Source organism: Paroedura picta, chromosome 5 (assembly GCF_049243985.1).
Source record: "Paroedura picta isolate Pp20150507F chromosome 5, Ppicta_v3.0, whole genome shotgun sequence".
Taxonomy (NCBI): Eukaryota; Metazoa; Chordata; class Lepidosauria; order Squamata; family Gekkonidae; genus Paroedura; species Paroedura picta.
The window spans coordinates 42,442,745-42,503,692 of record NC_135373.1 but is presented as its reverse complement, the minus strand read 5'-3'; the positions used below and the strand labels follow the sequence as shown (position 1 = coordinate 42,503,692).

Genomic DNA, 60,948 nt, shown 5'->3' with positions numbered 1-60,948 from the left:
AAGTGGGTTTCCGGATGCACCATGAAGAACTCTGTGAGTTTATAATGTCAAGACCAGATTCGCTGAAAGCAGCAAGAAGCCAAGATAAATATTGTTTTAATTCCCCAAAGCAGAGAGCAGTATAACCATGACAGATTCTCTTGTTTTGTTCATTTGTTCATCGTGTACTGTTTGCTTGGGCTTTTTGTTCTGATTGTTGAATGATTAAATTATTTTACCTTAAAGATTGTTGTAATTTTTGCACTGGAACAAGGTCTAAAAGACTACAAATAATGTAAAGTGGGGAAAAGGTGGGCGTGGGAAGTGATATAAGGTAGTTATTTAAATTTGAATTTTGGAAGAAGGAAGTTATTTCAGAGGAAGAGGTGGGTTTGCAGGTATGCCCCAGAAGTGACATCACAGGAAGGGGTGGGGGTTTGGTGAAATGCGCTGGAAGTGGCACCATTGGAAGGGGTGGCGCTTGGGAAATGACATCACTTGCTAAGCACCACCCCAAAGTCTCTGGGTATTTCCAAGGTCGGACCTGGTCCATTTAGCTAAGTAAGGCTTATAAGTTTAAAAGTTATCAGTAGTTAAAGGTTATGGTAATTGTAACTATGTGGATTCAGTTGACCAAGTCTATTGGAATCTAGGCCTTGCCACAGCCTGCAGCCTTTTGAAAGTAAGAAAGGGGGACATTTGTAATACCAAATAACATTTTCCCAAGGTTCCCCCCCCTTTTATTTTCATTTTGCAAATTGAATCTGAAACTCTCATTAAGAAATCTTTAAATCTGATTGAAGGGCATGGGAATGTTCACTTGAACTTTGACTTCATTAAGCAATTAGTTTTGGGGGGCTTTTTTGGGTAACAAAATTAATGTTTAAGTAATGAAGCCAAAGCTGTATTTAATTAGCTCATTAAGCAATCAAACTAATCAAATAAGATTTTTTAAAAACTTCATTAACTTATTGGGTCAAAGGTGCCACGTGACAGCTGCCAGCCAATGGAAAGTGACGGAATAAGATAGTCGGCAAAGATGCAATATTCACTAATGAGTTAAGTGATATCAGATCCTTTGGGAATAATCTAATGGTCTGCACTGCATGGTTTGCTCACAAATTGTGCAGTCCACATCTCACTGAATTAAAACAAAATCTGCCTGAGGATATTAATAGGCCTGGATAGCACCCAACGTTTATCGAATCATAAGGCTGGAAGGAATCCAGTGGACCATCTCATTCAGGATCCTCCAGAGAGAGAATTTGCTATACCTTAAAGCTTCTTCGACAGATGTGTGCACAATCTGCTTTTGAACACCTCCGAGGAAGTTAATTTCACAACCACCCTTGGGAGCCCGCTTGGAGCCGAAATGCTTGAAAAGCCGGACGAGACTTTTAAGAAAAATATTGCATGTCACAATCCTTTCTGGATTGGAGGATTTCAAGGCCAGGAGGATTGCAAATCTGAATGCTCCTCCTATATGAAAGTGCATCAACTCCAGAAAAGCTAGCTTCCCAAGGGTCTACGCTGATCTCTTCTAAGAGCCCTAGATTTCTATGTGCAATATTTTTTTTACATTAATCTAAAGTGACATATTTCTTTGTTCAATCATGTGTTTTTATCTATAGTGAGACTTATGCCCTGAGACTGAAGTCAGGCTACAGAATTTGAAAACAAATGTCCATGCCCCTATCTGGTGGAATGAGCTTCCAGAAGAGCTTAGGACCTTGTTGGAGTTATCACAGTTCCACAGGGCCTGCAAGATGGAGCTCTTCCACCAGGCATTTGATTGAGGCGGAGATGAAGAACATCAGCTGGACCCCTCCTCTGAACATCTGATTCTTGAAATTTGGTGGAATCTGAATTGAAACAGCTTAGTACCCTATTGAATACCCCGGTCTATGGCATGGACATGATGGCCCATTGAGTTGTCAGGAGGGGGAAGGGTAGGTGGGGGTATTGCTGGGGGTACTACTGATATAGACCACCATGAGACAGCTGGTCTGGGAGTGGTTGTCAACAGATACGATAAATCAAATCAAAATCAAATGTGTGTAATAACGCTGATCGTACTGCACAGTGCTACTTGAAAACGCACCATAAACAGGCTTGAGTGACTCAAAACAGTCAAACTGTTGGACAGAATCAAATAACAAATAGTCTGCCTGCTCCCAACCGGCAAGCAGAATGTGAGCCTCGCTGGTGAGTGTCCGAGCCCCCATGATATATATGCCATGTTAGCCTTGAGATTAAAATGTCTATGGCCTCTTGTGACTCTCAACAAGACGCAAGCTGTACACTGGAATAATTGCATTAAAAATCGGCCGACTATATCAAGGACAGGAGGGCCTCCTAAGCAAGGATGGGGAGAAAATGTGTGCGATATAGCACAAGCATGACTGCAAAGATGTAGACAGCAATAATGGCTAATTAAACAGCCTGATCACTCCGATAATAAGGTGCGGTGCTTGGGGAAGAACATTTTTTAAAAAAAAACTAGAAACTCTTGGAAGCTGTACTGTTTGTTCATTTGCAATTCCAAAGGCTCTGGGATTGTGGGGGAGAGCCAAGGATAAACAATCCTAAACAGCTGTACTTTAAATTACTGTTGTCTGAGGAATGGCTCATGGGAGGCCGAAACAGTGCTGTTTTCAAATGTGGTGAGCTTTCCTCTTAATTTATTATACATTCATATTCCAATAGTCCCGTTCCTCCATTAATAAATCTATGTACAGATTGTATGATTTAGGAAGACGGTAACCGGAGGTAACTGGTTTGCAAACTCCTTCCTGAAGCAATTTAGTAGAGAGACAGCCATCCACTTCCCCTTCTATCTCCAGAAGGAAAAGGTCCTAGAGATTTTAATGGCCTGGAACATTCATGGCGCAGATGGTTGAGCAGGTAAACCCCTTCTCCTATCATGCATAGGGAGAAATTAGATGTTGTCTGATCTGGTCTGGGACTCCAAATGCACACAAATATACACCCCAATCTCCCTGCCTATGATGAACAATAATCTATCAATATCCTTCCTTTCCCACCCCCCCACCATGCCTACACCTTACATCCTCTGTCTTGGCACTGCTTGACAGCCAAGCCAGCAAAAGGGAACTGAGCTGTCAGCAATGATGGACAACGTTTATCCATGCATGATTCCAGGTGGAATACCCCTCCTAACCCTTGGCGGAAACATCCATCAGCCAGGTGTTGTGCACTCCTTGTGCCAAGATGAGGTGTACATGCGGGTGTACGGATGATGTTGTGGAGATCATGGAGAACTCTCAAAACACATATGCCAGGGCTTATTTATTTATGTAAATTCTCTTCTCCCCTATCTGCATAATTAAAAGGGAAACTTGGAACCTCACAACGATACGTGATTAGAATTTGTGCAAGCAGGGCCCAGTGCTACGGCACACCTGTGCATTTCCCTTGCGTGCATGTGCACAGACGGTTCGTTGCTTGGAGTCCCATTCTGTGACATTTAGAGCATAGAAAGAGCAAGCAAAAACTCTGTGACAGCAGTAGACTAGAAATGGGTTCTCATACAGTTAATTTCAATTCATTTTTGCTTGACTTTGCTTCCAATATTCTTTTAGAATTGCACATTTCTCCTCCTGGAAAGGCACAGTCTGCATCTGGTTGCATTTTCTTTCTTTCTTTCTTTCTTTCTTTCTTTCTTTCTTTCTTTCTTTCTTTCTTTCTTTCTTTCTTTCTTTCTTTCTTTCTTTCTTTCTTTCTTTCTTTCTTTCTTTCTTAAAAAATGCTCTTACATACACTTTATCAATCACAGACGTTTATACACTTGTGCCATAACAGCCTCCCACTCACACAGAGGCCTGTGCTTAAATTTCTCACATTCAAATACAGCTGAAGAACACCCCAGTCCGGAACAGAGTTACACCCTTGTGACTCAAGAGAAGGCTGTAACTCTGCCTTTCAGAGTACCACCCCCCTGCCCCCTCCCCGCCCCGGGTGACACACGCTTGCACAGTGCAAAAGTGATTGTTCTGTTCCTTCGTGGTTTTGAAATTTGCTGAATCTCTTACATTCCAGTAATCAGAATCACCTCCGGGGAAATGACTAAGAAAACCCCGGCATGGAAATGGGCCTCCTCATTCATTAATTTGACCACAGCTGCCTCAAACGCTTTGCTTGAATTTCAAATTCCTTCATCAGCGTTTGGAGGGGAAGGGAATTTGAAATTAGCCCCCGATCTAGTTTCAGGCTTATGGTCTTAACCTCCCGCCCCCACATTTTCTTCAATTCTGATCGTCCATTCATGGCTTCATCTACAGGGGTGGTACAAACTAAGTTACCAACTCCAGCTTGGGAAATTCGAGGAGATTTGGGGGTAAAACCTATTCAACGTTGAGAGGAAGGGAGCTCAAGCAGGGATGTCATGCCAGAGAGTCTCCACCCAAGGAGGGCTGCCCACACTGGGTTGGAAGTAGCTGGAGACCTTAGGAGTGAAGAGGGGAAGGGAGTGGGTATGATTTGGGGTGGGGAGGGACCTCAATGCTCTGGGGTCCACCCACCAAAGCAGCTGTTTTATCCAGGAGAAATGATCTCAAACTTGAGGCTTCATTCATTCTAGCTGGATCATCAAAAGACGGCAGGAGGCTGGCAGGAACGAGGGGAGAGACAGCAGTCAGAAGGAAGGCAGATGATGGGAGACAGCAGGAGCCTACCTGGTCACTGGCCACATGCAGCGGGCCAGGCACAGAGTGCTGGAACTGACAGGAGAGCCTGAGCATGCATCTGAGAGAGAAGGTAGCCAGCTGAACAGTGTCAAAGACTGAGAAGAGGTTTGGTCTTCCTGGCACCCCGGAAGATGGCACAGCCTCCACCAATGCAAGTCAAAGGGATGATGGTGTTACAGAGAGATACATTAAGGGAGAGGGAGTGAAAAAAAGGTTGGCCAAGGAGGAACCTACAGGACAAACCAATGTTAAAGGTTCAATACCAGTCTGAAGCTTTGGTGAAGAAAAATACCAGGGCAGAGTCTGCACTTACTTTTTTATTCCATTGTCAATCCTGTTGAATTCAGATCGCTTTGAACTCGGGTCTTCCTCTCCCCCCCAACTCCCCATTGAAACAGGAAAGTCTTCTGCACATGGTTAGGGTAGTTCAGAAGGGGGGTGGGGGAGCCGAGTCTCTTTCTTTCATTTCTTGAAGGGGGGGGGGAGAGAGAAGCCTGGCAGGGAGCCTCTTTCTTTTCTTGGAGGGGGGGGGGAGAAGATCGAAAAAGGCAGAGGAGGGAGGAAAAATCCAGGACCAACAGAAGTTGAGAGAAATTAGGGGCTTCTCCTTTAAGGCAAGCTTTTCACATGACCAGTTGTGGCCTATCAGAGGTTCTCTACCAGGGAGCTTGGTTTCCCAATCCGGATTTCAATATTGAGCATTAAAAGCACTCCAAGATATCGCGCAATAAAGGTAGGGTCACTCCGGAACAATCCTTCTTGCTGCAGATGGAAAATTTAAATTGCCCAAAATCCAAACGGAAATCGCATTCTGTGTAGAGGGCAGGGACTGAATCGACCTGTGGTTGGAATAAAAGCTCCGTGCAGTTTACACCCAGGCCAGGGAGAAGGCCAGGAATGCTTGTCCCGGAAAAGCTGGTTTTCTACCTGAGTTTGCCTCTCAATCCGGTCTCCAGGGAGGAAAGAGGAAGCTCTGTGTGTGAAAGGATTGTGAGTGTTGCTCTTGTGTAGAGGGAAAGGTCAGTCAGTCAGGTGTGCAGCCTACATCTGTATAGGAAGCTCACAGCCAGCCGCATTTAATTCATCCCAGCAAGAGATCCTCTTTGCGATGCTAGTCACACGGCAGGCTTGCCTTCAGATTCTGGGTGGCCTGGTTCTGACAGGATCCTGTGAGAGAGAGAGGATGGCAAAGGAAACCCCTGTAGGCCAGTGCCTTCTACTTGCATTGCTGCTGGCCACTGCCAGCCGCTTGGGAACGATGAGGGGTGTCTTTTGTAACAGAATTATGGATGAAAAGGATTTCTCCTCATGCTTTGCTTCTCACCAAGGACTTGAATTCAGATCTCTTGGATCTAAGTTAGGGATAATTTTCAGTTTCTCATCCCTACTACTTCGGTTCTCCAATCTTCATTTTGATTGCGGATTTCTCTTTTTGTGCATCAGGTCCAGGACTTCGCCTCAGTTCCACACTCCTGAAGTTCCTCCATAAAAAACAGGCACAGTCTTCCTCCATATCTGAACCTCAAATCGTTCAAATTCAATATGAACCATCAGCATTCAAGCATCTATAAATCAGCATTTATATGTGCCTTCCTGCCTATCCACCCACCCGTCCATCCGTCTGTCCGTCCGTCTGTCTGTCTGTCTATCATATACTGTCTGTATAAATAGCATAAACACTGGCTATAAAATCCTCACAACTGACATACACAAAAGCAACACATCCAAAAAACTGACCTCAGAAAGCTGAACACGAACGATTGGCACAAATATGAATGAATGTACTGCAAAAATGAAATCTGCCTATTCTTACTTAGAATCATAGTGTTGGAAGGGACCTCCAGAGCCATTGAGTCCAACCGCCTGCACAATGCAGGCACTCACAACTACCTGCCCACCTATAGGGACTCCAATTTCATGCCCAAATGATCCCTCCCCACCAAAAATCTCCAGAATCCAGCCTGGCCTGGAGGAAATTCACCTACCATCCTACAGTGGCAATTGTCAATTCCCTGGGTATACAAGGAAAGGCCACAAGAGACAAACACTGTCACATCCCTCCCTGCCCACCTACTCACAATCTGCCTAAGATCGTAAAACCAGCATTTCTTGAATGTTATTTAATTTATATGGCCACTAAAAGTCAGAAACAACTTGACAGCACTTAACAGACACACACACACACTTAAATGTAGCTTTCTCACCGGATGACAGCATGTGATGGTGGTTCAGATGTTTTCCTCTTTAAAAGGCCAACATTTCATATTTTGAGAAGCCCAGCACCAATTCATTGGTCACCACTTGCAAGGGCAGGAAACTGGGACTGGGAGGATGCGACATCCCTTTCCAAGGTTATTATTCACAAGCATAACCAGGGTTATTGCAGGAGGCAAGGAAGCAGGAACATGTTCTGCAAGGATTGTCATTTCTTGGCAGAACTTCAGTCCATGTTCTCACCACTTGGTGGGCACTGAGGGTTGCCAGCTCTGGGTTGGGAAATACCTGGAGACTTTGGGGATGGAGCCAGGATTGAGCAGGATATGAGAAGGGGAGGGTTCTCAGTGGAGTAAAATGCTATGAAGTTTACCCTCCAAAGCAGCCATTTTCTCCGGGGGGACTGATCTCTGTTGCCTGGAGATGAGCTGTAAAATTGGGGCATCCCCAGATCCCACCTGGGGACTGGCATCCCTACAGGCATCTCTCTAGCATTGGGTCTGAAATGAGTTAGAAATGAAAACAGCAGAAAGGAACACAGAATGCAGCCGCTGTGAATGAAGTACAAGCAGCGATCACGGCAGAGCGGAAGCTTAGGGGACAGAGGAAAGGAATCATCATGATTCCTTTGCAAACACATGAGCTCTCTAACCAATTTGTCAAGGAAGAGCATCCCTGGGAAGCCTTGTTTGGGTTCCTTCATCTTCTGAAGTAGCGCAGGTGTCTACTAGGGTGCAAGCATATGCATGCAAACAAATCAATTTCCTTCATAATTTTCTGAATTAAAACTGGTGGCAGGCTGGGCTCTGAGCCCCAAGAATGTTTCCTTGTATAATAAAAAGCAAGAATAAAACCCAGCCTTCCTCAAAGGAGCCTAGTCCCTTGTTTTCTACATAAATTCTAGCTCTGTTTGCATTCTGATCGGAAGGACGCAAGGCCAAACACCAATGACTCATGCAGAGATGCACAAAACAGCCTCAGTTGAGGATAATTTGGATCAGGAATGATCCAGCATATCTGGATCAGGAATGACGGAATGATCTAGGCCCTGATAATAGGACGATGAGATGCAAGCAAGGCCAAAGTAGCCAAGCATCCAGAGACACAACAGACACCCTCTTTTATGGATGGACTGTTTGGGCACAGATGAATTCATGGCTTTCTTCTGGTTTACTTGCTGCTCTTCTATAGAACAGAGGCATGCCTTGACACCTGACACCTGAACAGTCAGAAGGGGCCTTTTTAGAAAGCCTTTGGCACGGGTATGGCTTGTGAGAGTTTCCCTTTTACCTCTGCAAAGTCAAGTGGAGCTGCACAGTCCAAGGTTTGCTGTCCTCTTGACTTGTCAAGCCGCGCTTGCTGGGAAGCGAACATGACAAGGGGAGAGAAATGAAAGGCAGGGCGCAGAGTGCTAACGAAGGTGACAGCAATTAAGCCGGCCCTCTGTTAGCAACCACAGGGTGACGGGAGAGTGCTAATTAAGGAGGGACTCATTATTTTGTGGACTGAGAGAGACCTAAGTCATGATGAAGAATGAGGAATTATGATTGTGTCGGGGGTGACAAAAAAGGTTATCGTTCCGTTCGATGAACTGAAGTCACACCCTGACTTTGTTGTGCTTGGTTCTTCTGACGGGAAGATAAAACAGGGAAGTTTTCCACTGCCAGGGTGCCCATTATGGTGGGCAACTTCTTGCCCAGCTTCTAACTTCCGGCTGCTGCTGCTGCTGCTGGAAGTGACATCACAGCATCTTGCAATATCCTAGGGTCATTTCTGCACTGGGAACTTTGTTGCCCCAGCTCCTGTGTAGGAGCACAAATCTGGGATGGACGAGGTGCACCGGGCCAAATACTCCTCCAGGTGGGAGCAGGAAGAGGTGGGGCAACTTGCCACGGCTCAGACTCCAGCCTGCAACCCAGTGTGGAGCCTCCAGCATGGAACTGATGTAGGGATTTCCAAAATCTCTGTGGTAAAAACTAGAGATTTTGAAACTTCAGAGGGTTGCCTGACACCAATATAGAAAAGACGAGAGAGAAGAGCTGTTTTTTTATACCCCACTTTTCCCTACCCAGAGGAGTTCCAAAGCAGCTTACAAATACTTTCCCCCTCCTTTCCCCACAATAGACACCCTGTGAGGTAGGTGGGGCTAAGAGAGCTCTAAGAGAACTGCTCTGCAAGAACACCTCTGAGACAACTGTGACTGTCCTAAGGTCACCTGGTTCTCCAGATTAGAGTCCATTGCTCTTAACCAGTATGCCACGCTGGCTCCATAGCCATAGCACCCCCGCCAATGCTCTAGTGAGTGTCCAGTGGGGGGCTGGTGACACTATATCTAAAGGTTAAGTTCCTCGCAGAAAAGGGATGATTTTTATAACCATAAATAACTAGGACTGCAAACTTTGATTGGTGCACCTCAAACACCTTTCATAGCAGACTAAAACTGACCTCTTCCTCCATCACGAACTCCCAGTTTCAGGTTGTGTGTGTGGGACATCAAGTCAAGAAGCAGTGGGCTTTAGGGATGACAGCTTGGTGTTGGGAAAATCCTGAAGACTTGGAGGTTGAACCTGAGTAGGGTTGGCCTTGGGGAAGGACCTAAGCAGGATGTACTTCTGCAAGGTCCACCCTCAAAAGCAACCGTTTTCTTCAGGGGAACTAACCTTTGTAAGTCTAGAGATCAATTGCAATTCTGGGAATTCTGTAGGCCCTACCTGGCGGTTGGCAGCTCTCAGGGCTGGAAATCATGTGGAGATTTTGGGGGAAGAGCCTGGGGAGGGCTGGTTTTGGGAAGGGGATGGAGCTCAGCAGAGATGTGATGCCATAGAGCAGGGATCCTCAACCTGTGGTCTTCCAGATGTTCATGGACTACAATTCCCACGAGCCCCTGCCAGAATTTGCTGGCAGGGGCTCATGGGAATTGTAGTCCATGAACATCTGGAGGGCCACAGGTTGAGGATCCCTGCCATAGAGTCCACCCTCCAAAGTAGCCTTTTTCCGCTCCAGGAACTGATCTTGGTGATTGTGAAATAATGATTCCCCCCCCCCTTCGACTAGACAGCCATTAGGTATAATCTCTAGGAAGAAATTACTGGAGATCCTCAGAGAGTGGCTCTTTGATCCACATTTGACCCTTGTGGCAAGGAGGAGCTCTCTTCTGTGCTGCATCCATCTGGTCTGGAGGGGCAGCCATTGACCATGTACTTGTCTGGAGAGCTGGTGAAAGTTTTAAGCTGCTGGGAAAAGATCTTGCATGTACAGCAAGAAGTTATTTTAGATCCCTTGCTCAGTCTGCTGTTGTGCTAAAAATAGGCCTGTGGACATTTTCTTTTTAATAACTGATGCTGGTAATGATTCCCTGTACCACATAGACCTCCACCATCTCAGAAAAGAGAACTCCCGTTAAAAAGAGAGTTCCAAGGAGAGGGAAGGCAGTTGGCGAACAACTATTCCTCCAGGGGAACACCAGGTAGTAAATTGTCCCCATGGTGGCCAGGCAATGGGCAGTGGGAGACACAGAGGCAAGGTCTCAGGCCTGAGAAGGGAAGCTAGATGTCCTGACAATTCAGGTGATGGTGATGCGTTCCCCCAGAGACACAGAGAGAGATGAGCCTCTCCAAGTGTTAGGAGAAACCTTGAGACTGGACAGGGTGGAGTTGGGCCTGCTGGTTGGAGCAGGCTTGTTCTGCCACAGTCGTCTGGGAATGCAATCTTAGCAACTCTAGATGGTGACCCAAGGACAGAATAACAGTCTGATAGGGCCCTTTTGGCCCTTCAGTCATAAAGTGATTTTTTTGTAGTCTCTTCATAGCAGGCAGGACTGGTTGGGGCTCAGGGAAGAGCCTTCTTGGTAGGCCTGACCACCCCGTAGATTGCTCTGTTCGGGCAGATCCAGCAAGTTCCCTCTCTGCTGTGATTTTTGCAGACAAGCAGGAGACATACTCACTTGGGCTTTTCCTAATGATTGATGCTGCTGCTATTTTTGCCCTTTCCCAACTCTCTTTTAACAAAGTATTTTTTTTTGTATTGGCCATTTTTAATTGCTTTAGCTATTTCATTGATCTTCTGTAAGTTGCTTTGTGTATTGCTTTTAGCAGAAATGCAAATTCATGCAATAAATAACTATATTTAGGCAATGTGATCTGAATAAATTCCTTCTGAAGTCCACGCAGTCTGTTCTTTTAAGTGCTGACCGTCTGTCCTTCTGAAGGCTTGGAACCCTCTCAGCGAATTTGTACCTAAAAGGGGTAATTTGAGATGTTTGCCACAGGCATACTTTTACCCAGGTTGCTCTTAGAATTTGGAATTAAAAGTTCCCTCACCTTGCCCTTAAGTAGGAAGTCATGTAGTGCTAGGGTGGCAAGAATCTTTGTGAGATTAGAGTGCCTGCTAAGGTTTACAAGGGGAAGAAGGGTAGGTTCCCCATGCCCAGACTGGGAAATTTCTGGAGATTTGAGAGAGGAATGGTCCCTTGAGAAGATGCTTCTCAAGAAGGGAAGTATGCCTGTGTAGGTGATCCAATTATTTACAGGAATGTTGTAAACATCATACCACATGTGTTCAACAGATGAACTGACTGTGTTTGCCCAGGAGCTGGATGTCCACTCTGTTCGGCTGTCTAGCAAGGAGTCTGCCTCAAATTAGTGTTGCCAGTCTCCAGGTGGGACCTGGGGATCTCCGAGTCTTACACCTCATCTCTAGATGACATAGATCAGTTCCCCTGGGGAAAATGGCTCCTTTGTAGAGGGAGCCAGCTTCATGTGGTTAAGAGCAGCGGCTTTTAATCTGGTGAGCCCCGCACTCCTCCACTTGCAGTCAGCTGGGTGACCTTGGGCTCATCACTGTCCTGGTAGCAGTCCTGTCATGGCTCTCTCAGCCCCACCTACCTCACAGGGTGTCAGTTATGGGGAGAGGAATGGAAGGAGATTGTAAGCCACTTTGAGACTCCATCTGGAACTGAAAAGCGGGGTATAAAAACAACTCTTCTTCCACTTTGGAGGTTGGATTCCATAGTATTATACTCCACTGAGGTCTTTCCCTACCTAAAATCTGATCCACTTCTGGCCTACCACCAAAGTCTCCAGGTATTTCCTGACCCAGAGCTGGCAACCTTAGGCCTGGCCCAGTCACATGGTGGCCAGCACCAGGGCAGGGTAGGAACTGATGGTGTGGGTAGTTAGGCCCTGGTGGTTGCTGCTGGCATGTCCTCCCCTCTCCCCATCCCCATGGCAACGCCAGAACTGGAGATGAGCTAGAATTCCAGGGGATCCCCAGGTCCCACCTGGGGGCCGTCATCCCTATAACTGGCAGGCAGTTGTTTAACTAAACACATCCTAGAAAGCACTCAGTAAGAAACGCTGTTTCCATTAAATCTTACTCCTGGGTGTTAATCTAAAAGGAGGCCTTAGCAATGCAAACGGATGCCAATCAACTCTAATTGCCAGCATCTTTGGGCCTGCAGTCTTGGGAAATCCAGCTTAGACCATTTTGGCAAGTTGTTGGCAGCCGCTCAGTGCAAATGGAGCAGACCGAGTGATTGACTCAGCTCTGATCACCATTTTCGAACATGGTAAATTGGACAGCTGAGCGTGTTTGTGACGAAATTTACAGATGTCTTAGAATCAATGTGATGTGCTCTCACCTAGGTAAGGATAGTTTCCAGACCCTGGACCAGATGCAGACCTTGAAGGAGCTTCATGTTATCTGGTCCTGGCCCTGCCACATTTTCATTGTGATGTACAGGAAAGGAGCCAATGGTTTGGTTTAGACAAAACATGCAATCAAAACATGCAATCAAATGGTCCATTTGAACTCTGTTTAGCTCCTGAAGCCAGGACTTGGTTCACAGATGGTCATTCCATCCCCACTTTGCCTTCTCAGCCAGTAATATCTCCTTTTGTTCTTCTTGCTCCAAGGAGGAAGAGAAAAACCGAGACCGGTTGCTTTGAAGAGGAAGAAAGCGAGCTTCAGCAAATACGCAGGTGCGTTTCATGGTGCCCATGCACCCCGGGTCAGGGATCACTGGTCTAGAAGATAGAATGACTTGATTTCACCCTTGCATTAAGTAAAATACAGGCTGGCTGCTCCTGCCTTTGTATCAAGCTAGGCTTGATTTTGCTGAGGAAGCCAGCCTGTGCCGAGCCTTCTCCCAGTGCTACAGTAGCCTTTTGATTTATAACCCATTCTTTCTGTGCAGGCTTGGGCCAGGCACGGATGACATCCCTTTTAGGTTCCGGATTGTTCTTCCAAGTCTACAGTGAAGGCGACGAGACAAACTGCGGCGGGCCATACCTGCCTGTTGAAGCATCGGGGGTGATCTCTTCACACAGGGTGGTTTTGCCGAAAAACTGCCCATGCCACTCACCTGCTATTGCTTGAGATTGAACAAAGCACTGATCCACCAGAGTCATTTGATCTCATTACTAGCCTGCCCGCCCCCAGTCAACCCCCGCCCCATCCCCTAGTGAGTCACATTAGCTGGAAACACTGGCTCCACTGGAGGAAGGTCACGCTCCCAATCCTCAAGCAGCGGGGCATAGCTGAGCAACTGTGGTGGGGAACGTGGAATGATTCTAATCACTGGAGACATGTTGTCATTCTGAGCCATTTGTGGACCCCCTGCGCAGAAGGTCTAAATTCTATCCTGGCCTTTCAAACAAGGAGTCAAGTCCAGGGAGGAATTCCCACTGGTTTGAGCTCGACTCCTCTTTCTAAGAAGTGTCTGGGTGGCGCCGGTGGTCAGCTCAAGCCATTTTGCAATAAATAAGATGTGATGCCCCCAATTTTGACATGAATCCCGGTCCCTTCTAGATCATTGCTTAGTGGAGAGGAGACACTGCCATTCTCTATGCCAACACAAGGTGGCAGCGGAGGTACATCGAGAGAAGTTTCCGGACATGTCCTTCCCTCCTCTGAACAATTTCGGTAGAGTCAGGATGACAGCGCAGAAAATGCCTTTGCGCAAGAAAGACTCACTGCTTAGATTCATGCCCTTTTCAAGGAGGGCCTCTTTCTGACTTATAATGTGTCCTTGCATTGTTGATTATGGTTGTGAGGCGGTCCAAAATTGCCCGGTAGTCTGCAGTAGCAGTTTATCTTAGTAGCACATACAGCACATGATATGGGGACTGTGGTTCCCGGAGGTCCCGCGAGGTGCCTTCCTTCTCCCCGCTGGATGAGCACGATTAGGTGCCAGAGCCATGTGCCATGACCCCCACACCTGAATTGCACATGGCATGGTCCACTTGGCCCCCGGTTACCCATTGGCGCTAACTTCCCACTAACTTCCTGCCTGCTCTGACATTGGGGCATCGTGCTTGTGTGTCCCCTCAAGCTTCGAGAAACGTTTTCAGCAAAGTAAAGGTGTTTTCTGCTTCCAAAGTTCCAGCTATTTCGGGGAGGAGGTCCCTGTAGTACTAGGGCCAGTTGTGCTCTGCTAGGGCCCTACGAATCCTTAAACTGGCTCTGGTGCTATGGGCCCCACAGATCCTTAAACTGGGCTTCATTGTTTGGTCCCGGGGTAGTCAACCTCTGGTCCTCCAGATGTTCATGGGCTACAATTCCCATGAGCCCCTGCCAGCAAACACTGACAGGGGCTCATGGGAGTTGTAGTCCATGGACTTATGGAGGACCACAGGTTGACTACCCCGGGACCAGAAGACAGACTCTGATTCTGTTTGAAACAGAAGCCACCACACAGGGACTGGTAAGAATACTTGGCAAAAAGCAAATTTGCAAAAGACCTTAGCCCGGCATACAAATTAATCAGTAGACGGCCTCACAATAACGGGGCTCTGCGTTGTCTAAAGGGAACGGGGAGCCGTTTTCCGGATGAAGCCTTCCATCCTTTCTCTCACTGGCTCTTGGGTAGCTTTCCTCCCTCTGTTTCCAAAAGCTAAGCTAATGGGATCTCTCTGATTACACCTTAATATAATACACAACACATTCCCAAATTAGAGTTCTCATAAAGCAAATGAGTTTGATGGAGAAAGCATTTGTGAGCACACTGCATTAAGGCTGTCACAGCGAGCGGCAGGCAGGGAAATGTTCGCCGTTAACGGGAAAATGTCTTCCAGTAGGAGCGGTAATCGGTGAATGGCAGCTGAGCTCGACACGGGCCTCAATGGGAGGACGGCGGTCCAAAGCAGCAGGGTTGCTCTCGAGCAAGGCCCCCTTATCCGCTCCTCTTTCCAAATTCTCTTGGATGTTTGTAGGGAAAGGCAACAGCTCCAGAAACAGGGCTTCTCATGTGGCAAAGATGCTCCTCCACTGGCTTGGGCACCGTCTGGGTCTCCTTGACCTGCCACCTCTGGATCATCTAAACACCACTCCCCAGTACAGCTGTGCGATAACAGCTCTAATAAAACTGTGGCTAGTCCAAGTTCACCCAGCTGGCTGCATGTGAGGAATCAAACCAGCCAGTTTGGTGTAGTGCTTAGGAGTACAGACTTCTAATCTCGTGAGCCAGGTTCGATTCTGCACTCCCCCACATGCAGCCAGCTGGGTGACCTTGGGCTCACCATGGCGCTGATAAAGTTGAAGGCAACTGTGAGCAGTTTTGAGACTCCTTCAGGTAGAGAAAAGCAGCATATAAGAACCAACTCTTCTTCTTCTTCTTCTTCTTCTTCTACTTCTTCTTCTTCTTCTTCTTCTTCTTCTCCTTCTCCTTCTCCTTCTCCTTCTCCTCCTCCTCTTCCTCCTCCTCCTCCTCCTCTTCCTTCTCCTTCTTCTTCAGTTTACAGTTTGCCACACTTAACCAACCACTACACCATGTTGGCTCTCCAGGCCTGTACAAACATTGCATTCTGTTGTGTTCTTGCAAACTGGGAGTCAGCTGGTTGCACCATCTCGTGTGTGGCTTTTCCATGCACATACAGCATCCATTCACATAAACCACAACCCTGGATAATGAAGATTCTGGTGAGCTCCTGGGTTTTGAGAACAGAACAGTTCACATAACATCTACAGAGTACTACCAAAAGGGTACATTTTGAAGGGAGGCCTCAGAGGGCAATGTTACTTGAAATGGATCCTCAAGGGGAATTATGGGGAATTTGAATATATATAAGCAAAATATCTTTTTTACCAATGTTTACAGGGTCCTTTTCCTGGTTAGAAACCACTTAAAATAAAGATGGCAATTGAACTTAATAATTAACAAAAGGATTTTAAAATTAAAATGCATAAAAAGGTCCGTAACAACATACGTTCAATTTAAGTGAAACATGATCATACAGATGAGAAGCAAAGTGGTGATCAGGTGTGTGTGGGGGTCAAGGTTTGGGTCAGAGCGTATAGATATGTTACGATAAGAAGAGAAGAGTCTAGAAGCAGCAACTTGCCTGCAACCTGAGTTTCATGTAAGGAGGAACCAAACACAAGAATTGAGATGACTTGAGTTTGCTCTCTTTTTATTAGCGAATTTTGTACTTGGGGCTAGGGGCAGGGCACCGAGGTCCTGAGTCAATGTCTGACAGGATTAAATGGAGCAATGCCAAAGGAATGGAGGGTTTGTTAATGGGCGAACTGGGCTTTGATAAAAACAGTCTAATGGGCTATTAGGGAATTTCTGGAGCTGGTGTAAGAATCTAGGTGGGTTCTGGGTATTAGGCACATCTGCTTTTTGGATGGAAGGTGTGTCCAAGTGTGGCAGGCCCTCTGCTACTGAGATTTTGATGTGCCAGTGATTAAAGGACAGGAAGAAGCTGCCAGCAGGATTACTTCACCAGGAAGGAGACATTAAGGTAAAACAATACAGGGTCGATAAGAAGATTAGCCACTGGCCAGGTGTTGTCTAATTCCTGTTCCTGTCGTGCTAGGGTGGAAAAGAGCATACGGCCCAGTCTTGTGTGCAGATTAAATGCATCACTCTTGTGACAGCCTCTTTGAGGAAAGCTCTTGCATGAGATAGGCTTCAAATAGAGCCAGCGTTTGGCTTATTTCTGACACACAAAGCTTTCTGCGTAGGCTTCTCTTGGCCTGAACTGTCTTGTTTATAGACTGATTATGCACAGACAGGGAAGGGCGGGCCAACACCTGCATGATAGTGGGGCTAATCCCCGCTTACGCACAACGCCATCGCCATCCGAGCCTCTTCCTGGCCCTGGCTCGATTTCGGGCCTCTGATGGCCTGCAGCAAGGGAACACTGAGGGGCTTTCCGCACCGGGATCCTTGTAGCAAATTGTTTGCTGAACGAAAAATTGCCATTTAAAATAGTGGAATTCGTCATTATGCATACCTGACTTTGTAGTGAAATCCAGTTGCGTTTCCATCGTTTCCCACAAGCTTCCGGTCTCAGCAAAAATCACTAGAAAGGAAGCTCTATTGCCGAGCTCGTCCCGCCCCTGGCCATCAAGCAGCCAATGGGCGGCCGTTAGCATGCTCCCAAACAGCCCCTTTCCCTTTAAGAAAGGTTTAAAAAAAAACACACACGTTGCAACGAATATGCGTTGATTCGTTGCAACGGAGAGACCCATCCAGCTGGCAGGTGTGTTTGAGCTGCCGTTTCATCATTGCCACGCTCCCCCCGAGTGAAAAAAAAAATCCCCCCCCCCCTCACGGGCGCGATTTTCGGCCGAAAACAGTGTGAAAAATAAAGGGAAAATACATCAGTAAACGGGCTTCTCTGTTGTTTGTGCTTAGTGACTGTAAAGAGCTCTGGAGAGGGACTGCAGCCGGGGAAGCCTCACTGGGTAAACGAAGGCTTGCCGGTGATTTGATCTCCGCTTGCTCGGAGAAAAAAAAATGGCGATCGCTTCGCCGGAAGATCAGAGGAGAGAGCCAGGGGGCGGGACTTTGTAGAAACCACAACAATGGTAACGCACAGAACTTTCCCGCTAGTGTTGCAGATTGGTTGCAGGAGTGTAGCGCTTTCCAGAGGGTGAATCCACTGTTGGGGATTTCCCTGAAAGCGCTACAACGAAGCGCTTTTTGCGGATCGGTTTCAGGTGTGTGGCAGATTGTCAACGACGTGCATAATGGCAAAACTGTAGCGTTTTCAATTGGCAACCATTGTGCAATTTTGAAGGAGTGCGGAAAGCCCCTGATTTTTCTATGTTCCCTTTCTTGCCATAGTAGCCATTAGAGGCCTGGCTGGCCCATGCATACAGTGTCCCTAGAGGAACACAAAACACCCCACCTGGCTTTGCGGTGCTGAGGAGCCAAACAGGGCACTTCTACACCCCCCTGATGGTAGGATAGAGGCATGCCACTATCCCACTGTCCTGCAGTGGTACTCCATGTCCCTTCGCTCTCCCCTGCTGCTGCCACTGCAAGGCATGGTAGAACCTTTCAGCCCTGGAGTTGTGTGTGCAGACACACAACTCTGTGGCACACTGTGTGTGCCGGGGGATTTTGTTCCCCATGCATACACGGAAAGCGGCAGGCATGCTGTCCCACTGCAAGAAATTGGTGGCGGCCCGGCACAGTGTGTCATTGTGGACCAGAAATAAAATGGAGGATTACAGCCACGTTCCTCTTTGCACAATGAAGGGCATACCTGGTGCGTATGCAGGGGGAGAACATGCCTCTGAGATAGGTTTGCCAGTTCCAGGTTGGAGGTGGAGCCTGCAGAGGGCAATGTCTGGGGAGGGGAGGGAGGTCAACAGGAATGAGTTGCCCTGTAATCTACCCTCCAAAGCAGCCTTCTTCTCTAGAGTGACAGATACCCATTGCAATTCAGGGAGATTTTCAGGCCCCACCTGGAGGCTAGCAAACCCATCAGATCTGAGATCAGAAAAAGGGCAATCATAGAATCACAGAATCATAGAGTTGGAAGGGGCCATACAGGCCATCTAGTCCAACCCCCTGCTCAACGCAGGATCAGCCCAAAGCATCCTAAAGCATCCAAGAAAAGTGTATATCCAACCTTTGCTTGAAGACTGCCAGTGAGGGGGAGCTGACCACCTCCTTAGGCAGCCTATTCCACTGTTGAACTACTCTGACTGTGAAAATATTTTTCCTGATATCTAGCCTATATAGTTGTACTTGTAGTTTAAACCCATTACTGCATGTCCTTTTCTCTGCAGCCAATGGGAATAGCATCCTGCCCTCCTCCAAATGACAACCTTTCAAATACTTAGAGGGCTATCATGTCCCCTCTCAACCTCCTTTTCTCCAGGCTGAACATTCCCAAGTCCCTCAACCTATCTTCATATGGCTTGGTCCCTTGGCCCCAGATCATCCTTGTCACTCTCCTCTGTACCCTTTCAATTTTATCTACATCCTTCTTGAAGTGAGGCCTCCAGAACTGCACACAGTACTCCAGGTGTGATCTGACCAGTGCTGTATACAATGGGACTATGACATCTTGTGATTTTGATGTGATGCCCCTGTTAATACAGCCCAAAATGGCATTTGCCTTTTTAACTGCTGCATCACACTGCCTGCTCATGTTTAGTTTACAATCCACAAGTACCCCAAGGTCTCGTTCACACACAGTGTTACCTAGAAGCGTATCCCCTATCCAGTAGGTATGCTTTTCATTTTTCTGGCCCAGATGCAGAACTTTACACTTATCTTTATTAAATTGCATCTTGTTATCATTTGCCCATTTTCCCATTGTGTTCAGATCTCGTTGAACTCTGTCTCTATCGTCTGGAGTATTTGCCAGTCCTCCCAATTTGGTGTCATCTGCAAACTTGATGAGTAGTCCCTCCACCCCCTCATCTAGATCATTAATAAATATGTTAAAAAGTACCGGACCGAGCACCGAGCCCTGAGGTACCCCGCTACTCACCTCCCTCCAGTCTGATGAAACACCATTGACAACAACTCTTTGAGTGCGATTCTCTAACCAATTCTCTATCCACCTAACTATCTGAAAATCCAGATTGCAGTCCTTCAATTTATCCATCAGAACATCATGGGGAACCTTATCAAAAGCTTTACTAAAATCCAAGTAAACGACATCAACTGAATTTCCACGATCCAGCAAACCTGTTACTTGGTCAAAAAAGGAAACCAGGTTGGTCTGACAGGACCTGTTGGAGACAAATCCATGCTGACTTCCTTGGATCAAATTGTCCTCCAGATGTTTGCAGATTGCTCCCTTAATATCTGCTCCATTATCTTCCCCACAACAGAGGTCAGACTCACTGGTCTGTAGTTTCCCGGGTCATCCTTCCTCCCTTTTTTGAAGATTGGAATAACGTTTGCTCTCTTCCAGTCCTCCAGGACATCTCCAGTCCTTAAAGGGTTGTGCAGAACAAGTTTTCCAGAAAGTTCTTTGAGCACTTTGAGCAATGAGTAGCTTGGGGGGGGGGGGGTTTGAGGTTATGTGATGGCCAGTTTGCGAGACTGCTCCTCCCTTTTCCCATTGTGCATGTTTACTTCATAGATCACCATAAGATCAATCCCTTAATCAATGGGGTCTGTTGCAAAGCAACCAAGCCGGGTGATTAACTCATGAGAAGCTGGAGTCCGACCAAGCTGATGCTTTTGATTCCATTAAACTTCTATCAGGCCCTTCCTCTAAACCCGGGCATCTGAGTTCACCTTCTGTCCAGCTCCGGGGCAGGCCTAGACCTCAAAGAGCTTCGCTTCGGAAACATATCAGCTGCCAACAGACTGTCTGTGTTTCAAGTCTAGTAAGTTTGTGAAAGCATGTTTTTTTTTAAATCAAATAAACATTCCATCCCAAGAAGTGCTGAATTCTACAGTGTGTATCAGTGATGCATATTTACATAATTTCCTCCCAGTCAGGAAGTGCTGGGGGGGGGGGCAGGCAAAGTTCTCCCCAAAGCCCTGCAGTTCTGATTGCTGAAAATTCTGCCAAAGGGGTTGCCTCCATTTCACCTGGCATTGCTTGCTCTCCAGGTCTTTTCCCTTTGCCTTAAAAGCTACAGGATCACTGACATTCTCAGGATGTTACCTTTTGCTGAATATTAGCAAACATTGTCAGTCCCTTCTGAAAGTGTTGCATCGCTCAGCTGCTTTGTGAGAAATTGCATGTTTACATTTGTAGTGGGGCATCCCAGTTGTGTGACTCTAGTAGAGGGGAAAGGGAAAAGATCTGCAAAAATTAAGGGGTAGAGATCACACATCCCGAGATTGTTTGATTTCTTCTAAAACTTGCCAGCGAGATCTCATGGGGGAGACAACAACAGATAGCAGTAATGCACTGGCATCAATCTTTGCCTCTCCTCTGCTGCTCTGTGCCATCCAAAGAGGACCAAAGAATCCAGCGGATTTCACCCTCCTTCTACCCCTCATTCAAGAATAGCACAATGAGGCCTTTGTTCACCAGTTGTTGAGGACTGGACTGCTCAAAGCTCTAGGCCTCAGTCCCTGGGATTCACCCTCAGGGCAGCTCCTGGGGCAACAAATGCTCGTGTGTATCGGTAATGCAGATTTTCTACAAAGAAGGTAGCGGAGATAGATGAGATTGTCATGGCTGGGTGCTCAGAAGGGAACAGCCATAGCTGGTGCTTCCTCTCCGCTTGTAAATGTCAGTGCTGGTTTTAAGTCCGTGTGTGTGCACACATGATTACATTCCCCTTACTTGGAGTCCTGTGGGTCAGGGGTAGTCAACCCGTGGTCCTCCAGATGTTCACGGACTACAATTCCCAAGAGCCCCTGCCAGCGGTGTGAACATCTGGAGGACCACAGGTTGACTACCCCTGCTGTGGGTCATCAGTGGCAATCCTGAGGCCACAAAAGCCATCCTTCTCTTCTTCTGAGCCACAGATACTGAGGTTCTACAATGTGAGGTTCTAAAACAGGAACAGCCAGAGACCAAAGGCCTCAGCTGGAAGCAGTGTGGGTCCTTGGCTGAACTTAGGGTTGCTGGGTTGCTCACTTCAGCTTCTGCCCTCATGTGTGCAGCGGCTGGAGGGCAAAATGGAGGGGACCTCAGTGCAACTTCCATGATGTGCAACTGGAAGTGAGGTCACAGCAGGGATGACCCTATTGTAGCTCTCCAGATGCCCATGGCTGCTTGGCCATGGACTACAATTCCCAGTATCTATGGACATGCCATCTAGCAGGAGCTGATGGGAATTGTAGTCCATGGACATCTGGAGAGCCACAGTTTGGCTACTCCTGCACAGGATTCGTTTTGCTATTGCCTGAAGATGCCAATCCTAGAATCCAGCCCTGGAAAGATCCCAGCCTGTGGCTCCCAGGAGCAATTACCATGAGAACACACAATACTTGATCCATGGACTCAAAGCCTGCCCTGCCCGACCATCAGATCTACTGGGTGGCTGTGCCATAAGCTGAGGCCATGTTCTGATGTGCCACATGCCTTCAAGGGGAATCAAGGCTTGGTGCTCACCCCAGCCCTTGAATGTACGAAGTGGAAACTTTTCTTTATCTCTTTTTCTCTTTGAGAAATTGGATGCTACCCAAGATGCACTTCAGCAGGGCTCCCAGGTTCATAGATGGGATTGATTTAGCACCTTGCCCAGGAGTGCCATTTGACATCCTGTCTTCAGAGTCAATAAAAGCGTTCAGAAAAGCAGGCAGGACTTTTCAGAAAGGTCAGGTCACCGCTCCAGGTTGATGTCCTCACACACAGCCAGCGCAGGCCTCTCTTCAGACCTGTCCAGCCAGCAAGAAATTCTTATAACGTTGCTTGGATTGATGAGCCTATTTATATACCTGGAAATGACATTTGAAGGATATTTAAGTGTTTGTTTTTTTGCTCCCCACATTGCTCAGAGCCTTCCTCTCCTCCGCAGTTTCCTTTGAAGAGAAGGTACGGACTCATCATATTTCCTTGCTGACACTAGTGGTTAATGAGAAATTTCTCCCAGGAGTCTGAGGGGGAGAAACAGAAAGAATGGAGATGATTGGCTTTACCACAAGGCAAAGCTAAACATCCACCATCAGTAAGGCCAGGTGACCCCTGAAATTATCAGAGCTCCTGGCCAGCAACTCAGAAGAACCTTAAGAAAAAGCCACAGGGATTGCTATTTGTCCCATCAAAAATCAACCTGATCAATTGTCTGGTTAAATGTTGAAATAAAATAATACCTGAGTTCTTAAGGCTTTTGATTAATTAAGAGAACAAAGGGAACACCTGAATTTCAAAAGAGTAGCTGTCAGTAGTGGTGGGAAGATTATACTTCAGGGAAGTTGGGTCCACCATCCCTGACTTTCTTTTTTGAGATGTCTCTAACAGTAACAGGATCATACTAAGCAGATTCACACCTTCTGTGTGGTTTAGCTTCAAGGGAAAAGTTTAGGATGGTCTTGTAAGAAAACTACAAGGAACCTTGAGAACTGTCGGTGGAAGCCATGAAAAATACCACTACTGCCTTCATCAGTAGCCAGGTGAGTTGGTGATGCATCTGCTTCTCATGCGGATAATCTACTTTCGGGAAAGTCATCTGGAAAAAAGGGTTCTGCCTTGCCTCATCGCATAACCTGCTCTAAAATAACTGCATTGGACTGCCGAATGAAGAGATTCCAGTCACGGAGGTCTTGAGTCAGGTCTTTTGTGATTCCAAGTGTGTGTTCACTTTTCAGTTCTCCATTGCTAGGTTTTTAAGAGAGACAGTGGGGAGAAGGATACTTTAGAGTTGCCACAACAATCCTTTTTTACCCACAAAAAAATATTAAATACATCCGGAGGTTCTTTCTCACTCAAGACATCGTAGCTACATTTCGTCAGAAGGTTTGGAGAAGATGAGGAAAAGTGATCGGAGTTCCCTAGAATTGCCCAGTTGTGAACCAAAGGAGGTTACAGCCTTCCAGTTGGCCACACGGCGCATTCAACTCACAAGAGCCCTTTCGGTTTGAAATGGTGGTAGTGGGGAGAGATCACCAGCCTCAATCCCACTTGCTGCCAGCTGGCAATTTTATAGTTTCCTGTATTTCCATGAAGAATAGGGCCATAGGTCTGCAAAACTATGGCTCACTGTGAAACCAAATATAATTGTTAAAAAAAGAAACACACAATATATATCCTGACCTAAATAGCCCAAGAGAACCTGGTGTTGTCAGCTCTCAGAAGCTAAGGAGGGCTGGCTCTGGTGAGCATGTAGATGGGAGACTACCGAAGAAGCCCAGGGTCTCTATGCAGAGACAGGCAATGGCAAACTCTCTCTCAGCTTCTTCCTTGAAAACCCTGCACCAGGGCCACCCTAAGTCGGCTGTGACTTAATGGTATTTTCCACCCTCACGTTGGAGGAGCAGGTGCATGCTGGGAAAAGGAATGGCAAGAAAAACATTTTTTTTTATGGGACTAAATGACATCTTAGATCTGCAGTAAGGAAAGGGAAATGAGAGAAGGGGAAAGCAGCATGGAATCTGCATAGGGATTTTTGCTGCTGTACTACACTAATCGCTTAGGTGGCTTTTGTAAATATGTATGATTTGCTAGGAGATGGTGTGGGCACCCCTTCCTAATAGATGGCTTACGACAGCCCGTGGCTGGGCTGTAGAGAATTGATAGCCAGTGCCAATTATCTGTCACGTCTTCAGTTACGCAAACAGGCTTCCTTATACCCTGCTGATCTCTTGTTCTGCCTTTGGGCATCATTAGGCTCTTTAATTCTTAAAACTGTCGCTGACCTTTGCACTCTGTGTTGTTGCCACCAAGTTCTGAGGCTGTGATGGGAGATTCCCACATTCCACTTGTGCATTTTCCCCAATTTCTATCGAACCTGTTTGCGTAACTTATTTTAGCATGACAAGGCAGGAAGAAGTGACAGGAGAGGAAGGGGGATTATAGACCCTTGGGGGAAAAACAAATCTCTGAACTGTGCGATTGTCGGGTGATGGACATCCAGTATTCCCTCCTGTGGCCATGCGTTGATGGATGGAAGAGAATTCATGTCACACTGTGTAGGGCAGGAACCTTCTACCCCTCGTTTCTTCTTCTTTTATTTCATTACGAAAAATCTGAAGGAACAGGGAGGGAGGGGGAACCGTCAGGGTGAAAGAAGCAGACAAGAGAGGCCACAGACAGTAATCTGGCCCTGGGGGAGATTTTCTCTTGACACAGACCTGTCAAAATGGTTGAGCTCAAACAGACTGCATCCCACACGCCCACAGACCCCCCACCCCCTATTGCTTTGAAAGGAAACAGGAGATAGAACAAGTTCCAAGCTCTGCTATTTAAACGGTGGAGATCTTGGAGGCGAAGAGGCCAGCACCTTTATTGACCTCGCTGAGTAAAACACCTGTGTAGTTTTAGACATCTCTGTCACACCGACTCAGGGTGCAGACGTATGATTGTGTACAAGATAGTGAAATATTGATAGTACCAATAATATACAATTGTCCAGGGTGCTCTTAGTATTTCTGGGGAAAAATCCAGGATGGGGTCCCAGAATCAGCACCACTAATCCCTTCCAAGGCCCATGCTCCACTGTGGCGACCCCAGCTCAAGCATACATTTGTGGAAGTGTGTGGCCACCACAGAGCTGACTGGTGGTCTTTAAGCAGTGGCTGGACAGGCACTTCTCATGGATGCTTTAGGCTGATTCTGCACTGAGCAGGGGGTTGGATTTAATAGCCTGTATGACTCCTTCCGACTCTATAAGTCTATGGCTGCTATCCAGGCCCCAGATAGAAGAAGAAGAAGAAGAAGAAGAAGAAGAAGAAGAAGAAGAAGAAGAAGAAGAAGAAGAAGAAGAAGAAGAAGAAGGGTTGGTTCTTATATGCCACTTTTCTCTACCTGAAGGAATCTCAAAACGGCTCACAGTTGCCTTCCCTTTCCTCTCCCCACAACAGGCACCCTGTGAGGTAGGTGAAGCTGAGAGAGCCCTGATATTACTGCTCAGTCAGAACAGCTTTATCGGTGCTGTGGTGAGCCCAAGGTCACCCAGCTGGCTGCACGTGGTGGAGGAGTGGGGAATAAAACCTAGCTCTCCAGATTAGAAGTCCACACTCCTAACCACTACACCAAGCTGGCTCTTTACAAGGCACTTGTGAAGTACATGGCATGTGTGGACTTGTAATCTGGTGAGCCAGGTTCGATTCTCCACTCCTCCCTCACATGCAGCCAGCTGGGTGACCCTGGGCTTGCCACAGCACTGATAAAGCTGTCCTGACCGAGCAGTAACATCAGGGCTCTCTCAGCCTCACCCACGTCACAGGGTGTCTGTTGTGGGGAGAGGAAAGGGAAGAGGATTGTAAGCTGCTTTGAGACTCCTTCTGGTAGAGAAAAGAGGCATATAAGAATCAACTCTCCTCCTCCTCCTCCTCCATTTGGTGTTTTCTAACTTCTAGTGCTTTGACACCTCAAAATTAAGTGACCTTGAATTATCATGCTATGACACCCCCATGTTTAACGACAAGGCAAATTCTTGCATAATGCCTCCTCAGCCCTGCAGCATCACATGCAGAATATTATATGTCCAAATTGTTTTGAGATAGTTCTCTTTACTCAGGGCAGGTCAATACTGAATGAATCCTCGTGTTTTGGATAATAGGGCCTTTTCCTCATCCAAATAGGGCCTTTTCCTCATCCAAACATCCTCTTTTTCATGTTTGGCATCTTCTTTCTAATCTGGATGTCCCCGGTGTCTTTCCCGTTATCCCTCTGAGGCCCTCGCAAAGCGGTCTGTCATTACTACCTGCTTGCATTTGTTTTCCTTTCATTTCCTTTTAGTGCCCTCCTGTCAAGTTGTGTTTGACTGAAAATAAAAACCCAGGTTAATGTTATCTTACATCTCAATGTCACTACTCAAGGTTTTTTACTACATCAATTAAATCTCCAATTTCAGCCTCGCTTTTCATTTCATCTTTTTTTTTTTTTACCCCTAAAGCTAGGGCCATAACTCAGAGCTTTTAAGTCCCGGTATAATCTTTTCTCTTTCTTGAGCTGTACGTAAGACAATGATTTTTTTTTTTTGTACTAAGGGAGGAATAGCACTGAATGAGAATCATTAAAACGCTGCATAAAAAGAAAACCTAGACGGTAAGTCAAGCCAAAGGTTGGTTTGTACATGCATGGACAACCCTCAATTCCTCCACACTTTATTACTGGGGTCTTGGGCTTGGTTTACACTTCTGCCCTGGACAGCTGCAGCCCCCAGTAATCCCTGTGATATCTGAATGGCCCATGACATGCATCATAGATGGAGCTTTAATAACATAGCAAAGACAGAGCTTTTTTCAGCACATTGAAAACACCGAGGTTGCCGTAGCAACTCTCCGGGTTCTCATGTCAATTACATCACATACTACTTGTTTGAACTGAACCGGGATGGCCTATCACTGAACCACAGCTCCACACACCCTAGCCAGCCATTGAAAACTGGAATGACTGCAAATGTGGCTTGTACATGAGGGGGAGCATCATTTGTCATATACTACAAACAGAAGTTGGAGTCTTTGGAGCGTAATGCTTTTCAAAGGATTTCATTCTCACATGGCCTGATTAGTCTTCAAGAACAATCAAAACAATGTACATGTGAACTCCCATGCTCTTACTACTGAATGCATGAAGTAACTCAGATGAATTAACATTGTGTTTGAGAAGACCCTCATGTCGTAGCTATGGCATTGCCCCATGTTGGCCCTTACACTCATGGAAGTCTTCTATTCCACCTGTAGTCACCAGGCGATAATGCACATGTCTCCACTGGGCCCTAATGTACGCTCCACTGCCGGTTAGATCTACCTTCTCCTTTCTTGTGAATAGGCAGATAGGCTAAAGAGGAAATGAATAAGAAGGAACCTCCACTTTCAACTTCTGTAAGACCAGAGATTTCCCCTGCTGTGTCCTATACTGCATCATTCAGTTTCCCTTGGCTGAATGAGTAAAACTTGAACAGAGGGGGAAAAAATTTCCTAGAGAATCACCCAGGGATGCTCCATCGTAGAAAGAGGTAAAAAAGGGATGGAAATCAAACTTCCCTGACCCCGAACTCATTGATGCAAAGTCATGGCCTTGTGACGTTCTTGGCTTTGGTGGACTTCTTCCGCTACTTGGCACTGTGGTCTTCCAATTACGCCATGGCGGGAGAGTCTTAGAGGCAGATGCCTTTCATCCCCAGCCCGCAGTTCACCGTCTGCCACTTGCTCTATTCTTATCCCTTGTGATAAAGCATACGAGGCTTTGTTCCGCCAGCCATTGAGCCCTCCAGATCTGGAGGTACACTGACATCGGAGACTGAGCCGCCGTCTCTCAGAAAAGGCTGCCGAGCTATAGGCAATCAAGGGGGAGGAGAAAGCCACATTCCTTGTTCTCTGACACACACTGGAAGGCCTGACCCCATCAAGGAAGTGTCTCCCGTTGCAAGAGAGGTGCGTGAGTAGCACATGAAACTTGAGGGCCATGGCAAACATGGCTGGCCTGCAACTGAATGGAGAAGACTGTTCCTGAAAACTCCTGTGTGAAATCACCCGGCCTTCTAGCTCATAAATCTAGAAGAGCTGTAACGCTCTGCTGTTTAATTTATTGTCTCAGTGGGTGGCAAAAAGTCTAAATCCCATAAAGGGTTTTTGTTACTGCAGGATTATTGACTTGGTTCCCTGAAGCAACTCAAAACTGGAGATGCCACCTGGTGGTGTTTTATAGTATGAAGTGTCCTAAAATGTTTTTAAAGTGGTGAACCTCTTTGGCTTAAAAGAGTCTTTTGTAAGTTTGGGTGCTGAATATTTTCCAGAAAGAGTCTGGCCAGTAAGATATTCTCCTCTAACCAGTTGTGGTCTGAATTTATCTGAATAACATCATGTATTGAGGGACTCCAAGACCTCTATGCCTTCTGCTCCTGAACAAAGACAAGAGAAGAGCAACCAGACTCTAACCTGTGGTCCTCCAGATGTCCATGGACTACAATTTCCATGAGCCCCTGCCAGTGTTTGCTGGCAGGGACTCATGGGAATTGTAGTCCATGGACATCTGGAGGACTACAGGTTGACTACCCCTGCAAGGACAAGCATGGAGTGCCTACTTCCTTCTTCCTGCCAGAAAGAATTCTTCTCCAAGTATTCGGACTGCGGAAACTAGAGGGAAAATCCTCTGGAATTCTATCACCAGCTAGAAGTCAACAGGCTACTTTATGCCCTTCCATAATGGGCACCAGTATAGGAAGACCATCTTAGATGGCAGAGAAACCAAACAAATAATTTCCATCTTTTTTCATTTTGTGAAATGTGGGGAATGCACCAGAGTCACTTGTTTATGAAGGGCAAGATTCTAGGCCAGTAGAATCTTACAGATCAACATGATTTCCAGATATAAGCTTTGGAGAGTCAACGCTCTTTAGGGAAGCTTGTTGTCTTCAAGGTGCAAGTGGTCTCCAGGTATCCTCATGCAGACCAACAGGGCTGCCCACCTGAAATTTGGTTCAGAAGAACTGACCCAAATGGAGGCAATGAGAGACGAAGTTCTAGAGCTATTGGGCAAACTGAAAATGAAGAAGTCTAAAGGCCCAGAGGATACACACCCAACAATTCTTAAGCCATAAAACAGTCGATGTACAAGTTCACATATGCTTTTTGTTGCTAAAACCATCTGCAAGACTCTAAAATAGCAAATGTCACACAGATTTTTTTAAACAGGAGGGGGAAGTCTGAAGAGGATTCTGGAAATTACACACCAGTTAGCCTATTTCTGGTAAATTAGTAAGAACAGTTATAAAATGGGGCGTTATCATGCATAAAGCTTACGGAGAGGAAATCAGTACAGCATCTGCAATGGGAATTCCTGCCTCATGAACCTCCTGGAAATCTTCAAGGAGGTTGAAAAGCATGTGGAGAAAGGTGATCCAGTAAACATTATACAATTGAATTTCCAAATTATGGTGTTGGAGACAAGTGCTGCGAATGCCATGGACAGCCAAAGTTACCAACAAGATAGTTTTAGAGAGGAGCAAACCAACTATGTCATTAGAAGGGAAGACATTATGGCCAAAGCTCACTTACTTTAGACGCATCATGCAACTCGTTAGAAAAATCATTAATGCTCAGCATGGTCAGTGGCAAAAGGAAACGTGGTTTCCAAAAGATCTGCTGGCTCGACATGATCAAAGCCAACACAGGGATGACCATGAGCCAATTAAAAGAAGCGGTCATTGACAAAATGTATGGCAAAAACTTTCCTATAGAAAGTCCGACAAAGGTCGGACACGACTGAACGGATAACATCATCATCATCAATTGAAGTCTCCAAAGGCTTTTGACAGGGTACCTTACCAAAGATTCCTCAGTGATCTTGTGGGATAAATCATGGGATGAGAAGAGAGGTCATATGAATTAGAAATTGGTTATAAAACAGGAAGTGAAGAGTAGGAATAAATTGCAAGTTCCTGCAGTGGAGGGAACTAAGCAGTGGGGTTTTGTAAGAATCAGGATTGGGACAAGTGCTACTTAATTGTTCATAAATGTTTTGGAATTGGGGTGAGCAGAGTGCTGGACAATATTTTATAATACCAAATTATTCAGGGTGGCATAAAAAACCCAAGGTTGATTGTAACGAGATACAGGAAGGTTTCTATAACTGGACTGAGTACACAACAATGTGGCTGATAACGGAAATGTTGGGAAATGTAATGCGATGTACACTGGAACAACAAAAAAATCCTAATTCTTTACTGATGGGTTCAGAACTGGTGGAGACACAATGAGATCTTGGGGCTACAGTGAATAGATCGATGAAGATGTTAACCCGGTGTGTAGCGATGGTCAAAAAGGCAAACTCCAAGGCAGGAATCATCAGGAAAGTGACTTTGGACTTCGGAAAGGATAAGCCAAAATAAAAGCTGTCTCAGTTGTTCCCTTTACAACAACAACCAAGTCCCACAACTCATGAATAGAGATTTCTTTTGTCGGTCAGCAGCCAAAATAGCATAGTGGCACCTTGCTACAAGGAGGCAGCATGTTCGTGTGTCCAGACAGAACTGCAAATTGCAGCGCTGATCCAATATTTGCAGGAGGAGAAGATTAGAACAGGGATCTCAAGGTGGAAAGAGATGGGATAAAGGTGCTGGGCCTTGGTCAATGTGGAAAAGATGCCAGCGTTTTCATGGCAGACTCAATACGGGGTGGTTTGCCAGTGCCTTCCCCAGTCATTACTGTTTACCCCCCCCCCCGCAAGCAGGGTACTCATTTACCGACCTCAGAAGGATGGAAGGCTGAGTCAACCTTGAGCCAGCTGCTGGGATTGGACTCCCAGCCTCTTGGGCAAAGCTTTCAGACTGCATGTCCACTGCCTTACCACTCTGTGCCACAAGAGGCTCTTTGTTTTGATCTTTAGCCTTCCCATAAAGCTAGTATGGATCTCCCAGTCCCTTTGCAGCTTCCATGGTTAGCAGAACTGTTGTTTTTTTTTTCCCTGGGGGGGGGGAGCTATTATGCACCCCTTCTTTTCTTCAGAGGGGAAATTATCTTGTTGTACCTGCTGCAGGATCCTCCCCATTCCCAGAATTTCATCTCTTCCAAATGTTTTGTGTACCTTCACAGCATGAAAGATCACCAGTACAAGACAGTGGTTCTCAAACTTCTGTTTTGAGATGCAGTTTATTTATTTTATTCATTAGATTTCTATGACCGCCCCTCCCGGCATAGCTGGCTCGGGTGGTTTACAACATTTAAAATCATACACATTCAGAATATACGTAATAACAACAACAGTAAGCCAATAAAATCAGTATAAAACTGATCAGCCGGTTAATGTCTGTTGTTGCCTCTGACAATCACTTCTCTCATTCAAGGTGGGTGTATTTATATGGAGGGCCCCTGGTAGATGCTGTATCCCAGGGGTAGTCAAACTGCGGCCCTCCAGATGTCCATGGACTACAATTCCCATGAGCCCCTGCCAGCTCCAGCGGGGCCTTCAGCTCCTCTGGGAGCTCATTCCACCAGGAAGGGCCATGCCAAAAAAGGCCCTGGACCTGGTTGAGACCAGGCACGCCTTTCTAGGGCCAGGTATCACCAACCTGTTGGAGTTGATGGGGTGGAGTGCTCTTTGGGGTGGTCCCTTAGATAAAGCCAGGTGGTCTCTTAGATACCCTGGACCCAAACTGTGAATGGCCTTGAAGGTTAAAACCAGATTCACTGGCTAAATAACTCCATGCTATTTATATATGTATATACATACACAAAAAAACCCCTCAGGGATTTCACATCACCTAAGTCTGCGCATGTTCACATGTTTCTCTGTGTGTGTTTGCTGTTTTTAAATACATATTATGCAGAGGCAAACTCAAATTTGCCATTCAGCCTCTTCTCCTACTTCCTCTGACTTTTCTTCTCCCTCTTGGCTTTGAGTCCTATCTGTTAAAGAGTTGCAATGCATATTGGGATCCTGACCCACAGCTTGAGAAAAGACATACTATTTGCCTAGTGGCAGCATGCAAACTCCCACTCACCCCCATCTTGCCACCTCCAGTGATTTGAGGAATGGGAGAAAGGGGGGGGGGAATGAGGAAATTGCATTGATGATGATGTTCTAGGAATTTCCTCCAGTCTCTGTGGTAAAGACCATAGAGATCAGGAGAATTCCTAGATTGTCAGAAGGAACGAAACATTCTTCCAAATCTCTACTCTTCCCAGACACCACCTTGAAAATCTATCAGCTGGCAACCTTACTTGAGAAGGAATATCCTAGATACCAGAGGGGTTGTATGCTACTGTCAGGAAGGAAGTGGATTACCAAAGGGATGCAAAGTTTCAAACCTGTTGGGACTTTGCCAATTGGTGCTTCTCCTGTTACTGGGGTGTGTGACTTTGCAACCTAAAGAGGGATAAAGGCAAAGAAATGGGGGGTAGTGGGAATTTCGCTGCCAGTTCGTTGGCTGCATCCTTCTAGTGAGAAATGATTGTCTGTACATAGACTTAGTGTTGTTGAAATCAATGGGATTTAAATACACAGTTGGGCGCATTGATTTCATCTGATGCCCACAGCATAAGAAGTAGAACTTCACCATAAAAAAAATGGTTGTGTAAAATTCAAGACTGGAGTAAAACCAATCCAATCTATCTAACAGGATCCTGGGTTTCTCATCCTTTGGCTATTTCATTTTAGGTTTTATAAATCTGCCACAGATTTAAACCCCTCTGCATTTCTCCCTGATTTCTATCATTCTCGCTGACTTCTATAACTCCCCTCCTTTCTATTACCTGCAACCCTCCCCTGTAAAAGAGAGGGTGAAGTTCATCTGGGAATAAAAGAACAAGACTGGGCTTTATGAATCAGCGAGGAAAGATCTGCTAACCCCCTGGCCCTTTGATGAAGTAGTTTGAAGCTTCTGGAAGAATTTGGCCTACATTTCACAAGCTCTGAGGAGGTCCTGGAAGAAAATGCTGATGTTGATTCTCTCTCTCTCTCTCTCTCTCTCTCTCTCTCTGCCTTTCTGAATAAATAAAAACTCAACACACGTTACTTGGGTTCCAGGAGGTTCTCGCCTTGGTTTTCTGCAACGTCTCCCTCATCCCTGAGTTAAAAAGACACGGTTTGGACCTCTTCCCCACTGCCCCCTTTTCAAGAACTCTTTGTTTTAGTTCATAAGTGTCTGGGATCATAGACTCTGCCCTCTTCATCTCCCTTTTAAAGTTAAAAATTTATGAGCCCGCAGATGTGCATCTCAGAGCAAGCTGGCAATACTCTTTTTTTTTTCTTTTTTTTTGCTAGCGATGCTTCGCTGAGCTGAAGAGATGCTAAAACCGAACAGGCTGCACAGAGGAGAGAGCAGCTGCCTCCACCCTTGGTACGGCTCTGAGTAGGTAACTCCATAACGCCCTGTCTGTGAGGTTTCTGCTTGACTGCAATCAATATAACTTTTTAAAATTAATCTAGTTTCTTTCTCTCCACCCTCTGACCCTTCTCTCTCTCTTACACACCCGACAGCTTCTGTTCAAAATGTATGGGAATTTGCAGCTAGGTCCATCCCTAAAGCACCCTGTATATACACCTGAAGCAGTGGATGGTTTTTATTATAGAGGGAGGTATTAGGACTAAATAAATAATCTACCACACATTGACATGCCGGCCACATCCATCAGAAAACGACCCAGCCAAGTGGTGTGGTCACATTCCCACCAACTCCTCCATGAGCCAGACTTGGCATAGCTGCAAAAAGGGGGTTACTGAAAATGTGAAATAGAATACATGAGGCTTCTTGTTGAAACTGAGTTGGTAGCTACATACAGATCAATATATTTCCCAATTATCAATATATCCCCCTCCCCCCATGACCCTCTAACACACCCTGATTTAGAAAAGGCAAGCTCACTGTTTTCCCAAGAGAACAGCTGGCCCAGTTACTCTTCAGTGTTACTTTTAGCATCAAAGATCGAGTTCTAAATAACTGCTCCTAGCAGAGCAGATTAAATAAAGCAGTAGGGACCCCGAGGGCGGGCCCTGTCCAGGATGAGGAAGGGTGCCAATAGGCCCCTTCCCCTGGACTGGCAATCGGAGTCAGTCCGGCGGCAAGGGACCAATTGTGAGCCGCGCACAGCACAGCTTGTAATTGGTCCCTTTCTGCCGGACTGATGAATCGGGAGGCGCGAAGTGCCTCCTGATCCGCCCGCCTTCCTGTTCGCCCGCATGCAGCCAGCCCCCGCTATTACCTGCCTCGCCTGTGAGAGGACAGGTCACCGCCTCGCCGCGTGCCCAGGACTGGTTGGAGGCGGCGGCCGTGGCGCCGGGGCCGCCTCCAGCCGCGGCCGCCTGCTCAACACCTCGCCCCCGGTCCACACAGCCGGGAGCAGGTTGCCACGCCACCCCGCTCGCACACAGACCCGCTCGGCCACTGGAGGAGGCTCGGGGACCGCTTCCGGAGCCTCAGGCCGCGTCGGCGCCGGCCGACTTGACACCACAGGCCCAGGTAGGCCGCGCCGCTGGGAGGGAGGGGTCCCAGGACGAGCTAACTCCAGCTCACACGCCGCCCCATGCCCGCCCACGGGTCCAGCCCCTGACACACCACACCTGGAGAGCTGGCCCGCGAGACTCCCGAGCCCCGCTAGCGCCCGCTGTATTTTGAGTACAGCAGGCTTATCCCGGTTCAATGCACCTTTCAGCCCTGCTCTGTAGCCAACATACAGGTGGCCATGGAAGCTGGAGCTTCATGTCTTTATTAGCTTTGGGGCTGGTGCTCAAACACAGGAGGCTGCCTTGAATTCTGAATCAAGTTCTTGCTCAATCAATATCTACTGTGACTGGCAGTGACTGTTTGGGGTTTCAGATGGAGCCACATCACCTATTCCCTGGGCCATTTAACTGGAGATACCTGGGATTGAATCTGGGCACTTTGGCATGCAAAGCAGATGCTCTACCAGTGAGCCATGCCTCTACATGCATTGCCATTACCCGGTTGCTATGATATCAAAACAACCGGTCTGGGATTTTGTAAGAGTTTGGCTGGTGTATTTTTTTGTGTGTGTTAAAATCAATTTTGTTTGTACTGTTTCACTGGATTTTCTTTTCGTCTTCTTGTTTAGTTCTTTTGATAGCTGCCTTGGGAAGACTCACTTGCTCGAGAAAGTGGGTATCAATATTTAAAACAAAGAAACCAAGCAGTGATGTGTGTGTAAAAGGACAGATAAAACACTTGTGAACCACACATCATACCCAGTGTAATGCTTTTCGATTCACACATCCATTGACCAGGGGGTTTAACGATCAAAGGCAGAGAAACCAAACCATTTCCAGAAACGCATGACCTACAGCCTTCATGACTCTCTGGGCAAAGAACGGGGAGAACTTGAAGCTTCCAGGGAATCCCATGGAAAAATAGCATCAGTGGGGTGGCTCAGCAATTTTAGACTCTGGCCATAGCTGGGGGGGGGGGGGCTTTAACTCCTCCAAATAGAAAGCATAGGACTTATTTATTTATAATCTAATTTATATGTTGCCCCTTCCCCAGAGGCTCAGAGCAGCTTACAACATCTACAGTTAAAACAGAGTTGAACTTTAAAAATTAACAATAAAACATTTAAAATCCTAGGAGCATTCTGTTTCAGCATGGGGGGAGAGGGTAGAATGAGAAAGTGGAATTCAGGGTCAGCAATGAAAGAAAAAAGAAAAAAAATGATAAGAAAAAAGATGACATTCTAGAAATTTCCCAGAGACTCTATTATCTTTACCACAGAGATTAGGAGAAACTCCTAGAACATCACCCAGAAGTGACACCACTTCCTGCCCAGATTCAATTCTCTCCAGGCACCCCTTCAAAATCCCTAGGCATTTGCTGAGGAGGTATTGGCAAGCCACAGTGGAGGGATTCAGGAACACCTACGCAAGCAGCGGCATCCTTGCCCCAGATTCATTTATTTCCTTCTGATCCTGTCATGATGCTGCCTGGAGCCAGACGTGCCATAATTGCATTATCCAGCTTAGGGGGAATGAATTCATTGACCTTGCTTCCTAGAGCATTCCTGTTTAAAGCATGTGGCATCAGCAGTCCTCCTCCAGAATGTCTTTACATAATTTGCTTGCATCTTCCTTGAGATTCCTCCAATAGATAGTAGCCAAAACACAAACCTCCCCTTCCCAGGGTGAGTTATCTCTCTCAGATCTTCTGACCATACAACACAACCAATGGGCAAGCTTGTTTCCATGCATGGATTTTTATCTCCCTGAGCCCCCAAAGGGATGGATTTCCTAATTAGCCTTTTGCTTAAGTAACAGGATAATGATGACTCAGATCCAAAGCCTCAGAAGGTTTTATACAAATCCAGCTACAGCTGTTTGGGAGGTGCAGAGGACAGTGGCATAAAGGACATGCCTTAAATAATTTCCTTAATACAAGAGTCTGCAATCTTGTTGAGCTGGTGAGCATGTTTATAATTTTGAGAAGACTAAGTGGGCAATGCCACGAAATGGCTGCCTCAAGGGAATGGTATTGATTGCAAAGCAAATGCCATGGGGATGGAGCTTGGCCACAAAATATTGGGATGGTGTCCAGGTTAAGTACTCTCCTGTGATGGAGAGAGCTGCATCTAAAATAGGTCCTTGCTGCAGACACAAAGGTGACCCCTCTTGGGATCCCCTAAAGCGCTTCCTGCTCCACTAAAATAGCGGGCAGCCTATATGGCTCTTTCCTCTGGGGAAAAAGGATGTGGGCACCCTGAAATATATTGACAGGTGCTATGATGCCTATGGGCAACACCTTGGTAATCCCTGCCCTTACGACATCAACAAATCAGCCATGGTTATAGCCTTTGGACAGTGAGTCTAGAAGATCTGGACCTCCTTTCTCACTTTTTTCCCCCTGGCATTATTAGTCTTGTCTTCTTGTGATGTGGCCCATCTATGATAGCCTCAGTTGAGTCATTTTAGCTGCTAGGGAGAATTCAGACTTGATTTGATTTAGAAGCCACTTATTTGTCTCCTTGGCGGTTCATGCTGAGCAAAAGGGAAGGCAGTAGAAAAAGCAGAATCCCTAACACGAGATGGATTGCTTCAAGAAAGGAAGCCACAGCCATCAGTTTGGAAGACCTGAGCAAGGCTGTTAATGATAGGGCGTTTTGAAGGTCATTAATTCATAGTGTCGCCATAAGTTATAAGCCACTTGACAGCACATAAAGCACACGCATAGTATCCATAAAACTCTTCCCCAACACCACTGTTCAAATGAATCAATTTTTGTCCTGTCAGCTTTCTTTGTTGTCCAGCTTTCATAACCATACACAGTAATGGAGAACCTCAGTGTATGAATTATCTTGATCTTGCTCTCCAGTGACATTTCCTTACATGAAAGGAATCATTTCTAACTCTTTCATGGCTGCCCTTCTGAGAATCTCCTTCTGATTCCTAGTTTGCAGCCTACCTTTGGGTTGATGATTGAGTACAACCTAGGCGGTGTCAAATTGAAGAGGCAGACTCTGTACGTGCAGAGTGGCTTAACAGGATGGACTCCTCCACTATGTCCCTCAAAGGAGATTAAGGAAAGCAAAATTTGCCCAAGATATCTGGCCCCAAAGAGGTTAAACTAGCCTCAACAAGGGCCTCGTGCAGCCTTTTTCAACTTTTTTTACCATTGGGAAACCCCTGAAACATTTTTCAGGCTTCGAGAAACCCCAGAAATGGCACAATCGTACAGAATATGGTTGGGAAGCATAGCTGTGTACATGTCTACCCAGGGTCCCTCCCCTTCTCACCCCCTCCAGACCCATCATTGGCCATTTTAAGAGGGCAGGGCAGGTTGGCATGACCATATAAAGTCATATCACCCAATAAATGATTAACAAATTTAGAAAATATACAAACAATAATTAACTCCCACCCATTCAGGAAACCTTTCTATGGTCCTCAAGAAACCCCAGAGTTTCACAAAACTCTGGTTGAGAAAGCCTGGCCTGGTGGAACACACTATCTGGTAAGAGCAAGACCTTTCAGGACCTGGGACAGTTCCACAGTACCTGTAAAACAAAGCTTTTTTGCCAGGCCTATGGTTGAGGCCTGAAATAATACTGAAAGTTTGGCCTCCCTGCCCAAAACATCAGTCGAATCAACCCCCCTCCCCCGTATTGACCATTGAACAGACTATTGGACTTCACCACAAACAAGGAGGCGGTGTTTTAGAATGACTTTTATTTTAAATTGAATATAATCTATATTTTTATGATGTGAATATTACTTGTTTCTTGCACAGTTATTATAATACTTCTATTACTAAACTTTTGTTGTTACCAGTCCTGAGCCTTGGGAGAAGAGTGGGATCTAAATAAATGTTTACATTACATTAATGAAGGCAAACACGAAGGTTAAAAAGAGCCAGCACAGTGGTTAGAGAGAAGGGCAAGGATTTGGGAGATGGAGGGCTGCGGAGTCCTTGATTGAGTTAACCCATCTCATATCAGGTCTTCCTATTTTCCTGCTGCTTTCAACTTTTCCTAGCATTATTGTCTTTTTCAGTGAGTCTGGTCTTCTCATAATGTGAACAAAATACGATAGCCTCAGTTTAGTCATTTTAGCTTCTCGGATTTAATCTAAAACTCACTTATTTTTGATGCCATAGAAGCTATGATGTCTGTAACCTGGAGATTAGCTGTAATTCTGGGGAAACTCTGGGTTCTACCTGCCAATCACATCCCTAAGAGTATAAAGGCCTAGTACAGCCAGAGATAAAGCTGCAGGTTGTCAGGATCTGCCTCCTGCCATGATCATTTGGTATTGCCATTTGTCAATGAGCTGCCAATGTCCCTCATCATCCTGTGTATTGTCATCTGATAGGGGAGCAGACCTGGGAAAATTAACTGTTTTTATTGCTTTGCATTATTTGTTCATTTGCTTAGTGTAATTGATAATTTTCTCTTCGGAGGATGAAACTGTGGGAGAGGGAAGTTTAGACATTATTGGTGAGGCTGGCCTTGAGCCTTGAGCCAGCCTTACAAGAATGATTTATTTATTTATTATATTTATATACCACCCTTCCCGAAGGCTCAGGGAGGTTCACATAAAACAGAACAGAAACAATAACAATAATGGCTGAAGTGTAACAACAAACAACATGGAACAGTAGAAAAATGTGGGAAACATTAATGGAGGGGGGGGAACTTGCCTGTTATCAGTTGCGCGTGTGGTTTCTGGGGATATATTGATCTGTGTATACAGACTGTTCATATACAGACTGTTTTTAAAAATGTCTCTTTGAACCCAGGCTTTCTATTGAGGGGTTGAACTTTTAACATCATTTGTACTGAAAGGAAGGGAAGGCAGCATGGTATAGCTCAATCTCATCAGATCAGAGAAGCTCAGCCATGTCAGTATTTGGAGGGTAGATGGATGAGGAAGACTTTACGGAGGAGGGCAATGGCAAGCTAGCCTTGGAAGCTGCTTGCTGGAGTCACCAGAAGTAAATCGTGCCTTGACAGCACTTACATATCTATGATTTCTATCTTGCATTAAGTTTTTATTATGTTGATGACCAAAGTCATGTGAAGGTTGAATTCCTTAAAGTCATGGTGCTCCCTGCAATGACGCTGACTGACTCAATCTGGGAGTGATACTGGATCCTGATTTACTGGTAGAGGAGCAAGCCAAAAGAGCTGGGGGGGGGGAAGGCATTCTATACTTATCTTGTAAGATGCCTCCCTCCCTTGGCCCAATTGACCAAGCTACAGAGATCCAGAAAGCCATTCTATAGGTACCTTAAGGCTAGACTACTGTAATGTTCATGGGTTTGCCCTGGACCAATGGATCGTATGCTTTTGTACTATTAAAAATTAAACTGGATTAAAAAAAACCTGCTAGTGGTCTAGAACAAATGCCCCGCCTTATCAATAGAAAGGGGAAGGTGAGTGGTAAATACCTATCTGTCCAGGAAGGTTATTCAAGATTGATCTTCTCTCATGTCCAGAGGAGGGCAACAAAGATGGCGAGCGGTTTAGAGACCAAGACATATGAAGAAAGGTTGGGGGAGCTTGGCCTGTTTAGCCTAGAGAGGAGACAACTGAGAGGGTATTTGATAACCATCTTCAAGTATTTAAAAGGCTGCTATATAGAGGATGGAGCAGAGTTGTTCCCTCTTGCCCCGGAGGGATGGACCAGAACCAATGGGATGAAATTAATTCAAAAGAAATTATGTCTCAACATCCGGAAGAAGTTCCTGACAGAGTGGTTTCTCAGTGGAACAGGCTTCCTCAGGACACGGTGGGTTCTCTATCTTTGGAAATTTTTAAACAGAGGCTGGATAGCCATCTGATGGAGAGGCTGATTCTGTGAAGGCTCAAGGGAGTGGCAGGTTACAATGGGTGAGCGATTGGGATGTGAGTGTCCTGCATAGTGCAGGGGGTTGGACTAGATGACTCACGAGGTCCCTTCCAACTCTATGTTTCTATGGAAATCTAAGGAAATCCCAGGACTCCATTGGATGCAGTTCTGAATGTTACTGAATGGTGTGATCTCCATGACATATGATTTGTGTTTTGGAAAGCGTTGGCGGGCCCAACGAAGCTAGGAGGCTGTTGTATACTGCTTCTAGCCGATTTATGGCGACAGAGTAACAGAGACATCCATCAGCTGGGAATTGTTTGTGCCTTGGAGAGGAACATCTGCCCGGACTTTAAACTCCTTTATTCATTACGAATCAGGTGTCCACCCCCGATGAGCTCACAGCTGTCTGATGTAGCTTATTGGGTTACGTGCTGGGGCTAGTTTCGATTGTAGCTTATTAAACAGATGATGATATATCTAGAAAAACAGAAGGTGCAAGCTGTTTGCAGACCAGATGAGGGATACACCCCCCCCCCCTGCAGAAGACACTGAGTGGGAGGGAAGATAGATGGCTGATTGTTAAACCAGCCAACCTGGAGAGAGGGGGCAAAACTGGGTCAGACCTGCTTGGCTTAAAAAGCAGAACTGTGTGATGGGCCTGAAGACCATACCCAGGAGCACGCTCTCGAAAGGATACAGATAGTCCCCCTCCCCTTCATGGTGGCATGTGCTGGCAAACAACAAAGATCATCAAGGTATATCGATGCCTTCCCCCCCCGGGGGTTTGAGTAGTACATCATTAGACCTACTTCTCCACCCCTCTAGTAGTGGGGGTTGGAGTGAGTTTGCCACCATGTTGGGTTTTTTGATGTCTGTTAATGGGTATTTTAATGGGGATTTTATAAGATGCTGTAACCCGCCACAAGCCGGTCAGGGAGTGGCGAAGAATAAATCTAACAACAACAACAACAACACAGGGGGCCATTGTGGCCTTGCCTTGTCTTGAGTGTCCTGCAGGGTGCAGATGCTGGTAGAGGCCATTGGAACCAGCATGTGGCCACCACATGGCTCCACCAGAATCGTCATGGCCTCATGGGTCTGAGCAGCTGAGACAGGGGCACTGTGCGGCCCGACTAGACTGGCAGGAGCAAGCTGGGCTACAGAGCAGCCCATGTTCGGCTAGCAGCCTGAAAAGGTTGTGGAGCTGAGATGGCTATGGCATGGCCCAGCCCCCCCACCCCCCAAAAAAGGAATAGGCCTGTGGAGTAGCCCTGCCCAACTGAAGGAAAGCAGGGAATCCAGAGCCTGCTCCGGGTGGGCAGTGGGGAGAGAAATCCCTTTCCTTTCCGAGACTTCATCTCCTCTCTCCCCTGTGCTCTGTCTTTGAGGAAGTGGTGGGTTCTACTTACTGGGCCAACGTGTGCAAGGCCCAAGGGTGAACCCACATCTCCCCACTGCCCCATTTGCTGCCCAAGCAAGCCAGAGAGCAAGGGGCCCTGATGAGTGGTGCCGTCATAGTTCTGGCCTCTCCATCCCATGACACCCATGTGTACAGAGAAGGCAGCTAGCGAGAGGAGCCAACTCTGCAGCTGACACAGAGGGGCAAGAGGGCCAGGTGTGCCACTCCATATTTAACCTTGTCAGTGTGCAGCCTAACAAGCCCTGCCCCAGAGCAGCATGCTGGCTGTGCTTGCCTGCCTCCTGGCCAGCACCTCTCATAACAGCACTGACACCCGTCCTCCTCTATCCAGCCTCTGAGTCCTCCATGGCCACAATCCGGCAGTCTCGTTAAGACTCAGGCAGGTTTTCCGCAATGCAAGCATGTGATTTTTAACTCCGATCTGACCTGTCCAGTTCTCATACGCAATGGAATCCAGCAGAGAAATATCCCTCTCTGTTCTGCTTTGCCTTTCACTGCCCTTTCAGTTCCTTGTGCATATTTTTGTTCTCTATCCGCTGTACCCAGGCCTGCCACCAGGAGAACAGATTTCACACGCTGGATGAAGCGGGCTCCTGTCTGGGATGACTCATGCCCCGATAAATATCGGCGACTCTTATCCCTTTCCTGTTTTCTCGCGGCAGTCTAACACAATTAGTCCTCTGGAAGCTGGACGCTATCGAGGGCTTTCCTGTAATAATCCTGCCTAGACAGTTTCCCATTGAGGTGGCTTGCAGGGTCAAACCTGCTCGGCTTATGGAGTGGAACTGCATGATGGCCCCGCAGACCATATGCGGCGCATTATGCTCCTGTTTTATGTAATATGGCTTGATAAGCATTAATAAGGCAAAGGTGCCTCAGAAGCACGTTGCCAGATTAATTTTCCAGGGGATGTTATGCAAAGGGGGGGGGGGGAGACAGGGGAGGATGTGGGGGAAAGCATAAATTATCTGACTGAAAGTCAGGGGCTTTGGAGTCTCTGACAATTACTGTATTTTTCTCATGCTAAATGGGAACGTTCCTTTAATTCATTAGAACAGCGAGAACCATGGCCTGTCAGCCTGCACCTTTTAATCGATGCTTTATAGGAAAAGATGGGGGGTAGAGCACTTGGCTAATGAAAGGGCCTCGGGAAGGTCAGCCTGAAGTTTGTTCACTAATAGGGAGTTATTTGTTTTGCAAATGGCCGGCCCCTGCAGGACTCCTGTGCTAATTTCCGAAGGGGGAGGGAGGAAGGGGCGGTTCACTTGGGGAGTCCTGTTTTGGAAGGCCTCAATCTGTCATCGGGAGTGGAATGCAAACTGATCAGGAGGTAAAGGAGGGCGTTTCATTCATTCCGGCTTTCATCCATTCCACAGCTCGGCCCTCAGTGTGAAAATGATCGCTGACAAGGGGGCCTCTGAGACATTTTTGAGATTTGCTTAGTTTAGTTTAGCTGCCCGGCAGCCTTTCGATCCAGGGTGGTTGATGAAATGAAAAAGTCACACGCAATGACATTGGTTGCCATGTAAGCACTTCTAATCCCTCCCCAGTCAAGTAATATGGGCACAGGGTTACCAGCCCCAGGTTGGGAAAGGCCTGGGAATTTGGGACAGAGACTGGGATGAGCAGAGTTTGTGGCAAGGAGGGACCAAGTCCTAACAGTTCTAGGGATGCCAGTCCCCAGGTGGGACTTGGGGAGCCCCTGGAAATATAGCTCATATCCAGACGAAAGAGATCAGTTCTTTTGGAGAAAATAGCTGCTTCGGAGAGTGGACTCCATAACATTATAGAAGACTCCAGTCCCTCCCTGCTCCACATCCCACCCACACTTGGCTCCACCCCCAATATCTCCAGGTACCTCCCAACCGTACTTTACCCTCAAAAGCAGCTATTTTCTCCAAAAGAACTGATCTCTGTAGTCAGGAAATCAGCTGCAATGCAGGGAGATTTCCAGGCCTACCTGGGTGGCCCAGGCTAGCTGATCTTGTCAGATCTCAGAAGGTAAGCAGGGTTAATATTTGGATGGGTGACCACCAAGTAAGTCCAAGGTCATAATGAAGCGGCAGGCAATTACAACCCACCTCTGAACATCCCTTTGGGGTCACCAGAACCTGATAGCACTTTCCACCACCACCTGGAAGCTGACAACCCTAGACCCAGGAAACGGGGACTTGGTGTTCTCGCCAAGCCTTTTCTTTATATGTCGTGTCGTCAAATCCTGACCATTTATAGAATGAAAAGGGAACTGTTGGCAGAGTTTCCAGATTTAATCTGTGGCAACACTCTCTTGCAGTCCATAGCAGCACAGAAGGGAAAATCTTTCAGGTTTAGCTTCCTCCTTCAAGATGCCCAGAGCCCTGAAAGTTCTAAGCAGGGATGGGTGATTCAGCTTGGATAAAATACTCAAATCAAACATCCCATCAGTTTAAATCTATTTGGGCTGATCTGAAATTCAGTTCATTGAGAAGGAGCCTGCCAGGATCAGGAGTTTGGGAGTCTCCCAGACTGAGAGGGAAGAGCCTGCCAAAGAGATGATCCTGAGGATTGGCGGGCTCTTCAAATGCGTTTTTTGTCTCGTGGGAGGAAAAAGTGCTGGAGGGGGGAAGGGGAGAGAGAAGAAGGGTCAGGAGGAAAGAGGTCATCAAACAGCTGATCTTGAGGATCTACTATTTGGCAGGCTGTTTAAATGTCTCCCCCCAGGCCCCTCTGAGGCTGCACAGAGCCCACTTCCCGCAACCTCAGCAGGGTCTGGGTAGACGCATTTAAAGTCCACAGCAGGCCCTTTAAATGCCTCCTGGACTGAGAAACAGCTGATCCCTGTGGTGTGATTTTTTCCTCTTTAAATCAGATGTTTTTAACCTGCTTATGAATGTTTTTATCTATTGATGTAAACCACTCCAAGGCCTCTTATGGAGAGGGGTGATCTATAAATAAATAAGCAAGCAAGCAAGCAAGCAAGCAAGCAAGCAAGCAAGCAAGCAAGCAAGCAAGCAAATAAATAAATAAACAAACAAACAAACAAATAAATAAATAAATAAAAGAAGGTAAAACTGTGTTAGTCTTTAAGGCAGCCTTTCTCGGCTTTTTTAACCATAGGAAAACCTATGAAACATTCTTCAGGCTTTGAGAAACCCCAGAAATGGCATGATCATGTAGAATATGATTGGGAAGCACAGCTGTGTACATGCTACACCCAGGGTCCCTCCCCTTCCCACCCCATCATTGGCCATTTTGGGAGGGTGGTCATATAATCAAATAAATGTTTAACAAACTTTACAAAATATATTTAAAATTAATTAACTTCCACCTGTTTGGGAAACTCTTCCAGGGCTGTCAAGAAACCCTAGTGGAGAAAGTCTGCTTTAAAGTGTGGCTAGACCTCCATTTACTTAAGGGGGTGGCAGGTTACAGTGGATGAGCGATAGAGTTGTGAGTGTCCTGCATAGTGCAGGGGGTTGGACTAAATGACACAGGAGGTCCCTTCCAACTCTATTATTCTATTTTTAGAGCAGTCAGTTAACATGACTACCCTCCTGGAACGGTTATGATAGAAGAAGAAGTGAGAAAGATGATATTTCACAGGGCAGCAGAGATGGCAGAAAGAAGTGGTTGTGTCATCTGGAAGATTTAAGAGAGAATTGGGGTATCTCTGCCCTCCACTGTGGCCCTCCCATTGGCTGCTACTACACTTGGGAAGAAATGCAGTGCTATTGGCCCCTTCACATATTGTTTTTCGCAGTGCCATCATGCACATGCATTAGACTTCAGAGCAGACTCCTCCTGACCCATGTGTGCAATCTGTTTCCCACATCTCAGAGGGGAGAAGCATTTTTGAGAATAATTTCTGGAGAATTAGAAAGCAATCCGTGCAAATAAAAATTTGATGAAACAATACATCTCTTTACTAAGCCATTTTGGAACTCCAGGCTGTGAACTGAAAAACCTTCATCTGGCTTTCAGGGGAAAATGTAATCCTTGGTTTTTTTGGGTTGCTTTTCTTTTTTTGAAAGGGAGTTTGTAAAGTCAAGATTTTACCCCTTGACTGCAGTAGTCAGAACAGGAAAATGCAGCATCTGTCCTGCGGTTAGAGGTAGGGATGCTCAAATTAGCATTCTGAAGAAGAATTCTCTCAGTTTCCCTAACAAAATCCAATGATCAGTGAAAGCCAACTGTCCTGAAGCAAATTTTGGGGAGGGGATCTGTTTCAGCCTCAAACAGCATCAACAGGAAGCCCAAAAAATTGTGAGTAAATAATAGAAGAAGAAGAAGAAGAAGAAGAAGAAGAAGAAGAAGAAGAAGAAGAAGAAGAAGAAGAAGAAGAAAAGTTGGTTCTTATATGCTGCTTTTCCCTACCCGAAGGAGGCTCAAAGCGGCTTACAAACGCCTTCCCATTCCTCTCCCCACAACAGACACCCTGTGAGGTGGGTGAGGCTGAGAGAGCCCTGACATTCCTGCTCGGTCAGAACATTTTTATCAGTGCTGTGGCGAGTCCAAGGTCACCCACCTGGTTGCATGTGGGGGAATGCAGAATCGAACCTGGCATGCCAGATTAGAAGTCCGCACTCCTAACCACTATACCAAACTGGCTCTCAAATACCAATCTGATGCTCAGAAGTGCCTTCAGTTGTATGCATGGTCAGGACAGCCAGAATGTGGAAGCAGGAATGAAAAAAAAATCATATTGGAATCAGATCTGAAATGTTAAGAGATGTCATCCTTAACCGCCCCAGTGACACCAGGAATATTTGTGTAGTAGCGCAAACAACAATCAGTTCTGTTTGGCTGAAGGCCTCTTTATTAATAGTAACTGTAGGCAACTTGGCTATTGGAATAAGGAATAACAATACTTCCTAGAGCTCTAGCTAGGGTTGCCAGCTCTGGATTGGAAAATACCTGCAGACTTTGAGGTTGGAGCCAGGAATGGGAGGGATTTGGGCCAGGGAGGGACCTCAGTGGAGTATGAGGCTATGGAGTCCACCCTCCAAAGCAGCCATTTTCTCCAGGGGAACTGATCTCTTTAGTCTGGAGAGAGCTATAATTCCAGGGCGTCCCCAGGCCCCACCTGGAGACCGGGATCCCTAGCTAGGACAGGTTTGTCCTGGCAACCGTACTGCAGGGGAAAGAGAGAATACAGTGTTACCAGCATTTCTTGAGGGAAGCCAGGATTAAAATGATGGCCGGAGAGTAAAATTAATGTGTTGAGTCCAGACTAAATGGAAGGTGCTTCCGTCTTCAAAACAGAACTGTCCTGTCTCTCCATGAAATCCACTGATGATAGTGAAATGGTATTCCTAGGGAGGAGGAATCAGAGGGGAATCTGGGCTATACAGGTGTATGGGGAAATTTGTGGAAATTGCATCTTGGTGTAGTGGTTAGGAGCACGGACTTTTAAACTGATGAGCCAAGTTTGATTCTGCACTCCTCCCCCACATGCAGCCAGCTGGGTGACCTTGGGCTTGCTACAGCATTGATAAAGGTGTTCTGACTGGGAGGTAATATCAGGGCTCTCTCAGCCTCACCCACCTCACAGGGTGCCTGTTGTGGGGAGAGGAAAGTGAAGGTGAATGTAAGCCACTTTGAGACTCCTCTGGTAGAGAAAAGCGGCAAATAAGAACCAACTCTTCTTCTTCTTCTTCCTCCTCCTCCTCCTCTTCCTCCTCCTCCTCCTTACTGGAAAACTTAGTCTTGATCTAACCTCTTGCCTCCCAAACCAACCAAAGATCTCATGACCCACATTTTCCTATGACGTCTGCACTGAGCCACAGCTAGAATTGTAAAGAGTTACGGTTCCACTGAACAGGAATTGGGTTTAACTGACTTGCCCGAGGTCACACAAGGCATCTGTTGCAGAGAAAGGGATCAAAATTTCCTGATTGCCAGAACTGAAGTTCGCCTTTGCTGGCAAGGTCTCTTTTTCTCCACCACTACCTATGTATAGCAGGAAATCAGAAGCTCACATACTAAGTTAATGTAGCTGAAGCTGGCTGGCGTGTAATTTAATTACAGCATGCTTAAAAGATTATATCTATGATTAACAGAATTTATATGGATTAGCACAGGCTGGTTTTAAAGCTGCTGCCAAGACTCCAGAAACTACGGCAGCCAACGGTGACAGGCTGTGGAAACAGTAAAAGGCCGCTTAGGGTTCAACAAAACCTGTTGTGTTGAGGAACCTCTAAAACATGCATTAGATAGCCAGAGAGCACAGGGGAGTGGGACCAGGGGTGCCAACTCTGACTTCGGAAAGTCCTGAAGATTTGAGGACAGAGCTCAGAGTGGGAAGTTTGTGAGCTGTGGAGAGATACCTTAGAGCAGTGGTCCCCAAACTTTTTATCACCGGGGACCACTCAACACCGGGGACCACTCACCGGGGACCACTCAACGCCTTTTACTGAGGCCCGGTGGGGGGGGGTAGTTTACTCCTCTACTCTCAACCACTGCCCTAACGCTCTCTGATCGCTATGGTAATGTTTAAACATCCCTTCAAAATAAGATACAGACACGCCACAACAATGAACATAAGGAACATTTTATTTTCATGGAAATTTTAACTCATGACAATGACAAATCAATGGGAACCCTGAGCTTATTTCTCTGTAATGAGATAGTCCCATCTGGGAGTGATGGGAGACAATGACACCCGAAGTGTGTTGTAAAGGGTCGGGGGGGATGAAGTAAAGGGCCGGGGGGGGGGAGAAGGCGTCCTTCGGGGCCCACCTCCAATTAGTCGAAGGACCACATGTGGTCCACGGCCCACAGGTTGGGGATCGCTACCTTAGAGAACTATAAAGCCATAGTGTGTGTGTGTGTGGGAAACTGTGGTTCTCCAGACATCCATGGACTACAATTACCATGAGCCCCTGCCAGCATGGTGCTGGAAGGGGCTCATGGTCATTGTAGTCCATGGAAATCTGGAGAGCCACAGTTTGGCCACCCCGCCATAGAATATTCCCTATAGAACAGTCAGGAGGCTGATCACTGTAGCCTGGAGATCAATTAACTTTCTGGGAGACCTCCAGGCCCCACGTAGAGGCTGACATTTGCAAAAGGAACCCATGGATTTAGTCAAGGAGTCAATAAAGGATCTCTCTCACATGCTGTTTCATAGACAGGTAGCAGAACCACAAATACATGCAGAGAGCCAAGAAACCTGCCCTGAAGACAGGTGATCAGATTTCTCCCATTCTGCTCCACCATTGCTTTGAGAATTTGTTCCATGTTTTGTTCCCTCCTCTCGAATTTCCAAAATTAATCCTGGAGATGGAGCGCATGTCCTGATGTGGTGTTTGCTGCAGCTCTCTGGGTCTACCGTTCCTTTACATGTTTTTAAACTCTGCATAGTAGTGCATGTTCAAATATACCAATCTTGGTGCAGTTATGCATACCATCACATCCAGATTCCTCTTGTGCGGCATTTGACTGATGCACACACGGACTCCAGTGCGATGACAACAACGTTATATATGACCACATCCTGATTCTTTTGCAATGGCTGTTTACTAGTAAGCACAAGTGGATACATGCCCTCAAAGCACAGGCCCCAAAGAATTTCAGTGCAGTCATGTACGATCACCTACAGTTCGGTGTGTATCTTTGGTAGGGAGCACATGCAAGGAGCACATGAATAATTCAAAGGGTAGAGGAGAAAGGCAAGAATTAATGGATAGCCATGAAAGCTGGAGCAAACCACCCATGTGCACTCTGTTCAGAAATAGAGGGATAGGGTGGGGGTTAGGGGTCTGGGAAGGGAATTGTAACTGTATTATATAACATTTTACTGTATTTTTTTATTCTGGTTATTAGCTGCTGCGAAATGGCAGGCTCAGAAGCGGTGACATATAAATATAATAAATAAATAATAAAGAAAAGGAACAATGGGAAAACCTTTATTCATGAAGGACTAAACTATGCTTTACAGTATTCCATTGGTTTTGTCTGCATGCTGTGCCCTGACCTTGGTTAGTCTATGTGAACTGCAAATTCCCCAAAGCATCCAGGAACCTAATTGGGATTGGGACTGTGGCACCTGGGGCTATGGGGCTTCTGCCTTCCTTGGCATCATTTTTTTAGCTATAATAGCCAGGTTAACCGTACCTGTATATTAATAGGAGTTGTCTTTGTCATGAGGCATCTGACACGGCTGCCCTGTGCTGAGGATCTTTGTCTCCCAAACAGAGAGCCAGAGAAAGACAGAGGCAGAGAGAGAGACAGAGAGACAGAGAGAGACAGAGAGACAGAGAGAGACAGAGAGACAGAGACAGAGAGAGAAGATGGTAAGCTGGCAGAGGACTCAGGCAGCATTCAGTTGGCCCAGTAGCTGCCATGTACATGTGCCCTTCAATTTATCTGTCTGACCTCAAAACCTCCACGGGGCACCCCTGTTGGCCCAGCCCTCTGATCCTGGAAAGAAGAGCCATTCTTCTGGAAGACACAATGGAAGCCAGAGGCATTTGTCCTCCTTCAAAGTGTCAAAAGCTGTCTCTTTGTATTCAGAGACATGGCAGAGGCTGATTCTGTGAAGGTTCTAGGGGGTGGCAGGTCACAGTGGATGAGCGATAGGGATGTCAGTGTCCTGCATAGTGCAGGGGGTTGGACTAGATGACCCATGAGGTCCCTTCAAACACTATTATTCTATGATTCTAGAAGCAGCCGCTCACACTGTAGGCTGTCTAATGATGTCTAATTCCTGACCCTTCCCAACACCTTTCCCCCCATGTATCCCCCCCCCAAATCTCCCGGAATTTCTAAAGCAGCAGTTGGTAACCCTAAGCAATAAATCATACAGAGATACAATAGGCCAGAAATGGCCAAACTGTGGTTCTGCAGATGTCCATGGACTACAGTTGCTGGCAGGGGGCTCATGGGAATTGTCGTCCATGGACATCTGCAGAACCACAGTTTGGTTGTTCCAGAAATAAGCAGACAATTCCCATGAGCCCCCTGCCAGCACGGGTAATCCTGCTGCATTTCTGCACAACCTGTGCAGAGATGAGGGGCAAAGATCTATCCCCAGAGGAGGCTCCCCAGAAGAACAAAGGGATGATATAGAGCTGTGCCAGGCAAGCTTCTCAGTGAGCGGGCATTTTGGCTGTGCCATGCCCTTTAAACCTTTCCACACTGTGCAACACAGTGCTTTTGGAGCATGTTAGTGCATCCGTATGTGCAGTTTTGGAGCAACTGCCTCACTGGTTCACTCAAAGCCATTATGAAGCAACCTGCCTGCACGATGCCAGGATGTTCACATTAATGGAAGGGACCCTGGCTGACATACCACAGACGCATAGAGCTACAATTATGTGCACTCTTATTGGTGCAGTCGCTTAAGTTAATGTGTCATATTATAAAGTGTGAGCAATTTCCCTCACTTTTAATGGTCTTGCTGAAAGTCCCCCAGAGTCAAGACAAAGTACACCATGACACATTTTAGCGCTCTTTTATAATGAAGGCTCTTTCTTCGTTTTGCCGTCTCTGTGCTCAGCATGGGTAAGGCACAATAAAATGAGGTCCAGGACAGAGAGGGCTTCCTTCCTTCCTTCCTTCCTTCCTTCCTTCCTTCCTTCCTTCCTTCCTTCCTTCCTTCCTTCCTTCCTTCCTTCCTTCCAGAAGGCTCCTTTCAAACAACAGTCCAAAGAAGAGTCTGAGTGTTCATGGGATGGGTCCTATAATAAAGGATTTCTGCTCATTCATGCTGGTGTGAGGGGAATTTTTACTGATTCTCTTTTCCTGCTGCAGATCTTTGATATTAAATATTAGGAATATTGGTCCCATAGTCCAACAACTTGATCATCATATATACGCAGGAAAGAAAAAATACCAATGAATGTATGACATGGAAGATACTGTTTCCAGGGTCACACTTTGGTTTCCAAGGTTGTAAAGAGCAATGGAAAGGGGAGAGGTGGCCATTAGGGAGGGCTGACCCACAACCCCACTTTCAGAGGCTTCACATTTCACTTTTGGGTCTGACTTACAGGCTGGGAAACCTTGGCCAATAGGATGTCAATAGGGAATGTAACCTACACACCACCCAGTGGCCTTCATCTCAGGAGACAGCCTCTTAAGCAGGGGTAGTCAAACTGTGGCCTGCGTTCGCTGGCAGGGGCTCCTGGGAATTGTTGTTCATGGACATCTGCAGGGCCGCAGTTCTACCCCTGCTCTTAAGCATGGAGAATGTCCTTGCTAGGGGTGAGTTGGTTGGGCCATTCTTGTATGCTTTCTTATTCTTCCGTGGGTGGCTCTCGTCTCCCGTTGGGTTGACTTCATTTCTGCTGCTGCCCTTGACAATCCTTTTGTTTCTTTTATGCCATTTTTAAACATTATGCTACTTGTACACTGTTTATACAACCCTGATAGAAGGATATTGAAAAATGTGTACTTTTCACACACACACACACATATACACACAAGCGCACAAAAGCTGGTGTGAGGATACTGAAGAGGTGGGTTCATTTCATAAAAGGGAGAAGTAAAGTAAAAATAAATGGCGACATCTGAATCGACAAATAACATGAGGGGAAACAAAACCTGGAAAACAGATGAGAACCACAAAGGTTAGGGATAAAATCATATGTAGAAAAATATAAACAATATTATTACTAGATCTCAAAAATGTTAAAAACCATAATATCTATTGGGCACACATAAAACATCTCAGTGTGTACACCGCAAATGCCAACAGGTTCAGACCTAATGTGTTTCAATTATACTGAACCTCCTCAGAGGCCAATATACACACGGTTATATACACACAGTTGTATATAACTTTTTTTTTCATTTTTCATTGGGGGCTAAAAACTTATTTAATCTGTTATGGCTGGTTAGTGTCCTTCATACTGGCAGAAACCTCAGCCAAAAAAGATTTCTTACTCCTTCTCTGAATATTGGAAGAAGAAGAATTGGTCCTTATATGCTGCTTTTCTCTACCAGAAGGAGTCTCAAAGTAGCTTACAGTCGCCTTCCCTTTCCTCTCACCACAACAGACACCCTGTGAGGGAGGTGAGGCTGAGAGAGCTCTGATATTTCCGCTCGGTCAGAACAGCTTTCTCAGTGCTGTGGCGAGCCCAAGGTCACCCAGCTGGCTGCATGTAGGGGAGCGAGGAATTAAACCCAGCTTTCCAAATTAGATGTCTGCACTCCTAACCACTACACCAAGCTGGCTCTTGGTGAGCCGGCTGCTGCATGCTTCCCTGCAAAAAGGTCCAAAATGAGAGGCACAGATTGTTTAGTTCAGCAGTGGAATCGGCTGCCTAAGGAGGTGGTGAGCTCCCCCTCACTGACAGCCTTCAAGTAGTGGCTGGAAAGATACTTATCATGGATGCTTTAGGTTTGTCCTGCACTGAGCAGGGCGTTGAACTAGATGGCATGAATGGCCCCTTTCAATTCTATTATTCTATAGTATTCCTGCACTGACTTCTGCCACTGGGTCAAGTAATACGTTTTGCAGTCATTGTTCGCCAGCTGATCATCCCCTAGGACCCTGTCTACCTTTCCCTCGTACCCCTCTGAAACTCCAGGGTGCTGGGCCTATGCCAAATGGAATCGGAGTTACCCCGCAAAAGCTCTGTTTTCGGATACAATAGTCTCCTTGACTGCACACCCTGTGCTGCCACCCTCGAACTAAATGAGTTCCAAGGGGCCTGGAAGAACTGGGCAATTAGAAGTGATGTCGTGTTCGTCGAAGGCCAGTTCAGAAATCTAATTCCCATTTTGCTCCTTTCACAGGGTAGTTCAGCAATCATCAACGGGTTTTTAAAGCTATTAGCAGGCACTGACGTTCAAACCCAGTGCCCCTGATGGCTTCCAGTGGGCTAATTAGCCCATTGATTGATAGCCTAATAGTTGCCACAGTGACCACTAATGATAGCCTGAAGCCCAAGTACTTGGAAAGAAAGGACAGCCCAAAGAGCATCCAGAGGGGGGAAAGAGCGAACGAGAATGCCTGGAGACCAATCACCAGCTTAGCGATATGGGATCATTCGGCACAGGGTAGCGATGTGACCTACATGGATATCTCCAAATTATTCTGGAATCTGAACAGGCCGGCAAAAGTTAATTAGATTACATTTTACCCAACAAAGAGGTCAAAGCCTTTGGCATGTGTGTTGACGGTTAACCTTTTGCCTATTCTTGGGAGGACAGCAAATAGCAACGATAAGAGCTGGGAGCCAGTCGGGATAACACATTTCTCTGTAATTCCCATCAACCACCTTGCTGCATTGAAAGGCATGGCTCCCTATCACACAGAAGAAGCTGCTGGGGTAGAATGGAGAGGGGTGAAGTCGGGTCGGACCCAGCATTTTTCACCAACACTTCCACATTGACTCTTATGAGAGTGACCTCCAAAGTGGCCACCTGGGCACCAACACGCTCACCAGTGTATATTCTGGTACCCAGTTTCTTTGTCTCAAAGTGGCTCTTCCCCAATCCTGGATCTCCACTACTTTATTGGAGACGCTTCAGAAGAACTGCAAGGACCAATGGTGTCCACAGAATCCACACAAGCTTAATGTCTGGCTGTCCTCAGCACCCCCATTGGGCCCAGCAGCCTATTTTGTGACAGACCTCTCCCAAACAATTATGTTGCTATGGTGACCACTCACTGTTCTTAAAACTCCCAAGGCTACTAGAAGAAGAAGAAGAAGAAGAGTTGGTTCTTATATGCCGCTCTTCCCTACCCGAAGGAGGCTCAAAGCGGCTTACAGTCGCCTTCCCATTCCTCTCCCCACAACAGACACCCTGTGGGGTGGGTGAGGCTGAGAGAGCCCTGATATCACTGCTCAGTCAGAACAGTTTTATCAGTGCCGTGGCGAGCCCAAGGTCACCCAGCTGGCTGCATGTGGGGGAGCGCAGAATCGAACCTGGCATGCCAGATTAGAAGTCCGCACTCCTAACCACTACACCAAACTGGCTCTCATGCTACATGCTGTTATACTAGGGCTCCTGTCCTATGGGCTCCCGGACAATACAGATTTGTGCTTTCTTATTGCTTGCAGCTAGGTCACACTTGCATGATCATCCTTGAAGACCTGCAGCATTTGTTGCTGATTCACTTCTACAATATTTTAGTACCTCCTACAGAGTGGCCGGCAACAAGGAACAGGGTTACCAGTTCCAGTCTGGAAAATTCCTGGAGCTTTGGGGGTGGTATTGATGTGTGTGAGAGTTCAGGCAGGGATTTCACCTATTATCAATGGTATACCATAGAGTTTGCTCCCGAAGCTGCCATTTTCTCCAGGGGGACTGGTATCTGTAACCTGGAAATCAATTATAATTCCAGGGGAATGTTAGGCCTTACCTGGAGGTTGGCAACCTTAACTTCCAGGGTCATTTGCATTTGGGGTGAGGCTGCTGTGTAGACCTGATTCCCATTCTCATAATGGGTGCCTCCTAGATTGGTAGATGACCAGAGGAAAGCTGAGACTCAAACCCTCCCCTCCATAACCTCATCCCAGAAGATGCAGGCCTAGATCTCACCAAGGAGGTAAACCTGGACCATACCATTTCAGATTACAAGTGGGTGTTCCCCATGGTGGAATGCTCCCACATGAAAAAAAAAATCCAACATGTAGGAAAGTAGTGTTTTGGGGGAAGGTTCTTCTAGAATTCTGTTCCCAGCCAGCTTGGTGTAATAGTGAAGAGTGGTGACCTCTAATCTGGAGAATCTGGGTGACCTTGGGCTAGTCATAGAGTTCTCAGGGCTCTCTCAGCCTCACCTCCCTCACAGGGTGTCTGTTGTGGGGAGAGGAAAGGGAAGGTGAATGTAAGCCACTTTGAGACTCCTTTGGGTAGAAAAAAGTGGCTTATAAGAATCAACGCTTCTTCTTCATCAGTAATATCAGGGCTCTCTCAGCCTCACCTCCCTCACAGGGTGTCTGTTGTGGAAAGAGGAAGGGTAGGCAATTGTAAGCCACTGAGACTCCTTCGGGTAGTAAAAAGTGGGGTACAAAAAACCCAGTCTCTCTCAGCTCCAGTTTTCTAGGTACAAGATTTTTGTGTGTGCGAGGGAAGAGTCAAGCCATGGGAACACGCAAGGTGGCGTGGTGCAGATCTGACCTCAGTTCCTCCTCAGTAAGAACTAGGCCCTAGTTATAACAACTTCCTTTTGTTTTTCCCTCTTAAAATACTTGTACGGTGCCATGTGCAGGAGGGGAGATTAGGGAAGAAAGATAGCAGGATCGCCATTGATTAAATGAAAGGCTAAGCAAACATGCTCTGCCTTTAAAAACCCGCATAATTGTGTTCCAACATTCATAATCAACAAGGAAGGGGGAGGGGTGAGATTTACAACAAGGAATTAAAGATGGCTCCAGTTGCCTTAGAAACCAATGCCTATAAGTACCTCTGAGTAATTGCAAGTCACCAAATGACTCTTCCACCCTGAGCAGGTGGCGGGTGAATCAGAAATCCATCCGAGTGGCTTCTGGGAGGGCATGAGATGTCCTTGTTCTCTGCAGGCTCTTGTTTACTGGGCTGACCTTGGTTGGTGAAATACCAAGCTGGATCCAAGGAAACTGCTCCCATGGGAACCTCGCCCTGATGATGCCCCATTACTGCAAGGTTGTCCCTCTTCCTGTCCTTCAAAAGAGCCAGTTACTAAGGCAACAGAATCCTCACAAAGATGATGGGGATGGAGTTTCCGCAATGTTTAAAGACGAAATTAAGGAAGGGGGGGAAGAATGTAATAAAACAAATGTTGGAGGCAAACTGAGAATCTTGGGATAGGAGAGTCGAAGAAGAGTTGGTTTTTATACCCCAATTTTCACTACCCAAATGAGTCTCAAAGTGGCTTACAATCGCCTCCCCTTCCTCTCCCCACAACAGACACCCTGTGAGGTAGGTGAGGCTGAGAGAGCTCTGAAAGGAACTGCTTAGTGAGAACAGATCTAACAGGACTGTGACTAGTTGAAAGTCACCCAGTTGGCTGCATGTGGAGCAGTGTGGAATCAAACCTAGCTCTCCAGGTAAGAAGCCACTTCTCTTAACCACTGTGCCAAGATGGCAAATCAGGTTTAAGGATTTGCGGGACCTTAGCAGGGCACAACTGGCGCTGTTACTTGTGCTGCACAAGTAACAGCAGGAGACCCTGGTGTGTCACTACATTGCTTTTGGAGGAAAGGATTCAGACTTTTGGACCCAGTTGCTAGTTCCTCCTTCAATTCCCCCCCCCCCCTGGCTTTCCCTTATGCACTATCCAAAGGGTAATGTCACCCAGTATCTCGCTTGTGACTTTTCAGTTTAATCTGTAATAGTAAAAAAGTTACATTCCTAACAAAACAAAGCAAACACTTGCAGCAGTACTGCAGACTCATAAAACAAGTTCTTTCTAAAACTCTTGAAAGTGTATGCTTATCCATTGTTGTTCCTCTATATATTTATGAAACAGCCTAGGGGGTGGGATGTGTCTGGCTGTCCAAGTTGGAATAGGGCCAATCAGGGTGCAGCCAGCTTTGCCCTGATTGGCGCTGCCCCTGCAGCTCCCACCCTCCATCCCTGGACTCTAGCCTCTTTGCTCTCAGACGCCTCAGTGCCTGGAGCCAGCAGCAGGTAAGGGGAGAGGCCCTGGGCAAAGGATCATGGTGGAGGCCCTCCTAATGGGGGCCTCTTGGCCTGCTGACTGCTTGTTAAGGACTGCTAAGGAGCTGACTAGCTGACTGCTAAGGAGCTCTGTGGGCCCTGCTAATAAGCTTCCCAGCCCCCACCCACCCCACTTGATCTGGTTGCGAGCTGCCGCCCAAGGCCACCTTAAGCTGCTTGACCAGGGGCCAGGGGAGGGGACTCTTTCAAGGGTCGTTCTTAGGAACGGGCTTTGAAGCTAGTAATATAAAACCCGATATCACTAACACCATGTCCATCAATAGCTTACTATATGCAACTATACAACAATCACACGATGCTTATAAATGCAAAGAGTCAGCCACGATTACCCAGGAACTCCCCTTTGTTTCAGCAATTGTGATAAAGGAAAGCATTCATCCTTTTTGTCTCTTGGACCTTTGCAGGATGCACAAGCGCAATGCCCCAATATCTAAGGGGACCTTCACAATTATGAGGCTTGTGGTCCTCACGCATGCTATGGACATGTCCAGTGACTAACAGAGCATACTCATGGCTCTTTTCTTATTCTTGTGGTCTGCCAGCCGCATATGTATTATGACCCCCTATCAATCACAGAGTGAAGGCCCCCTAATCATACAGCTCCATGGTGCTCATGACGCGTGAGGGCCATAGCATGTGCTATATGTGCTACTAGGATAAACCACTTCCAGGGGATTGTATGACAGAACTTGATAAATGATAAATCATGGGGTTTCTTTTTTCATAACAGTGTAACTTGAGGGACACCTATTGAATGAGTCCGAAGTTTGGCTGGAGGGGAGATGAGTGGCTGGATAAAAGATGCCTCCAAGTTTCCTCTTCCTCTCTTCTCTGGTAACATCCCATCCACATGATGTGGTCTGTTATGACCTCATAGAGCAGCCTTTCTCAATTTTATTTTACCATTGAGAAACTCCTGAAACATTCTTCAGGCTTTGAGAAACTCCAGAAGTGGCACAATCATGCAGGATATGGTTGGGAAGCACAGCTGTGGACATGCCCACCTGGGCCCCCTCCTCTTCCTCCTCCATCCAGGCCTATCATTGGCCAGTTGGAAAGGGGAGACTGGGTCAACATGTTCCTATAGCACCCAATACATTTTTACCAAATTTAACAAATATATTAAAATTAATTAACTCCCACCCATTTGGGAAACCCTTCCAGGGCCATCCAGAAACCCCATGAAAGCCTGACATAGAGAGTTCCTCCCTTGCTTTATTACACTGGCTGCCAGATGCAAGGCCAAAGAGCATTCTGGGTGGCATCAATTTTGTCCTGCTAGCCATTAGCAGGGAAAAGAGGAGGCACGGGACTACTGTATTCAGCAGTAGTCACAGATCCACGTGCCCTGGCTAGTTCCAGTTTAAAGCAGATCCGTGGTAGTGGTTAGGAAAAGAGAAGACATGTCATTCCAGAGCCATGGCTTCCACACCATTCTTGCTTCCTGGCCCCAAAAGCAAACCGGTGTCCTTGATGTGGGTCATGTTGCGCAGCTGACTGTTCTGCGGGAAGAGAAAGGCCAGCCCTCTGTTTTCCAGAACTGAAAAGAACTTCCAGTCACTGGCCACAATTAGCAGTCAGGGCATGCAGGCGATCAGCCTGACTGAGTGAAGCCCTCAACTTTTTCCTCCCTTTAATTTGCTACAGAAGTGAAGCAAATTGCTAATAAGGCTTCCAGATGGCTGGCACGTGAACACACCACCTTCCAGCCTGCAATTAAGCAAGGGAGCTTGACGCTGGCTCGCATGGAGACCATTCGGCACCGGTTATTGTTTCCCCCCCTCCCTATCCGATACTTTGTCTGCAACTCTGGGACTGAGGCACAGAGAGATGCTGGTGGTCTCTCAAAAAGCCCCTTTGGGAGGACGCTTTGTCAATAGCCACTTCTGTGTTTGCCACGATTTGTTTCTGGCTGGTTTACCAGGGAGCTGTTTTTGCCAAGTCCAATAAGCCAGAGGGCACAAAGAGATAGAGAAAGAGAGAGGCAGAGTCTTAAACCACTTCAGAGCAATTGCAGGCTGGGAGTTTTAATTTCCTCCTGGAGACAAACACATGTCCCACCAACGGTGCCAAATGGGAAGCATGGCCGAGAAAGTCCAGTCCAAACTCTTCTCGCAAAATGTTTGTAAACATCCCATTGCATACTGTGCACCTGCATTACTCATACCTGCTTGTGGCTCCACTACATATTCAGTTCCTGCCAGTCAGAGGGTGAATTTGTGCTCTGGGCCTTCAACAAGCTGAGCCTTGCAACTCTTTGTTTTGAGCTGTGGCATAAATGGTCATATAGTGGATTTATTGGTCTGATCAGTAAAACTATGTCTGTGCAGATAACCACCAGATCTGAGAAGCTGGTAAACTCTCAACTCTGCCAAGGTATCTTCCCCTGCCCCTCTGCCCAGATTCTACTCAGGGTCCTTCCAGTTTCCTTCACATGGATTTAGGTGGATGTTGCCTTTTACTAAGACAGGTCTTTGACCCCACCAATCCAGGATGACCTCTTCCTACTGATGAATACTCTCCAAAATATCACACAGAGACTTCTTAGTGCCTAAAACTTTGAAGAGGCTCTGTCAGCTATGGGGTTGCCATCTCTGGAAATACATGGATAGTTGGGAGGTGGAGCTGGGAGTGAGCGGAATTTGGGTCCAGGAAGGAACTCAGTGGAGTATAATGCTATGAAGTCCACCCTCCAAAGCAGCCATTTTCTTCAGGGGAACTGATCTCTGTTGCCTGGAGATGAGCTATAATTCCAGAGGACATGTTGTATAAGCAGAGAGTCTGCTCAAGACCTGCAGTATGCAAATGAATTATCTAAATCTAACCAATGACTGATTCAAGTTAGAAATGTTTTATGGACCAATCAGATGGCTTTGTTAAGGGCCATTCAGGTTCCTTGGTGGGCCAGCTCAAATGTATATGAATGCCATGAGCTTCTATGTTTGCTGTTTGGTGTTTCTAATTGGAGTTGGTGTCTAATAAAGAGCTGTTGTTTTCGAAGAACCCACAGACCAAACTGGGCCCTCAGGTTCCACCTGCAGGCTGGCATCACTAGTCCTGAGTCAGTTGAGCCAATTCTCTTTCTAGCTCAGCTTCGTAAATCCATGTGCTGGTATCTGAGATCCTTTGAACTGGGGATGCTTCCACTTGAACCTGGGAGCTACTGGATGCAAAGCCTCAGAAACAGCCTTCTGAAGTTTGTGTGGCTCCAGCATTTAAAAAAAAATCATTTAAAATTTTTATTTATTAAACTTATATATGGCCTATTCATGAACATGGGGTCACACCTTGCAGCTGCTGATGTATGTTAGGAATAAAGGGAGAACTGTATGTTTCCCAAAAAAATGAGTCTGTCTTAAGACACTTCAGAACAATTCCCAAAATTCTTCTGAGCTAAAAAAAGGAACAGATATTTTTGGCTTTGGGGTGGTTTAGCATCATGCATATGGCGCACAATCCGGATATGATGAGCCTGCCACAC

At 46.5% G+C, this 60,948-nt stretch overlaps 1 long non-coding RNA gene across 1 annotated transcript; it reads left to right on the top strand.

The window, feature by feature from the left end:
- The first annotated feature begins 10,328 nt into the window (after positions 1-10,328).
- On the top strand, positions 10,329-13,671 carry LOC143839035 (uncharacterized). Its single transcript, XR_013231541.1, has 3 exons — positions 10,329-10,365; positions 12,812-12,877; positions 13,093-13,671. It is a non-coding gene; the product is annotated as an uncharacterized LOC143839035 (long non-coding RNA).
- Positions 13,672-60,948: the final 47,277 nt, after the last annotated feature.